Consider the following 72089-nt stretch of genomic DNA (forward strand, 5'->3'; position numbering starts at 1 on the left):
GAAACTGCCTTGAAAGGGTGTAGACACCTACAGGAGTCAGCTCTTCCCCATCACTGACTTTTATGTCCAAGCGAAGGGGACATGGAAAATATTCAGGTGTGCGATAAGGAATTACTTTTATCAATGAATTTCAAAATTTTTCAACTGTGACCTCTAAGAAGAAATACACGTTTACACAGAAACTCATTCTGTGATGCACACACCAGACATACATAAATATAACTGAGACAAGAGTGTCACTAAACAATGTTTACCCTATGTGCAATGAATTGTGATCTTTTTATTGTATTCTATTTCATTTAAACATTGACTTATCACAATCCACCAAGTTGATCTTATGACCCACTAGTAAGCCACTTCCTAAAGGTTGAAAAACACTGCTAGATGACCTTTAACATTATCATACCCCAGAAAGTCTATCCACATGAAGAAAGAGTTCAAGGTGAACAACTGGTGCATTGTGAACAGTTCAGCCATTTTTCTGGAAGTACAATATTTTGTTAGGCACAAATGGCAACATGACGTTTGAATTTATTAGTCGTGATGTTGAGTCGAGGTGCCCTTAATTTCAAATAACTGCTCTCCTAGTTGGTAATATTCAGAGCCTGGCATCTATGCAAAAGCTTTATATATTGTCAGGATACAGTGAGTCACGATGCATGTCAAAATCTGCCACACATTTTCAAAAAGAAAATCACGGAAATCACTCAGGCTGTAAGAGTATCATATTATTTTTCTTGGAAATCGGTCATCAGTCTGGTACACGTGATAATTCCCATGAACAAAAACCTTCGATTGGCTGCTTAGATTCCTTTATTGCCAGGGTGGGCTGAATCCCGAAATGCCATTCTCCCGGGGATGGGGACAAGTTCGTAGAGAAGGGTGACACCTACTGGAGTTACTAATATCTTCTCTAACAACAGGAGGAAACCTCTCTCCGGGCTCTTTTGGATACTAATATTTCCTCCATTCTCGGAGTCCTCCCTTTCCTCCCCTCCCAACCCCCAACTCCTTCGGCCCCATTTTAACACAGCATAAACAGAGCCCCGAATTCCTTTGGGGGCCGTGGTAAGCAGCTTCTAAGGTCGATCCCAGCGATGTCTCCTGGAATCCACGCCCTTGTGTAAACCCCCTTCGCTTGAGTGCGGGCTGCACCTAACGACTTGCTTCTAGGGAAGAGAATCTGCCAAAAGTGATGGATGGGCTGTTACTTCTCCGATTAGCCCTACAAAGACCGTGACTCCTGCCGGCGATTGCTCAGTGTCTTTCCCTGGTGCCTGTCACGTTGCGAGCTAACACGGGGATAGGTCTACATGGCGAGGAATTCACAGTGGCCTCCGGCCAGCAGTCAGGGAGGAACTGAGGCCCTCAGCCCCAACAGCTTGTGAGAAGCGGAATCCTGCCAACAATCATGTGAGCAAGCTTGGAAGCGGATCCTTCCCCAGCGCAGCCTCGAGAGGATCACAGTCCCAGCTGACACCTTGAGGCTGCCCGTGCGAGACCTGGAGCCAAAGGCCCCGCTAAGCTGCGCCCCGAGTTCTGACCCACAGAAATGGTCAGAAACGGAGTGTTGGTGTTTGAAGCCATTAAGTTTTGCAGAAATGGAAAACTAAATTCAGGGGCCAGGGCTAACTCACAAATTTTGCCTGGTTTCAAAAAGCTCCACAAGTTTTCCTGTTTGAATTTGGCTGAACAGGCCTTGGTGCAGACTTTCTACAGAGTCTGCCTGTTCAGCCTGTGAGACCTTACATCTCCAGAGGAGTTCTCCTGGAAGCTTCTGGAGCCACTTGGTCTGTAGTCCTGAACAAAGGATGTCACAAAAGGCAGGTCTTTGTTGCATACCAGGTGAGCGAGCATGTTGAAAGGTAAGTATCCTTCTAGTTTACCATGTGCTATTTTTCCTAAATAATTTTCAGTTATAAGAATAAAACAAAGACGCTCTCCTTGTGAAAACAAATACCTTACAGTTAAAGACAGAGCCTTCTTGGGAGAGTACCCTACCCAGGTCCTCCTTCTCCCCACCTCTCCCAGCACTCGAACCTGTTAGGAGTTTGCAGTAAATGTTCCAGACCTTAAAAAAATTATATAAACAGATACACGTTTGTTTTTATGAAAATGACACTCTCCTGCGATATTGTTGACTTTTTTCACTCCTGGCTTTTTTCACTCAGTTACCTCATCCAGTTTTGAGATCTCTGTTGGTACATATGGAGCAAGTCCCTTCTTAGCTATTAAATGAAAAGACCCTGGTTTGCTTATCCACTTTCCCATTGATAGCCTTTAGGTTGTTTCCAGATTTTCCTTATTAGAAACAAGGCTGTAGAGAGCATTCCCCTACCCGGCTAAACCAGAGTGCGTTTCCTAGGGCAGACATCTAAGAGAGGAGATGCTGGGTCCCATAATATGCCCATATTTTTTATCCTCCCCCCCCCCCCTTGGGGCTTGCTTGCTGTCTGCTGTCTGTGTCCAATTGCTGTGCGTTCTTCTGTGCCTGTATTTATTTTTTAAATTTATTCCTCCCCGCCCCCCCTTGAGGCTTGCTTGTTGTCTGCTCTCCGTGTCCATTCGCTGCGTGCTCTTCTGGGTGTTTGCTTGTCTCCCTTTTGGTTGCGTCACCTTGCTGAGTCGGCTCTCTGTGGTGCTTGTGGGCTGGGTGGCCCTCCGTGGCGCCTGGGTCAGCGGCTCTCTGCAGCGTGCGGGTGAGCCTGCCTTCACCAGGAGGCCCCGGGACGCGAACCCAGGGCCTCCCATATGCTAGACGGGAACCTAACTGAGCCACAGCCGCTTCTCCCCATTTTTTAATCTTAGAGACACTGCCAGATTGCTCGCCAAAGTGACAGTACCAATTTATACTTCCTTCAGTAAGAAAATACCTGTTTGCCCAAGACCTTGTCCAAACGTCATATTTTCCGGTCTGGTAGGTGACTGATTACATCGCCTTGTCTTAGTTTGCATTCCCTTGGTTGCTAGTGAGGTTGAAAATCTTTTCATATATTTATTGGAAGAGTCTCTCCTTTTGTTTGTAGGGTTCCTACGAGAGCAGCTTTTTTGGGGAGGTAGGGGGATGGGTTTGAGCTTGGGTGCCAGCGACTCAGAGGAGCTGCATACCAGCTCTGAGAACCTCAGCTGTCCTTTGCTGACAGCACCGGGAGCGCGTGAGAAACTGAGGTCACGTGCAGCCTCTCCTTCTGGCTGAGAAGGAGCCGTCGGTTTCAGCCAGATCCTTGTAATCCAGGAGAGCCACTGGGGTCATCGGCCTCTTCACAATGCTGCCGGGTAAAGGCAAAAACAAGGGGATTACAATGGTGGCTTGACTAACTGACCTTTACTATCAATGAAAAATGAATTTCCCACCTCTTTGACTTCTTTCTCCTCAATAGAGATGAAGGTGGTTAAACTTGCTGTTTAGCCCATGTGTGACAGGATTGCAACGGAGTTAGAAGAGGAACAGATCTGATCCATAGATTCTTATCTTGGAGCTGGAGGCAGAAACTGGGGAAACGTTGGGGTGTCTGTCTCTGGAGAGTGTGAAGACGTTTCTTGCTGTATAGCGGACCAGTACATTATTTTACGCCACAGAATATTTGCAAGTGTGGGTGTGAGAAGCAGAGTTATATGAACCTCGAGCAACCAAAGGGATGCACTGTTTTGGGGGGAGCGGGGGGGGGGGCACACCACCCAACATTCATTCGTCCTTCTGAACAGTGTGCAGACTTCCTTCTGGGAAATTCCCTAGGTGTGTAGTCTTGGTGGAATGATAAATCGAGGCTCTGGCAGTACTACAGATGCTTAACAGGCCCCTGAAGGCTCCATCTGCCAGATTCTTCCCCCTAATCTCAGCAGTGGAGCCAAGGGCCAGCATGTGGCCGAAACTCCGTGAGGGTGACTCACTCTTCTGGAACTTTCAATCCTTTAATCCTAAATGGAGTGAAGCAAGTCTATTCACTCATTCTGGTGGCGGTGCTGGAAAAGATCCGCAAACAACTGCACTTACAGAGCCTCTCTGGAGCTCCCTGATTCTGTTCTGTTCCACTGGACGAATATACTTTTAATTCAATTTATTTAACCATTCTCTGTTGACTTCCGGGGCTATGTCAAATACTACTGCTATGAACATTCTTGCACGTCTCTTTTGGTCTCATGTTCATAACTTTCCCTTGGGCCTATACCTAGGGTTAAAATTGCTGGATCATAGTGGTAATAGAGATTACAACATGCGTCTTTGCCTGATCAAAGTCTAAGGTTAGCTGGGGTTTGGTTTTTTTCGCCTACTCCGCACGCAGGAGCTGTGTCTCCTCTGTGCCTCCACCCCAGCTCCTGCTGGATAGCCCCTGCCGTGGTCTAGTCCCTCTCACAGGGCTCTGGAGGCCGGGTGCTGGTAACACAACCTCTTCCTGTTCTCCTGCAGCCATAGGAGTGGTAGCAGCTTCCTGCCGGGTTGTGTGTGTGTGTGTGTGTGTGTGTGTTTTCTTCCATGGCTTTTTCTATCTCTTGAATTTCTTTTTTTAATTTAAAACTATTTATTGAAGTATATCATTCATACATGAACATACATAAACAGTAAGTGTAAAGGTGAAGTTGTGAACTTACAAAACAAGCGTGCATATCATCACACAGGGCTCCCATACAGCACCCCTCCACCAACACCTTGGCTTGTTGTGAAACTTTTGTAACAAACTATGAAAGAGCATCGTCAAAATATGACTACTAATTATAGCCCCCATCTTATATTTAGTGTATTTTCCCCAACTCTCCCTATTATTTTGTTCATAAACCATACAATTTATCTAAAGTGTACAATCAGTGGCATTTGGTGTAATCACAGAGATGTGCATTCATCACTTCAGTCAATATTAGAGCATTTTCATTACTCCAAAAAAAAAAAGGAAAAAAAAACAAAAAAGAAACTACTATCATACCCATATGTTGGAGCTACTAATTATATCCCATGATATGCTTTCACCATTTCTATTCATTTCCAAACAACTTTTTAACCTATTCTGCACAGATTAAACCTCAGCTTTCCGTTCTCTAACCACATTCTATTCTCTGGTGACGCATATTCTGCTATTAAACTCCATGAGTTTGCTCATTACATTTATTTCATAATAGCAAAATCATGCAATATTTGTCCTTTTGAGCCTGACTTGCTTCACTCAATATGATGCCCTCCAGGTTCACGCATATTTTTCATATGCTTCACGACTTCATTTCTTCTTACAGCTGAATGATATTCCATCATGTGTATATACCACAATGTGTTCCTCCATTCATCAGGTTGATGGATACCGGGGTTGTTTTCATCTTTTGGCAATTGTGAATAATGCCGCTATGAACATTGATGTGCAAGTATCTGTTCGTGTCACTGCTCTCAGATCTTCTGGGTATATACCCAGTAGTGGTATTGCAGGATCATGTGGGAAATCTATATTCAACTTCCTTAGGAACAGCCAAACAGAATTCCATAGTGGCTGTACCATTCTACATTCTCACCATCAGTGAACTAGTGTTCCTATCTCTCCACATCCTCTCCAACACATGTAATGTTCTGTTTTTTAAATAGTGGCCATTCTAGTAGGTGCAAAATGATATCTCATTGTAGTTTTGATTTCCATGTCCCTAATAGCCAGTTATATTGAGCATTTTGTCATTGTTTTTCACCATTTGTATTTCTTCTTTAGAAAAATGTCTATTCAGGGTCTTTTGCCCATTTTTAAATCAGATCATTTGTCTTTTTATTGATGAGTCATAGGATCTCTTTATACATCATGGATATTAGACCCTTGTTGGATGTGTGATTTCCAAATATTGTCTCCCATTGAGTAGGCTGCCTTTTTACCCTCTTCACAAAGTCTTTTGAGGGGCAGAAGTGTTTCGTTTTGAGGAGGTCCCATCTATCTATTTTTTCTTTTTTTGCTCCTGCTTTGGGTGTAAGGTTTAAGAGACCCCCACCTGCTACAAGTTCTTGCAGATGTTTCCCTACATCATCTTCTGGGAGTTTTATGGTCCTGGCTTTTATGTTTAGGTCTTTAATCCATTTTGAGTTGATTCTTGTATAGGGAGTGAGATAGGGGTCCTTTTTCATTCTTTTGGTTATGGATCTTCAGTACTCCCAGCACTATTTGTTGAAGAAACTGTTCTGTCCCAGAAAAGTGGACTTGGTAGGCATATTAAAAAATCAGTTGACCATAGATTATGAGGGTCTATTTTTGAACTCTTAATTCAATTCCATTGATCAATGTGTATATCTTTATGCCAATACCATGTTGGTTGTTAAAAAAAGATTTATTTAATTATTTATTTCTCTCCCCTTGCTCCCCCCCACCCCAGTTGTCTGTTCTCTGTGCCTATTTGCTGTCTTCTTTGTCCGCTTCTGTTGTTGTCAGTGGCACGGGAATCGGTGTTTCTTTTTTCGTTGCATCATCTTGCTGTGTCAGCCCTCCGTGTGTGCGGCACCATTCCTGGGCAGGCTGCACTTTTCTTTCATGCTGGGCGGCTCTCCTTATGGGGCGCACTCCTTGTGTGTGGGGCTCCCCTACACGGGGGACACCCCTGTGTGGCACAGCACTCCTTGCGCGCATCAGCACTGCGCATGGGCCAGCTCCACACGGGTCAAGGAGGCCCGGGGCTTGAACCGCGGACCTCCCATGTGGTAGACAGATGCCCTAACCACTGGGCCAAGTCTGCTTCTTGACCATGCTGTTTTGACCACTGTAGCTTTATAATACACTTCAAGGTCAGGAAGTGTGAGTCCTACTTTGCTCTTCTCTTTTAGGATATTTTTGGTTATTTGGGTGCCTTTTCACTTCCAAATAAATTTGGTAATTGACTTTTCTATTTCTGTAAAGCAGGCTGTTGGAATTTTGATTGGGATTGCAATGAATCTATAATTCAGTTTGGGTAGAATTTACTTCTTCACAATGTTTAATCTTCCAATCCATGAATGTGCAATGTCCTTCCATTTGTTTAGGTCTTCTTTGATTTCTTTTAGCAGTGTTTTATAGTTTTCTGAGTACAGATCCTTTATATTCCTGGTTAAATTAATTTCTAAACATTTGAGTCTTTTTGTTGCTATTGTCAATGGAATTGTTTTTCTAGATTTCCTCCTCAGCCTGGTCATTACTAGTGTATAGAAACACTATTGATTCTTGCAGGTTAAACTTGTATCCTGCCACTTTGCTGAACTCATTTATTAGCTCTAATAGCTTTGTTGTAGATATTTCAGAATTCTCTTTATATAGGATGATGTTATCTGTGAATAGTGAGAGTTTTACTTCCTGTTTTCCAATTTGGATGCCTTTTATTTTTCACTTTTTATTTGGAAATAATCTCAAATGTGAAAGACAGTTGCAAAAATAATGCATAGCCCATACTGCAAACTCCAACACACCCCTCCACCCAAATACCTAGATCCACCAACTTTTTAACATTTTGCCATCTTTGCCCTCCATCCCTTCCTTCAAAGCTTCTTTCTCTTTCTACTTATCTCTCTCATCTTCTTTCTCCCTCTCTCTCTGGGTTCAAAACATTTGAGAGTAGGTCGTATATATCATGGTCCTTGAACATTCTATACTTCCATGTACATTTCCTGAGAACAAGAATATTCATGTATGTGACCACTTTAGGTACAATTATCAAGTTCAAGCAATTTAACATTGATATAAAGTTTACAGTGTATATTCCAGTTTTCTCATATGTCCCAATAATGTCCTTTTGGGCCTTTTCTCCTCCATTATTAGATCCAATCCAGAATCATAGATTACATTTACTTGTCATTATCTCTGTAGTTTGCTCTTTTTATTTTTTTCAATATTATGGAAACATATACAATATACATTTTCCCATCTCAGTTGCTCCCAAACCATTAGGTGGATTAATCACATTCACAGTGTTGCACTACTTTTACCACCATCCATTACCAGAACTCTCCCATCACACCCAAAACTCCACACCCATTATGCATTAACTCCCCATTCTCTCTCCCTACCACCCCAGTAACCTGTATTCTACTTTCCATCTCTATGAATTTCCATATTCTACTTATTTCACATAAGTGAGATAGTACAATATTTGTCTTTTTGTTCTGGCTTATTTCACTCAGCACGAAGCCTTCATGGTTCGTCTATGTCGTAGCATGTATTAGAAGTTCATTTCTTTTTTTTTAAAGATTTCTCCCCCCCCCCCCCCCGCGTTGTCTGCTCTCTGTGTCCATTAGCTATGCATTCTTCTGTGTCCATTTGCATTCTTGTCAGGCGGCACCGGGAATCTGTGTCTCTTTTTGTTGCGTCACCTTGCAGCGTCAGCTCTCCGTGTGTGTGGCGCCACTCCTGGGCAGGCTGCACTTTTCACGTGGGGCGACTCTCCTTGCGGGGTGCACTCCTTGCACATGGGGAACCCCTACACGAGGGGAACCCCTGCATGGCATGGCACTCCTTGTGCGCAGCAGCACTGTGTGTGGGCCAGCTCACCACATGAGCCAGGAGGCCCTGGGTATGAAATCCTGGGCTTCCTATGTGGTAGGCAGATGCTCTGTCAGTTGAACCACATCGGCTTCCCAACTTCATTCCTTTTTTATGACTGAATAGTATTCCGTGGAATGTATATACCACATTTTGTTTATCCATTCATCTAGTGATGGATACTTGGGTTGCTTCCATCTGTAGGCTATTGTGACTAATGCTGCTATGAACATTGGTGTACAGTTATCTGTCCAAGTCCCTATTTTCAAATCTTTAGGGTAGATGCCTAGAAGTAGAATTGCTGGGTCATATGGTAATTCTATGTTTAACTCTCTGAAGAACCACTAAACTGTTTTCTACAGTGACTGTACCATTTTACATTCCCACCAGCAATGCATGAGGGTGCCTATTTTTCCATATTCTTGCCAGTACTTATTATTTTCTGCTTTTTAAAAAATAATAGCCATCCTAATAGGTATGAAGTGGTATCTCTTTGTAGTTTTGATTTGCATTTCCCTAATGGCTAATGATGTTGAGCATCACTTCATATAATCACTGGCCTTTGTAGATCTTCTTTGGAGAAATGTCCATTAAAATCCCTTGCCCATTTTTAATTGGGTTGTTTTTTGTTCTTGTTCTTGTTGCATATTACTCACATTTGAGTCCAAGTCTTACTTGGGTTATGCCTGATAGTCATGCATGAACCTGTAAGGGAAGCTGGGAAAACAAATTTTCTGGCTTCTGTCAGGGAGGTCAGACCAACATAGGAAGAGTGTTCCAAAGATGCTGGGAGGCCAGGAATCTTGACAAAATTTCCATGACTGTTGTTGTAAGCTTGTTGTAAACATAACTTATGATAATTGCACAATAGCACATGTGATAACTTTACCAAAACTTGCCAATTCTTTCCTTACATATTTAGATTATTTCTAGTTTTTTAAGACTTATTTTAACTAATGCTGTGATGTTATCATCATTTTTGAGCTGGAAATTTTATTTTAGAGATGTAATCCCAAGGAAAAAACTAGGAAAAAAATACCTCAGCTTATTGTATGTACAAAGATACTTATAACTTTATTATTTACAACTACTGAGAACTGGAAATAGAGAAAACATATAAGACCATGGGATGACTGAGTAATCTGTGATATGATAACAAACTTCTAAGATTGCTCAGGATGATATTAATTCCAAATATTAGGTCATTTCTCCATCTGCTGATTTATGCTTAGTCAGACCATATGTCCAGATTTTTACCTTGAAAAATATGGTCACTGTGACCATGTGATTTTATTTTGAAATATGGTCACTGTGACCATATAATTTTATTTTGATGAAATGTTAAATATTACAACAAAAACAATGAATATATATTCTCTTGAGCTAATACATGGAAAGTGGGTACAAAATGTTTTATGAAAAAAATTGAAAGTATAAAGATATTCATTCATCCAGGTAAAATTAGTGTTTGCATGCTGTGAAGAATAAGAGATTTTCTTTTTACTTTTAGTTTATAAAGTTGTCTAAATATAGAAAAATTAAAGGAAATTCCTCTGGTGTTTATGTTAACCTCATAGAATCCGAAGAGCTTGCCCAATAGGTGGCAGTACTAGATAAGAGCAGATGGAAACTTTTCCCAGGTTGCCTTCATGTTTCTCACACTTTGGTGTACATCAGAATGGCCTTGTTAAGGCACAACTTTCTGGGGCCCACCCTCAGAGTTTCTGGTTTAGTAGATCTGGGATAGGGCCCGAGAATTTGCATTTCTAACAATTTCATAGGTGATGCTGATGCTGCCAGACCCACACTTGAGAACCACTGCATCGTTGCACAAGTTGTTGCTTGGAGAAGTGTTAGAATAGGATATCTTTCTCTCCCTCATAGCATTCCCCCACCCCCATTGCCATTTTCACTTCTGTTAACAGAGGAGCAGGGCCTACCACCCAGAGACACAGGGGCCTTGTGAACAAAGGTTTCTTCCCAACCTACTTGACTCTCTATATCCCATCTTCCATTTGAAGGGAGCAAATGGGCAAGCTAGACAGAACACTCTTCATCTATTGCTTTCTGGAGGCACTACCAGACCTGACGATGGGCTCCAACTCTGGCTTCCCATGGTGAAATTCTGGTATCTCTAGACCCTACCTGACTTACCCTTTGTCCATTCAGGGCTACTTCCTGTTTTACTGCAGACACCTCAAGATCCTATGTGCTCTTCCTTTCCCTCCCATCTGTGAATACTGATCTTACTGTGAAGTCAGCTTACTCCAGGTCTTTGTATGTCTTGTGTCCTAACTACTGAATAAAGAGCTTGCCCCCAACTCATAGAAATTCAAGCAAAATTAAACAGTGAATATTTTTAAACTGTCTCCTCAAACTTTCAATATCTCTTCCCCTACCTTCACTCTCTCAGCTGACGACTTTGCTTCCTACTTCAGTAAGAAAACGGAAGTAATTACGCGAGAACTTCTACAAGTTCCAGGCACCACAGCTACCCTCCAACCTGTATCTGGACCCATGTACTCTACGTCCTGTCCAAGAGCATGGGTAACTTGTTTATGTTCCTGGCCAAGAACAGTCCATCCACCTGTGCACTAGATTCCATCCTCTCTCAAGAACATGGCTGTGACAATTCGCCTCTCTCGACTGCATCACCGTTTTTTTCTCTACTTACTGGATCATCCACATCAGCATACAAATGTGCTGTTTATTTCTACCATCTTAAATAATAATATTTATAAAAGAGTTGCTTCTACTAACTCCCCAACTTCTCTGCTCCTAGTCTCCCATGTACGTACTCTATTAGGTTTGGTTCCCACCTCTTTAATGAAACTGCCTTAAGTCACAAATGACCCCCACCTTGCTAAGTCCAGTGGTCACTTTTCAGTCCTTAGGGGCAGCATTTGGCACATTGGTTACTTTCTCCTTGAAATACTTTCTTCCTTGGCTCCCACAATACCTCACTCACCTCTTTTGTCTTCTCTTTTTGGTCATTCTTTCTCATCTTGTTTGTTGGCTCCTCCTCATCTTCCCAACCTCCAAGTGTTGAAGCTTAGTCCTTAGACTTCTTTTGTATATACTCTCAATTTCTAGGTGACCCTATTTAATGTCTCATGGCTTTAAATACCGTCTTTATCTGATAACTCCCCAATTTATCTCTCCAGCCTGTACATATCTCCGAAACGCCATACCTGTACATCCACCTGCCCACTTGACATCTCCTCTTGGGCGCCTATCAGGCACCCCGGCTTAACCATTCCAAATAGTCTTGATGTGCACCCTTCCCAGTGCTACTCCTGAAAGTTAAGGGCAGCCCCACTGGCTTAGGCAAAACACCTTGGTGTTATACTTGATTCCTTTCTCTCACCATCCACATCTAGTCTGTCAGGAAATCCTATGGGCTCCATCTTCCAACTATATACAGTTTAACCACTTCTCACTCACCCTTCTCCCTAACCCTGGTGGCTACAGCAATAATCTAAACCATCCTCATCTCTCACTTGGATCATTGCAATGGCCTCCCAGCTGGTCCCTTTGCTTTTGGCCACACCTACCTACAGGCTGTTCTCAGCACAGCGGCCACTGATCATGTTAAAACATAAGTTAGATCATGTCACTCCTTTGTTCAAACCTTCCCCTTCATCTTACCCAGAATAACACCCAAAGTCCTTATTAAGACCTACAAGGCCCCATGGGGAGTGTCCCCTGGAATTCTGATGTCTTCTCCATGACTCTCCTCCTTGTTCATTCTGCTCAAGCAACTTGCTGGCACACTCCCACCTCAAGGCCTTTGCACTTGCTCCTCACTCTACCTGGATTGCTGTTTCTCAGATATTTACACGGCTCACTCTCTTACTTTCTGCAGGTTTTTTTCCCCCAAAGCCACCTTCTCAGTGAGGCCTTCTCTGGTAACCTTATTTAGAATTTCGATATCCATTCCCCAATATTTCATATCCCCTTCCCTGATTTTTCTTCTTAGCACATATCACTATTTAAAGTACCATATATTAAAAGACAAATGAGTTTATATGGCTATGAGTCTTCAAAAAAGCGCCGGGAGGTCATCAGAGGGGTAATGCTTACGCACGCCTCAGCAGGGTCCCAGAGACAGCCAAAGTAGATAGAAGCCCAGGCACTGGTTCTCCTGAGGGCTACAGAGACCCACAGGTTCTACAGTCATGGCAGATGGCTCTGGAGTTCAGTGCCATGTCAGTTGGCCCTACTTCGGAGTTTGTGTTCCTGAGTGTGATGGAGTTGGACTCAGATATGACCTTGCTACACATGCCTCTTCTGTCACTTTTACCGGACCTGTGGTTGGAACTGGGGTTGGTGTATACTCAGGAGACCTGAATCTCTGGACTGTCCATGTGACATCCAGGCCCTGAGCCTTGGCAGACTTGCAACTCCTACCGTCTGGTTTATTGGACTTACCCTGGCCAGCTAACATGGAGGTGAAGAAGGTCAACCACCACACCAGGGAGCCAAGAGTGCCTACAACTGCAAGCAGGAGAATTGCATCCAGAATCCATGTGGAATCTAAGCCCCCCCTTGATATAGAGGGGGAGTGGACATCACCATCCCAGGGTCCACAGGCTGGAGGAATAGAGTATAGATTAGAGTGGACTTACTGATATTCTAATATAGAACTATTGTGATTAGTAATGGAAGAAATTGTAGCATTGATGTGGAGAAAGTGGCTACGGTAGCTGCTGAGGGTAGGGAGAAGGAAGAAGAGATATGATGTGGGGGCATTTTCAGGACTTGAAGTTGTCCTGGGTGGTACTGCGGGGACAGATGCTGGACAATGTGTGTCCTGCCATGGCCCACTGGGTGGACTGGAGGAGAGTGTAAACTACAATGTAAACCACTATCCATGTGGTGCAGCAGTACTCCAAAACGTATTCACCAAATGCAATGATTGTGCCATGATGATGAAAAAAGTTGTTGATGTGGGAGGAGTGGGGGGGTGGGGGGTATATGGGGACCTCATATTTTTTGAATTAACATTAAAAAAAAGAAAGAAAAAATTTTTAAATAAAATAAAGCACCATGTATTTTACTCATTTATCTTGTCCGTAAACCACTAAAATGTAAGCTAGTAGGAAATTAATCTCCTTAGGGAGTCTGGAGGATCAAGGGTATATAATGAAAATAGCAGTTACATTTCATCCTGTGTCAAATATATAGTAGGTGCTAATAAATATTTGTTAAACCAATGAATGAATACACGAAGAAATCAGTGTATGATTGGTTGGCTGAATGAGTGGATGGAGGTGGCCCCGTGAAATGATGTCCACCTAAGCCTGTAAAGCTCTTGACAATTTGAATCATGCATGAGAAAATTCCCAATACCATTGCTGGCCTAAGATGATTTGCTGCCAGTGAATAAAGCATGGCATGACCTTTGGTGATACTGATGGCTCAGCTGAGTCTCAGAATATTTCCTTTTTGAAGGCACACCTTGAAGAGGCAAGGAAATGGTCCCAGAAAAACACTTGTCAAACCATCATTTCCTCTTTTGGGAGCCAAATTTTAAAATCTGCTTTTTGTGCACTTTGAACTCAACCAAGGGGAATGAGACAAGCACATCATATTTGTAGACTAGACACCATGCCTCCAGCAGGGCGATTGTAATCCTAAACTTGTAACAACAACTGGCTTTCCTGAGACCACACACCAATAAGTGACAGAGAGGATTGAACCAAGGTAGCCCCAGGGCCTCTGCTCTTAACCAGGACTCCACAGGAAGAAGGTGTCAACTGTGTGTCACTGACTGAGGAAACAGGTCTGTCAGGATGGGCAGAGGGGCTGAGGATTTTTTTTCAGGTACCAGGGCCAGAGATTGAACCCAAGACCTTTTATGTGGGAAGCCAGCACTCAACCACTGAGTGAGCCACATCTGCTTCCCTGAGTTGGTTTTTCTGTTTGTTTGCTTGTTGCTTAGTTTTTATTTTTTAGGAGGCACCAGGGTCTGAACCCTGGACCTCCCATGTGGGAAGCAGGCGCTCAACTGCTCGAACCACATCTGCTCCCCAAGGGCTGAGGATCTTGATTTTTTTTTTTTTTCATGAGGAGTTGATCCCAGAATAGTCACTTTGCCAATTAGGCAATTAACAAGTATTTGCCGAGAACCCACTATGTGCCTGAGAGAAAGGAATGGGCATTTATTCGGAGCATTTCTTATGAGGACCACATGAAACAATGCTTGAGAAAACACTTCATAAATTCAAAGCTCTTTACAGTTTTTAGAGCTTCTTATTGTCATTGTAACCAGCCTGCACTGCTTTACAAACCTCAGGGTTAAAGCACATCATGTCTCTTCTATTTTTCCACGTTAAATTACAGTAGACCCAGGATCACAAATGCCAGGAGGGCAAGATCTCCAGTAGTAACCTCATGGGCTCCTCCATGCCTCTCCAGGTGGTCTGAGAACAGTCCACATGGAAGGTCCCAGCTGACTGCCCAGCGGGTGCTGGCGTTGCTGTGGTTGGTCCTCGCTGCCTCTCAGTGTCCCGTGGCACACTGGTCCTGCATGACTGCTCACCAGGGCTGCCGGTGTGGCTGCTGTGAAGTCTCCAGGCCCGGCTCCCATCCCAGGCCAGGGTATTGCATTCCTCCATAATTGCTCAACCCAGGGCACTTGATCCGTGGCGCACGGCCCTCCACAAGTCACAGTTCTTGGTGCACAGTCCTATCTGCCACACAGGTTGGTCCCCTCCAGTGCCCTAATGCCCCAGAAACACCCAGGTTGGCCCAGGCACTCCTGTCCCCTCTCTCATCCTGGGACTCTCAATGGCACCAGAGAACTCAGAGTTTATACCCCTAAAGAGAATGGCAGGGGACACCCCTTCTCATAACCTCTCTTAAGACTTTTAGCATGCTTATTTACACCATGTCAAAACAAAGCACGGTCATTCACAGCACACATCCTCCCCCTCCCTTTTGCCAGAATTATTTTCCCTGAGGTGCTTAAGGTGACCAGATGAAGAAGTCCAAAACCTAAGTTTATCCTCTGACAGGATTTGTATATGTATATGTACATATATATTTTTTATCTTTTTTTCTTAGCTCTTCTGTTTCTGCTTTCCTTTCATATTTTCTCTATCATTCTGTGCTCCCCCTCTGATTTTCCTGCTGTTTTTTAAAACTACGCCAAAAGTAGACATAACTAAGAGCCTGGTGTGAATTGGCTTCATGGGTTAACCCTTCTCCAAGAACAGTGAGGTTTTGGAATTTGGCTCCAAAGGGAAACTCAGTCTTTCCACAGGACTAAAGCATAGGCTTTAAGCATTCACATGACATACATTATTTTAATAACAGCTTTATTAAGATATAATCCACATACCATACACTAAAGTGTACCATTCAATGGTTTTTAGTATACGCAGAGTTGTGCAACCATTTCTACAGTTGACTTTAGAATATTTTCATCCCCTCAAAAAAAATACCCTAGATACTTTAGCTATCACTCTTTCTATTCTCCCATCCTCCCCAGGTAAAAGCAGCTATTAATATACTTTCCATCTCTATGAATTTGCTTATTCCAGAAATTTCTTATAAATGGATTCATATAATATGTGGTCTTTTGCACCTGGCTTCTTTCACTTAGCAGCATGATTTCAAGGTTTACCCATGTTGTCGCATTATCAGAACTTCATTCCTTTTTCTGGCTGAATAATATTCCATTGTATGTATAGACCACACTTTGTTTCTCCATCCTTCAGTTGCTGGACATTTGGATTGTTTACACCTTTTGGCTGTTGCGAATAACGCTGCTACAAACATTTGTGTACAAGTTTTTGCGTGGACCTATGTTTTCATCACATGGCATACATTTTAGCCCTTTAAATGAAGAGCTTTCTAAAATGCACTCTGCTCAACCCTGTGTTCACAGAGTATGTAACAAGTTATTTATTCTTTCCTTCAAGATTTAGAGTCATTGTTCTGGGCTGTACGACAGCTGCTGTTCCTGCTCTCTCTTTGCTTTCCCTTTGCTGTCAGCAAATATCTCACAATTCTGGCTCCATACCTCTGCCTTTTGCAGCCCTCTTCCATCTAACTTCTTGTTATTGTCTGTGAAACTGGACAGCAAAACTTGTTAGAATTATGTATAAATAAAGCATTGACAAGTAGTTAGGTCAACAAATATTGAATGAATGAATGAATGAGTAAGTGATATGTTCTTTCATGGGTTCAAGTGCATGAGTGTTGTGACAGTAATTTCAGTGGCTCTGAGGCCTCTTTTGCCTATGCCAGGGATGGTCGTGTTCCAAGGAGCTGAGATTGCCAGGAGAATGGCTTTCAGAAAAGCGCAGCGTTGCAGTATTCATTGTTTTGCAAAAGGAAGAATTGTGAAAAAAAAATTGAAAAGGAAGTTTTGGACTGAGAGTCAGAGCCCAGAGTTCTATAGACCAGCCAACAGCTATCAGTATGACCTTGGCCGATCAACCCCCTCTCTGGGCCTCAGTTTCCTAGTTTTTAGTGGTTCTTTACTTCTGGTTCGCAAATTCCTTTGAAAATCTGATGAAAAACATGAGCTCTCCTCAGTAATGCACACCTACATGAATACAGAAAAATTTGCATATTCATGGTCTCTCCATAACCCACCCCTAGACCCCAAAATGAAGACCCTAATGCCATGTCCCTGATAATCACCGTGGTCCTGTCTGATTTTGAGTGATGAATGTTTCAGAAATTATAATGTCTGGTTTGGGGAAAATTTGGAGGCTATAGAATCGTTCCCAGGGCTCTTAAATTGTGCATCCTCAAGAACTGATTCAGAAACCCCATAATAACTGTAATATTTTAAGTTTAAAATATGGAATATGTTGCTCTGCTATGAACCCAATTACAATGGTTGGTATTATGTAATGGTTTACATAATAAAAGGAAGTGTGCAGCCTATTTTAAAATGGAAATTCTATAATAAATTACTTAAAAATTCCAAGGATTAATTTACTTTTTAAAATAAAATTTTAAGTATGCCATGCATACACGAGCATCCATAAACAATAAGTGTATAGTAAAAAGTTGTAAACTTAAAAAACAAACATGCATATCATCAAACAGGGCTCCAATACATCACCCCACCAGCAACAACTTGCATTGTTGTGAGACATTTGTTACAAACTATGAAAGAGCATCATCAAAATTACTACTAGCTATAGCCCAGATCTTATATTTGGTGTATTTTCACCAACCAACCTGATTATTAACACCATGTATTAGTATTATGTCCTTGTTATAGTTCATGAGAGAATGTTCTCATATTTGTTCTATTAACCACAGTCCATCTTCCAGCACTGGATTCCCTGTGTTATACCGTCCCATACTTTGTACAAGTATTAATTTACTTTTAAGGGGATATGTTTCAGATCTAAGACACGGGAGCAAGAGACTTTGAAGATGACTGAGCGGGCACTCAGTCTCACAGGCTTTTTTGTTCCTCTTCCATCTCTCCCAACCCCACCAAACCCTACTCTTACTTTCTTCAATGCTCCTAACTTAACCCAAACCCATGTACAAACTTCTTTCCAGGTTCACAGATTTAATACTGCTTGAGATTTTATGATGCCCCCACCTATTAGGCCCCCCGATGCTGCCACACCAGATTGGCAAGCCAATCGATTTGGGCAAACCAATCAAGTGTGACCAATGGCATCACTCGGGTAGACCTGGCCTGGACTCCCGTGACATTTTCAGCTCTGGGGACAGCGCTCTTTGAGAGCTAGCAAGAGTAATTGCCAAGGGCTGCCAAGAAAATCTCTGACTTCTTTAAGGAAGAGTAAAGAAAGGTACTAGATAAATCTACCATTTATGTTTCAGAACTCAAACCAGACAATGGAATCCACAGCTACTCTCTTGAGACCATGGGAGTGAAGACAAGAAATCCCATGACAGCAGAAACGTAAGTGCCACAGACTGGAGCAATTCCACAGGACCTGGCATTAGTCAGGGCAGCATCAGAAGGGGAAGATGTGGAGTTCAACAGAAATGCACATGGCATCCACTGGGAGCCACATGACTTCATCACAGCTAATGTCAATGCAATGAATATAAAAGGAATTAGCGATTCATCATTTAGTTACTTTTTTCCCTTCCCCCAACACCTTTTCTTCAGCTTTAACAAACTGGTCTGGAGCCAACTGCGACATCAGTTTAGTAATGACTTTAAGCACCATTTACGCTGCTATCATGGCAATTTAAATTGTCACTTTCTATTAAAAGGTCTACCTCAGAATGGTTTTAAGTGAAAGCGTTCCACACTGACAGTGCAATTAAACAAGAAAAAAAATCTTTTCTTGGGATGTCAGTGCAAACGCATTTTAAATAGTGGTTCAGCAGCGCCTGGCTAATTTAAACTACAGTATTGCTTTCTATTAAAGAATAGAAACTGATTTGGGCTTTTTTCCCCTCCCTGTACTGTGTGACAGTTTGAATTGGCACCGTGTCCCAGTCAAAGCCCTGATGCGCCAGTGGGGTCCCTGAACCTAAAGTGTACCCCTCCCAAGGCAGGCATTAAACAGAAATAATTTACCCGTGTGATAGGGAAGCATCACCTTTCACAGCATTTGCTTTTAAAATTGCCCTTTTCTGATCCGGCATGCCTTTTTCAAACTGTGGTCTCACTTGCTTATCACAGAAAGAATCGCGAGTTATGGGGCAACTGCTTTATCAAGATGACAAGTTCCTGATTCAAAAATGGACAATCAACTCTAGAGAAAATTTAGCGTGCAAAATAATTCTGAGTAAAGGTGTACAATTCTTTCCCTTTCAGATTTCTAGGTTTAGATCACAAAGTGGTTTATGCATTTCCCCAACCTCTCCTCCAATTCAGTGAAGGAAAGACACTTCAAGCACTTTAGTTTTTGAATACATTTTAACACATAAACGATAACGGAGCACAAATGTTGAATGTACCAGTACAAAATAACACGTTTTATCCACCTCCTTTGTCTTCTGGACTCCTATAGCCCCAATAGTCCATAATTCCCAGGCATTTGGCTCAGAAAGATTCCAGCCATCAGAGAGAATAACACAATTACATTCTTAGGTACCTTAAATTAGAAGTTGAAGAATATTTGAACAGCAGGAATGACTGGCATTTTATTTTAATAGTCTCGAAGCGTTTCCAGCCTCTCTGAGAGTACCTATGTCATGAGCAAAAGACTTTCTCTGAAGCACATTAGCCTTACCAGAACTAGATGAGGCATAACATTTAAGTTGCTTCTGTTATATTCTCAATTGATATAGTTATTGCTCCAAAGGACTCCGAGATAGCATCTTGAGAAAAGTGTCCCAATGATGGTTATAAAGATGCAATTTTTTATGTCTACACAATTACATTTCTAACTTTACCACATTCCACACTTGACTGTCATGAAAAAGATGATCGATGTAAACCCAGTCCTTTCGAGAATAATACACCAGCTTCTGGGATCGAATCTCATTTTTCCTTTACAAATTAGGCAAACTTTCTTTCAGTTCCTTTTTTTTTTTTTTTTTTTTTTACTAGTTGGGCCCTAGTTTCCTTCTGGAAACCATCTCTCCTCTCCTCTTTTCTTTTTTATTTATTTTTCTCCCCTTCCCCCCCCCCGGTTGTCTGTTCTCTGTGTCCATTTGCTGCATGTTCTTTTGTCCACTTCTGTTGTTGTCAGCGGCATGGGAATCTGTGTTTCTTTTTGTTGCGTCATCTTGTTGTGTCAGCTCTCCGTGTGTGCAGCGCCATTCCTGGGCAGGCTGCACTTTCTTTCATGCTGGGCAGCTCTCCTTATGGGGCGCGCTCCTTGCGCGTGGGGCTCCCCTACATGGGGGACACCCCTGCGTGGCACAACACTCCTTGTGCACATCAGCACTGCGCATGGCCAGCTCCACACGGGTCAAGGAGGCCCGGGGTTTGAACCGCGGACCTCCCGTGTGGTAGATGGACGCCCTAACCACTGGGCCATGTTCGCTTCCCACAATCTATTTTCTTAATTAAACCTCATTCAATTCTTAACAAGCAAGTACTATTAACATTCCCATTTTATGATAAAAATTAAATATTTTGTTGATGATCACATAGCTAGTAAAGAAGCAGAAACCAAGGTATGAATAGGATCATTAAGGTGCAAAACCAGAATACTAACCAATATATCATATTGTCTTTAAGGAAGTCATTTTCTTAAATATGCCTTTTGTTCTATTTGCATGACATTGTTCCATTAAAACCTAAAATCCTACACCTAAACTACCTATTTTTAAAATTCAAATATATCAATGGGCAATAAAGGAAGATTGATCATATAACAAAAGAATCTCTTGGTGGTTGAGTTGTTTGGTTTGACAAAAATGATTCAAAGGCAACGACTAAAAATATTTCATTAAACAATCTCTACTTATTATTTTCTTGATCTAATTCTCTTTCTGTGCCATGAAAGGACTTAACTTCTTTCTTTCTTTCTGTCCCTAAGGCTCAATACTTGGCAGCCTCCGGGAATGAAAAAATCAGCCCAAACCTGGGATCCTCTGGATATAAACTGATTGTCAGGGGTAAGAAAGAAAATATGCCCAGGTGGATGATAGGATGCACATGCGCCAGGAGAGAACTTGAATCCTCTAGTGGATACATATTTGGGGTATCTACTTAGCCAAAGCCAGCCAGTCCCTGTCACTAGGAATGGTCTCTCTAACCACTCCCTGCTACCCCACCCCATTTTTCAAGGTGAAAACCCTTGGAGGTGGTGTTTGTACATGTATTTCCATCTCACTGGTTATGGCTAATTGTTCAGGGCTTGATGCCTAACCCCAGCTAGGTTGACCAGAATCTCTTTCCCAGGAAATTTGGAGGTTCAGTTTACGAGGTTGAAGCCCCATCTGGGTTCTAAGAGACTGGAGATGTGAAAACTCAGCAGCTGCGAGTGGCAGGTGTACACAAAGCTGATCTGCAGAGAACAGAGGATGAAATAGTTGTGCAGAGAAAAGCAGACCTGAAAAACAGAGAGAGACACAGAGGGCATATTTCCCAGCTTCCCAACAACTTGTGTTTCCTGATTCCAATCCCTGTCTCCACTTCTTGCCTGCCAGTAGGTTCCATGAGGCAGATCAGCAGCCTTATAATGAATCCCTCTTGTTTTGGTTAAGTTAACGTATGCTGGTTTCTGTACTCACAAGCAGAGCTCTAATTGATACACGTTAAGAGAATGACTTCTGCAACAAATGTGTCAACAATAGCTAAAAGACATGTTAGACACATTAAGTAAAAGCTGACATTCCTTTTATCAAAAGCTATAATCAAAAGAAAAATAAATAAAAAAAATTTTTAAAAAGCTATAATCAATCTTTAACCATTCAGAGATGGGTTGTCTCAGATGTGTAGAATCCAGTCCGTTCCTTCTTTTGGTCTTCCTGTTCATTGATTCACTGATCCAGCAAATGGTTGCTGTGTCCCTACCACATGCCAGGTACTCTACTAGGTGCTGGGAACACAACAATGATTAAGACCAAGTCCTGGGAAGTGGATTTGGCTCAATGGATAGAGCATCCACCTACCACATGGGAGGTCCAAGGTTCAAACCCAGGGCCTCCTGACCCGTGTGCTGAAACTGGCCCAAGCGTAGTGCTGATGTGCGCAGGGAGTGCCGTGCCACGCAGGGGTGTTCCCACGTAGGGGAGCCCCACGCGCAAGGAGTGCACCTTGTAAGGAGAGCTGCCCCGCGCAAAAAAGTGCAGCCTGCCCAGGAATGGCGCCGCACACATGCAGAGCTGACACAAGATGACACAACAAAGAGAGACACAGATTCCTGGTGCCACTGACAAGAATACAAGTAGACACAGAAAAAACATACAGTGAGTGGACACAGAGAACAGACAACTGGGGGGGGGAGGGGAGAAAAATAAATAAAAATAAATCGTAAAAAAAAAAAAGACCAAGTCCTTATCTTACTGAAGCTCCAATTCCAGTGGGGGAGACAGGAAACCAACAAACCAACAGTTCAATTAAATAATTCTAGAATTAGATCACCACTAGAAAGGAAAGAAATGCTATGACAGAGATAACATGGTCAGGGAAGGCCTCTTTGAAGAGGGGCCTCTTAAACTAAGACCAGAAGAAAAAGAAGGAGCCAGCCAAGAAAGGAACCCAAGAAAGGGTGCTGCAGACCGAGGCCCTGAAGTAGGGGTGAGCCTGTCGCATTCCAGGAATGGGTGGACGACCAGCCTGACTGAAGTCAGCTGAGGGAGGGGGAGAAGGCCCAAGCCGTGACTGAGACACACGCCACCGCAGCCAAATCAGGCAGGTCCTCGTAGGCTGTGGCAAGGAGTTTGGATTTTACACGATTTGAAACGAGACAGCCTTAAGCAGAAAAAGTGCTTGGGCTGCTGGGTGTGGAATGGCTTGAATGGGACAAAAGCAGGAGAGAGAGGCTGCTGGAGTTCGGAGGCAATTGCACTAAGAATAAGAAGGCGGGAGGTGGTGATCTCTTAGAACGCAGAGGTGGCGGTGAGGGTGAGAAGTGGGTGAACGTGAGATATGTCTTGGAGGTTGAGCTGACTGAATGTGAGGGTGATGCAGAGGGATTCCATGTGAGGCATGAGGGAAAGGAAGGAATGCATGAGTCAGTATATATCCAGATGAACTAAAAACAGTGACGTGATCAGACATTTGCACATGGATGTTCGTGACAGTATTATTCACAATTGCCAAAAGATAGAAACAACCCAAGTGCCCATCAGCCAGCGAATGGATCAAACAAAATGTGATATATACATATGATGGAATGCTATACTGCTGTGAGAAGAAATGAAATTGGGACACTTAGAACATAGATGAACCTTGAGGACATTATGCTAAGTGAAATAATGAGACACAAAAGGAGAAATATTACATGGTCTCACTAATATGAACTAAATATGAAGAATAAACACATGGAGTTAAAGCCTAGACTATAGGTTACTAGGAGATAGGATGAGGGCTGAGAAGGGGTCCTGATGCTTAATGTATGTGGATCTTTCAATTACCTTGACTGTAAGAGTGTAGAAATGGATAGAGTTGACGGGAACACATTATAGTGAGCATAACTAACATGGCTAGTTTATAAATGGGGTTGAGGCTGAAAGGGGTTGTCTAGGGATGTAAATGAAAGAAAGCTAGAGAATAATTTAGGGACTAAATAACATAGTGAACCCAGAAGTAGATGAGGATTGTGGTTAATAATACAAATACAAGAATGTTCTTTTATGAGCTAGAACAAATGTACTTCACCATGATAAGGTGAGAAGAATATCGTGATGCATAGGAAAAATAATGTAACTATGGACTATAGTTAACAGCAATATTGTAATGTTGTTGTATCGATGCAAAAGAAGGACACTGGGGTCAATAAGAGCGGGGTATGGGGTTTTTTCCTTTTGGACTGAGGAGGATGTTTGGAGGCTTGCTGGGGTGAGGACTTGGTGGTGAGGGTGAGAGCCACTGAGTGTGCACTTTGGGTGGAGTGTGCAAGGGATGGGGCTGTGTAGCATGGTAGACCCTGTGGTGGAAGATGGACTGTGGTTGACAGTGCAAATATAAGAGTGTTCTCTAATGAACTATAACAAATGTACAATACTAGTACACGGTGTTGATGATAGGGGGTGTATGGGAGGAGTCTGCAAGGTGTGCGCTGTGGACCATGGTTGGTGGTGGTAGTCTGATCATGTTCTTTCATAATCTGTAACAAATGGTCCACAACAATGTAAAGTGTTGGTGGGGAGATGATGTATGGGAACTCTGCACATTATGCATGATTGTTTTGTAAGCTCACAACCCCTCTAATAGAAAAAAAAAGAATCAATGAATCCAAGTTACTGGATTAATAAGAGTAGATTCAGGGACCATTTCTTGAAATGGCGAATATTGGACAAAGACCAGTTTGGCAGATTGGAATATTAAGAGTTTCCTCATTAGGTTTCACATTTTGGTGATCCCCTGCCTACCCCTCCTGCTGTAGGTTGAAGAGGAAAAGGGAGCATCATAACTCATTAAAACAGGGGGTGATATGTGTGCTATATACATATAGAAGTGGGCTCCATCAGGGGCAGTCTGAACTGGCCTGGGAGTTTTTTGGTCTTCAAAAGATGGTGGAGACTGAACATTAGATTTGCATCTCCCTTAGCTGAGAGAAAGAGGGAGAAAGAAAGAGAGTGAGAACGAGGGCACAGAAGCTTGCCAGAGATGATTTGTCCTGGGTTAATTTATCTCTGATAGAAGAACAAATTGTGCTTAAAAGGTAGGTGATTATAAAACAAGTTGATTTATTGCTGTGTATAATCTCCACACAAAGAGAACTGGTCTCAAAGGTTTTCTGTAGCTGTGATAGTCACAAAGGAGTGGTTCTAAGCCTAGCTGTCCGTTAGGATCTCCTAGGGAGCATTTTAAGAACACCAATGCCAGGCTTCATCACAGACCAATGAATGAATCGAAATCTTTGGGGGTAGAGTTCGGGTATCAGTGTTTCTTTCAAAGCTTTCTTCAGGTTATTCCAATGGATAGCTATGGCTTGAAAACCACTGGTAAAAGGCAATTTAATCATGGCTCGCAGGGGAAAAAGTGGTCATTTTGGTATGTTGTTGAAATTAAAGCACTGATTCTAATCTAAGCAATACCTCACACCAAGATAAGGCACAATTCATCTTGATTTTCCTGAGTGCTTTTTCATAGCACAAAATATTAAATGGTCCATGGTTCAATGCCAATTTTACAGAAGGAAAGCTTCCAAGAGCAAAACCCACTAGCCAATTCATGCGATTGACGACTTAATGTATTACTTTTCGGCTGATTGCTTCTACTGGAGATGAAACCGTCACTAACCATGAAAAAATTTACCTGCTTTCTTTCCCACTGTGTCAAAGTGAAGCTCCTGGTCTACCTCTGTTTGGAACACTCAGTTGCTTGCAGAGCAAGCTGTTTTCATGGTTGAGTGTCTCACACAGCTTGGCTTAGGTCAAAACCCTGTTAATAGGAACCCTGCCGCTGCTGAACTATGAAATTTCCTGATTAAGGAAATGAGAGGAAATAAGTCATTAACTAGCACCTACACACTTGGGGAGTTCTATTTTTTCTTCAGGAGAATTAAAAGCAGAAGGCGCTGCTGTCACAATTCCCTGATAGAAGATGACAAAATCAAGGATGAACATTTAACAGCTGTTTTGGAACCGATTCCGGGAATAAACAAAAACTGCCTATGGTTTCGCCACAGCTAAGCACAGATTCTCTGTGATTCACCCGTGGTCTATAGCAAGCAAGCTGAGCCAAGGAAATGATGCCAAGAAAAGACAATGACAAAGGGAGAGCTTAATCATCATGACGGTTGCAATTATAATTAAATGTAAACTTGAGAACAGGACTGTTTCACTCTGGTGAGGTGGCCAAGGGTTTGGGGGAAATTTACAACAAGTGGACCAAAGGCTATTGCTAAATTTCTCTTCCTGCTCTCAGAACTTCGAACTATAATTATGAACATTGATAAAATACGAAAGAGGAAATAATATTATTTTAATAGCTGGTATAAAAGTTCCTCTTAGAAGGTCCCAATTCTTTCCCTCCCTCCCTTCTTCTCTTCCTTCCTTCCTAAAATTTTTAATAAGCTTGCTTAGAGTTGAGGCTGAGACTATAAGGGGCTATGTGTAAGTGGAACTTCACAGCATTAGACAAGGAAAAGAGCTTGTGTTTTGAAACCAGAGAAGGAGGGGAAAGAGAAAAGTAAAAAGAGGAGAGAAGGGGAGTAAGCAAGACGGCTGAAGATTATGGGATGTATTGTGTAACCCCTAAATCTTTAGTAAAGTTCTAAGTTTACAAAATGCTTGTGGTGGAGGTAGGAGATCTTGTGCAGCAAATGGTAAAGAGTCTGAACTTTGGCAAGGAAAGGGATAAAAAAAAAAAAAAAACGCACAGGGACAACAAATCAGGACCGTGAAGTAAAGAGCTAGGAATTTGCAGAAATTGTGGGGAGGGCTGTTACCCCCTCATCGTCTGTGAAACTTGGAGTTTCAGCCAAGTTTACTTTAATCTCTGACACCCGGGGAGGCTTCATCTGGGTTATATTTGCAAGGATTCGGGAGAAGTTTTCATTTAAGCTACATAGTCACGTAAAGTTCTAGGCAGTGGTTTTTCACTGAGTGTTGTGCACTGGATAGATTTTTGAGGCCATACCTGGAACAGTAATCAAGTTTCTATGGGCTACCTGACTCCCTGATGCACCCTTCCCAATTTTGACTGCGTTGGGTATCAATTCAAAAGGTGAGACAACGTCCATCATCTAGCCAACCCCCATCTATCCATCACCCAGTAACTCGGCAAGCATATTGAGCACTTTCTATGCTTATGGCCCCTACTAGGCATTTGGAGGCAACCAAATATGAATAAGACCTCGATCCTAATCTCAAGGAGCTCAGTCTAGTAATGGCAACTTGAACTGAAATAGCCAGGTACCAGGTAGAAAGGAGTAAACGCCACAATAAAGGTGTGACAAGGTGTTTTGAAAATTCAGATGGAGAACTGCTGACAAAGTTAGTGGGAGTGCAGGAGAGGAAGCAACTCAGAGAAGGTTTTATGGAGGTGGCGACATTCGCATTGAATCTTCAGGAAAAAATATGATTTGGACATTCAGGGATATGATGGAGGACATGGAGTAGGGAAAGGCATTGAGGAAGAAAATCATGGGTCAACTCCATGCAAGTGACCAAGCTGAACACCTGGGGTGACAGTGGGGCCCCAGGGCTGCTGGTAGCCATTACGGTGCCTTTGCGCAGAATAGAAAGAAATGCCCCTTCTTCCAGAGAACTTGACTAGGTGCCTGGGTCTCAGCCCTCACCCACCTCCTCAGCTGGGGACCCTTTTGCAGTTCACATTCTGCAGAATGGAAGGCCCCCCCCCCCCCGCCCCGCCCCAGGTGCCACACACTGAGCTGGAGAACTCAGTTTGGGAGGGAAGATGATGAGCTCAGTTTGGGATGTAGTGAGTTGCACGTGTGTGTCAGCAGAACATCCTGGTAAAAATTGGAAACCGAAAAGTGAAAATGTAGAACTAGGGTTTGGAGAGACGTTTAGGATTCTAAGTGTAGACTGGGGAGTCACTTTGATGGAGTATGGCGTTAAAGCGATGAGGCTGGGTGAGATTTCCAAGGGAAAGCATGTAAGACAGTGGTTCTCATCTAGGGTGACTTGACACTGTCTGGAGACACTTTTGGTCATCGCAACCTGGGTAGGGGGATGTTCCTGACATCTAAAGGGCAGAGGCCAGGACCGCTGCGAAATGCACAAGACAGTGTCCCATGACAAAGAATCATCTTCCCAAATGTGGATAGTGCTGAGATCCAGAAACCCTGGTGGAAAGGGGCAGATCTGCGGAGAACACCTACCTTTAAGGTGGTAACGACGGAAGAGGGGCAAGCCCTCCCTCCCACCCCTGCCTCCTCTAGCCACAAAGGGAAAAATTCTTGTGATGAAGCAAAAGGCTGGGAGAGCGGGAAGGTTGCTGCTTCTACACCCAGGACCTGTTGAGGGACGGAGTAACCAGGTAGCTGCAGACCTTTAAGGAGGTATACAACGTTACAATAACAAATTGCACACACGGTACCCATGTACTCCACTTACACTTCCATATAAAACATTAGTGTGGCGACCAAGGCAGCAGACAGCGTCCTCTTGTGGGTATCCGGAAACACTGCTCATCAGTACCACCCACCCTCTCTAATGATCATGACCACTGTCAATTTCAAAACATTTCCATCACCCTGAGAACGAACAAACAAACCAAAAACTGCCTTACCCATGAGCAGTCATCCCTCCTTCTAGCCCCTGGCAATCACTACCCCACTTTCTGTCTATATAGATTTGCCCTTTCTGGGCATTTCACATAAATGGCATCATTCAATATTTGTCCTTTTGTGTCTGGCTTCTTCCATTATCGAGGGACTTTGGGGCTGTTGTGAAAAATGCTGCTATGCACATTCGTGCACAAGTTTTTGCAGGGATGTGTGTTTCCCATTCTCTTGGGTAGATACCTAGGAGCGGAAGTGCCCATGCCTATGCTAACTTTCTGGGGAGCCGCCAGTCGGTTTGCCACAGTGGTGGCACCATTTTACATTCCTACCAGCAGTGTCCGAAGGCTCTAATTTCTCCACATCCTTGCAGGAAGAACTGGTTTTAAAGTTCATATTTCTTCTTCACTTCCTCCTTTGAATATATATTTCTTACTATATACCAGGCATCATGCCTAGCACAGGAGAGTAGTGTGTTTATCTTTGCACACGTGCCCCAGCCTCAGGCACTTTCCACAGGTGTCCCAGCCCAGTGCAGTTCTCACATAAGATAAAGACAAACTGGGGAAGCAGACTTGGCCCAGTGGTTAGGGCGTCCGCCTACCACATGGGAGGTCCGCGGTTCAAACCCCGGGCCTCCTTGACCCGTGTGGAGCTGGCCCATGCGCAGTGCTGATGCGCCCAAGGAGTGCTGTGCCACGCAAGGGTGTCCCCCGCGTAGGGGAGCCCCACGCGCAAGGAGTGCACCCCGTAAGGAGAGCCACCCAGTGCGAAAGAAAGTGCAGCCTGCCCAGGAATGGTGCCACACACACGGAGAGCTGACACGTCAAGATGACGCAACAAAAAGAAACACAGATTCCCGTGCCGCTGTTAAGGATAGAAGCAGTCACAGAAGAACACACAGCAGATGGACACAGAGAGCAGACAACTGGGGGCGGCGGGGGGGGGGGGGGGGGGGGGGGAAGGGAGAGAAATAAAAAATAAAAAGAAAAATAAAGACGAACTGTAAAATTCATGCTAATAATTTAAGATTCTAATTTTTCTTTATGTAGAACTACCTTAAGTAGCAAATAGAAAACACTACAACAGGTTGAGACTGTGGAAGAAAAAAAACCCCCTTTCTATTTTAGGACATTTAATAGCCCTCATGTTGTGCTTTTTTTTTGGTCTATTTTTTAATGTTACATTAAAAAAATATGAGGTCCCCATATACCCTCCACCCCCCTCACCCCACTCCTCCGCCCATATGTCGTGCTTTTTTGAACAAAGGGTCCTGCATTTTGATTTTACACTGAGCTCTGCATATCATATAGCTGCCCCTGCAGCTGGCTGGGCACTACAGCAGGAAAGCACAACAAAATTTTATGGCAAACTAAAGAGTGGACATCATCCCAAATCCCTCAAGATTGAGGAATGAGGGAAGCAGATGTGGCTCGGGCGACTGAGCTCCCACCTACCGCATGGGAGGTCGCTGGTTTGGATCCCGGTGCCTCCTAAAGACAGCGAGCTGGTGCGACGGGCAGGTGTGGCGAGCTGACGCAACAAGATGACGCGACAAGAGACGTGGGAGGAAAAATATAATGAGAGACATAACAAAGCAGGGAGCAGAGGTGGCTCAAGCGATTGGGGACCTCCCTCCCACCTCAGAGGTCCCGGGTTCAGCTCCTCATGCCTCCTGAAGAAACAAGGAAGATCAACAGACACAGCAAGTGCAGACAACAAGGGGACGGGGAGAACTAAATTTAAAAAATAAATCTTAAAAAAATAAAAGATTGAGGAATGAACAAAAATGGGAGGAAGGGGGAGTAGTGTAACCATGGACCCAAGCAGGTTTACTGTTATTGTAGCTATTATCTTGTGTTAATGAAGTACCTCGGAATATTGATATAAAAAATAAAATAAAAAAATGTATGGCAGAGAGTGGGGATACAGGGATGGGTGAAGAATTGGGCCCTCTAGGTAATTTACCACACCATGCATTCTCTAGCCTTGGAATTATTTTGCATGCATGTGAGGGCAGGAGGGAGTGGAGGTTCTCAAAACTCTCAGATCTTTAAAGTCGCTGCTTGAGAGTGATGAACGATGACACTGGACTCAGTAAGAACAGTTGACAATATGTAGATTTGATTTTAAATTTATAAAGGAGATATGATTTGGAACCAATTTCTTGCTTACTTCTTAACTTCAAACACAGGAAAGGCTTAGCTGGCCTTGCTCACTGCTGACATCCTTATGAGGGTTGTTTTTGCTAAGGAGTCCATAAACCACTCTGATTAGATCATCCCTTGAGCTGTAGAGAAGGCTAGATAGAGATCACCCAGCCAGAGAGAACATCTGACTTCTTCCATGTCCCATTACATTGATGTTCTCTTCTTCAAATAAAACTTCATTACCATGCTCTCCTTCTTATTTTTGATCCAATTTCTATAAATTTTGCTATAAATGGACTCACATTTGGTGGAAGAGGCAGACACGTGATTTGCCCAAGGTTGCTTAGCTAGCAACCAGAAAACCCACAGCTGGAACCCATTTCTCCATATATATATTTTTTTACTTGAAAAGAATTGAACTGCATTAAAGAAATTATTGTGGTAAAATATACATAACAAAACTTACCATTTTAAGTGTATAATTCAGTGGCAGTAAGTACATTCACAAAGTTGTGCTACCCTCACCACTATTTCTACAACTTTTCATCACCCTAAAAGAAATTCTGTACCCATGAAGCCATAACTCCCCATTTCCTTCCTCAGCCCCTGACAACATCGAATCTGTTTTCTGGCTCCATGAATTTGCCTATTCCAGATAATTCCTGTAAGTGGAATCCTACACTATTTGTCCCTTTGAGGTTGGCTTCTTTCATTTAGTATAATGTTCCAAAATTCATCCATGGTGTAGCATGTATCAGAGCGTCATTCCTTTTTAAGGCTTAATCTTTTTCTATTAATTGTATATCCCACATTCTGCTTATCCATTCATCTATTGATGGGCACTTGAATTGCTTCTACCTTTAGGCTATTGTGAATAATGCTTCTATGAACACTGGTGTACAAGTATCTATTTGAGTTCCTGTTTCCAATCCTTTTGGGTATATCCCTAGGGGTAGAATTGCTGGGCCATATGATAATTCTGTTTAACTTTTTGAGGAACAAACTGTTTTCCACAGTGACTAAAACATTTTATATATCCACCAGCAAGGGTTCCAATTTTACATTCTTGCCAACACTTGCTATTCTTTTTTTAAAATTTAATTATAGCCATGCTAGTGGGTGTGAAGTGGTATCTCATTGTAGTTTTGATTTGCATTTTCTACTGACTAATGGTGTTGAACATCTATTCCCATGCTTGTTGGCCATTTGCACATTTTCTTTAAAGAACTGTCTAGTCAAGTCCTTTGCCCATTTTTAAATTGGGTTGTTTTTTGCTTGGTTTTGTTTTGCTATTCAGTTGTAGGAGTTCTTTATATATTCTAAATACCAATCCCTTATCAGGGAATTTGCATATATTTTTCCCATTCTTTGGGCTGTCTTTTCACTTTCTTGATAGTGTCCTTTGATGCACAAAAGTTTTAAATTTTGATGAAGGTCAATTTATTTTTTGTTGCCTGTGCTATTTGTGTCATACTTAAGAAACCCTTGCCAAATTCAAGGTCATGAATATTTTAAGCTATGTTTTCTTCTAAGAGTTTTATAGTTTTAGTTCTTCTATTTAGTTTGTTGGTCCATTTTTTATTAATTTTTGTGCACTGCATTTTTATCAACTATTAAATCATTTCTGTAAATGCCATTTTGGTGTAAAGTATTTGTGTTATGTTGTGCTGCTCTTATCACTTTAATTCCTGAGCTGTAAACCTCTTTCTGGCCAAAAAACCTTCAGTTTGCACAAAAACATTATCAAGGATAGTTTTTCAGATTTTGAAAAAGTTCTTCGTTGGCAATTCTATTAACCGATAGACAAGAATTTGGAGAAACAAACCCACAGTCTGCTTAATTCAACTCTCCAAAAGAGTTTCACTTAGGAATACATGTTTCCATCCCAGAAGTGATTAGCGGATGGTTAAATTACAAGAGAAGAGAGAATTAACATTTTTGAATGAAAGGGTATATAATGAGGGAGTTTGAAGTGGAAGAAAATTGCTTGCAAAAGAATAGGATTTTGAGCAAGAGAAAAACTGGTCCAGCTATTTATGTATAATACCAGTTCCAATCATTCCACTTTGGGCTCCTTTTCAGTTCTGGCTGGTCTTTCTTAACCTGCTGAATGCTTAAGCTTTACTGCCCAGAGTTTCGCTGGGGTTACGCAAGGCAAGAGGCACATTCTCCAGCTGGAGCTCCCCAAGAGGGCATGCAGCCTGTTCGTGGGGTAAGAGCAGGATGAACTCGTCTCTTTTTCACTTTCCCTCTCATTATCGTGCTGAGTCCATGGGGCAAGGCACTTGTTCAGCACCCACAGGGGCTGAGAGGGCCCTCAGGGGTCTGCGTCTGGGCAGAGCCAGGTAGAACTCCAGCTCAGCCAGCACCCCTGGGGCTTGGGACACAGGAGAGAAAACCTGCAGGGTGTCACCAGGAATTGCACCTCATTTCCCACAGATTTGTTCACCCTTGGTCTCTTTATTTAGCCATAAAGAGTGCATAACAATGGGAGGAAAAGCTACGGTGCTTGGGATTTATTCTGAAAATGTTGTAATTACTAAGGGAAGTTCTAAGAAGTGAGGGGTATTGAGTCATGCGAAGTCATGTCAGGTGTAGGGTTGTTCACGGTATCAAGATGAGAAAAGCTCTGCGGGATTAGATCCTGCTAATGTGGCTGTCAGGCAAGTCACTGAAAACTCTTAGGAGCAAAACGCCAGAGACATTTTTCATTTATTCCATGGTTCTTAACATACCGATTGAATGTTCACCATCTGCCAGGCAGATACCTCTGGGGGCTGTTCGTCCATTCTGGAAAGCCAAAGGGGTTAGTGCTTGGGGGCTGCCCTTGCAAGGGGGATGAGACCTGTAGATGAACTCTCCCCTCTCCTGACTCCTGAGTGGACTATTCCAAGGTACCTCCTACACAGGCCCTCGGACTGTCCCCTGTGTGGGGTCACGCATGCTAAGAGGGGTCACTCCCACAGTGAGCCACCTGTATGCAAGCTGCCATCTCAGGCTCTGCATCTGGGGACAACTGAAGCTATCGTGACAAACCAGGTTAGGGAAATGGCAAAAGTGAAGCACAGGTGCTATCAAAGGGCACTGGCAGGTACAAAGCAAAAACAGCCTGTCCCAAACACATCGGAGTCAACTCTCAGGCTCTCCTGGAGCATCCAGGAACTACCGAAATTCCCTCTTTTATAGCTGATCGGGCCATCCGAGGACAGAGTGTCCTGACCTGGGTGGACCTGGCCTCCAGCGATTAATGTCTTGTCAACTGACCTTGTCTGCCCTTTGCCAAAAGGAGGGTCTGCATACGTGAAAAACAGCTCTGCTGGCAGCCAGGCCGCGATGTTCCCAACCGAACATAAATAGCACTCAAGGAAAATAAATAATGGCCAGAGAAGGCCACTCCATGATCGTGTTTGGAACAAGACAGAACAAGGCCCTTCCACAACCAGGAGAGTCATTAAGCTGCCCCCCTTCCCCAAACACATTTGACAAACAGGACTCACTGCTGCTCCTTTATCAATGACAATTCGAGCCCTGTGTTAATCTCCCCACCTCTTAAATAAAAATGAAGGTATTGCCTCTGCCTCTTGACAACATCCAATTCAGAACTTGCTCCTGCCTCCTTAAACGCTCCTTAGAATCCCTCAACACATGCCCCTGTAAGAATCCTATAAGAAGGCTCCCCCTCGCCTCTGAAATAGCCCCCACGGTGCTGCTGGAGTGAGTTCTCACTTGCTGCGGCGAGCTAAATAAAGCTAATTTCTTCCTCCTTCAGGGGTGTTCCTGGTGGTCTCTGGCTGGTAAACACAAGCACTCCTCTCCTTGCTGGCTTCCAGCTGATGAGCCTCTTTCCCAGGGAAAGGGGAAAAAAGCTCCCCGTTTCCAGATGTCTGCAGTTTTCTTCTCTCTTCTTTCCCGTTTTTCCTACATAAATCCCGTCTTTGCCTTTGTTAGAGGTAATTGATCTATTAGGGGTTTCTCTGACATGCATGTAAAATAGTGTGTTCATGACTAACTGTGTATGTCTTTGAGTCAGTTTTTGACACTGTGGGAGACTTTCACCGAAGGCTTGGAGGTAACAGCAAAGGGCTCCAGAGAGCCGACACCTTAAGTTCAATATCCTAGATGTCTGTTTTTTTAAAACATCCCCTGCTATTTCTTCCAACTTGGACTCCAGCTTCCTGCCAAGTTGCTCGACCCTCATTCTTCTTCTCTGCAGCCCACTGGAAAACAAAACAAAAGCAAACAAACAAAGAGGAAACCCAAGCTCCAAGCCCCCAAACAACAAAAATGTCCCCCGTTTAAGTATGCAGAACAATTTCCCTCCCTCAAGTCTCCACCCCAACACCCAATTCCTTTACAAATCTCAAGACTCGTTAATGGGCTCTGCTAAACAGGAACCATCTAGTCTAGTCATTCTTTTCCTCACCCACAAAGGCAGCAGCCTATAGAGATTTATTTTTCCATGACAGCCTCCTTAGAATGGTTTTAAATAATAAAATCCTGTTCTCCTTTGTTATACTGCTAGAGTGAGAAATTGAAACTAATCTAACGTCCAACAATAGGGGAATAGTTAAGTAGCTTAATGTGCATTACCCGAATGGACTCTCTTGCAACTGTTTAAAAAAAAAGGAATGAAGGCAACCTAGAAATAAGGAAAATTGTTTATGAAACAATTGTCTAAGAAAAGTAACCAAATACAAAAAAAATAGAAAACAGTGTGATTACAACTAGGTAGCAATAATCTATACGTAGCTGGGGACCTAAACTGGATACCCAGGAAGGATTCAGAACACATATGAATTGATGGCTCAAGGGCTGGATCCAAGGTCTGTTTGCATGAGGGATAGAGGAACCTGACGGAAAGAATCAGGGCTTGGGACTAAGGTGAGGAGAACAAGGCACTTGTGCAAAATTTAACAGGTGCCCCAAAAATTCAGTAATCAAGATAAAAAATATTTTAATGTGATGTTTTTAGAAATCAAAATTAAAGCAAAAAATTCATGATGAACAAAATATCAAATTTGTAAATAAAGATTTTGAAACCATGGGCAGGTCAAAACTGGTTTGTAGGGGGATGACTCCTGTTCCTGTAACTTTCTTCTGAGCCTGTTTACCTGTAGGTCATATAACCTGAGCATGTGCAGAAGACAGACTCTGATCCCTTAGATGACTTTTGAGATACCAGGAACAGAGGTCTCCCTCGGAACTAAGATCACAAGGACAGGGAGACATTGGAAATAAATCAAATGTGAGAGGTTCTTCAGTAAGGAAGATCTGGAGTAAAATCCACTCTCCTCCACATGGACAGCTCTATAATTAACCAGTTGGACTATGCCACGTCAAACCTCCCCATTTCTGTCCTCATTTCTCCCCTCCCATTCCCATAAAATCTCCCTCAGCACTCAGATCAGGGAGACAGATTTGAGCCTGGCCTCCTGTGTCTATGCAAGTCAACCTTGTATTAAAGCCCTTTCTTTTCTCAAAATCTCGATGTCATCATATTGGCCTCTGTGCACGTCGGGTAGCGAGCCCATTGCGTGATAACAATTTGAGCTTACACTTGCATTAGCCTGGGAATGAGAGCCTCACTCGTCTTACCCTAGTCCCAGCCCTGATAAGGGCAATGACTAGCCATGTGGCACCATCTGCTCTCTGCCACCTCCAGGACTGAGCCCTTTTGGGAATAAGAGCTACTCCTTACTAATCCTGAGGGGAGAGAGATACTTGGTTAGGGAATGGGTGATCAGAGGCAAGATGTTTCAGTGTAGTCTGTTAAGTAGTTCTTCCAGGTGCTTGTGCTGGGACAAGGAAATAAAAGACAGAAAAAAAAAAGAGGCCCTACCATCCAAATTTCCATAAAGAACTACTCTATGGAAATAACCTAGTTGGTACCAACTGATGATGCAACTGGAAAATGACCTGGAAAGGAAGGTTCAATGCGGATCAGCAGAATATCCCTGTCTACATAAAATAACATGACTTTAAAATGCTGTTTGACCTAATGTAAGGGGGAAATGGAAAGGAGAAATGAGTTTATATGGCTACGAGTCTCTAAAAAAGAGTCTGGAGGCTGGCAGAAGGATTGCCCTTATGCACAACTGAGCAGAGTCTAAGAGACAGATAGAGTAGATACAACCCCCAGGTATTGGTTCCTTTGAGGGCTAAAGAGATCCATGGGTGCTATGGTCATGGCAGATGGGGTTAACTGCCATGTCAGATGGTCCTTCTTTGGAGCTGGTGTTTATGCGTGATGAATCTGGACTCAGATGGGATCTCTCTTCATAAGACTTTCATGCTACTGTGCTGGAGTTGTAGTTGGTGTTGGGGTTTAAGATATATTTAGGGGATCTGAATCTCTGGACTGACAATGTGATAGCCAGGCCCTGAGCCTCAACAGACTCCAGCACCTACAATCTGATTTATTGGACTCATCTCACTCAGCTAAGATGGAGTTGAAGAAGGACAACCACCACACCATGGAGCCTAGAGTGCCTACAACTGAAAGCGGGAGGATTGCATCCAGTATCCATGTGGAATCTGAGCCTCCTCTTGACATAGATGTGCAATGGACACAACCAATCCAATGTCCACAGAGAAAAGGTGGCATTGGAGTGGGAAAAGTGGACATGGTGGATAATGGGTATGGGGAATGGCAGGAAGAGACGAGATGTGGAGGCGTCTTTGGGACTTGGAGCTGCCCTGGATGGTGCTTCAGGGGCAATCACCGGACACTGTAAATCCTCACAGGGCCCACTGGATGGAATGGGGGAGAGTATGGGCCATGATGTGGACCATTGACCATGAGGTGCAGAGGTGCCCAGAGATGTACTTACCAAATGCAATGGATGTGTCATGATGATGGGAATGAGTGTTGCTGGGGGGGGGGAGTGGTGGGGTGGGGTGGTGGGGTTGAATGGGTCCTCATATATATATTTTTTAATGTAATATTTTTACAGAATCAATAAAAAAAAAAGATTTAGAATGAAAAATCCATAAAATGTAAAAGAGCAATTGAAATATGCCAACTTGACAGAAATTTGCAGGCACTATTTCCAGATAGTTCAAATCAAGGGCAAAGCATTAGGCAGCAGGAAGGACTCAGCAGTACCCATGTTCAGTAAAGTCTCTATAAAGAGCTGTGATGTAAGTATACCCTGTCTAATAAATATTACCCACTTTAACCCCCCCAAAAAAAGAAATAACCTAGTTGGGTGACTTGGAGATTTTTTTTTTTTAAAAGATTTATTTATTTATTTAATTTCCCCCCCTCCCCTGGTTGTCTGTTCTTGGTGTCTATTTGCTGCGTCTTGTTTCTTTGTCCACTTCTGTTGTCGTCAGCGGTACGGGAAGTGTGGGCGGCGCCATTCCTGGGCAGGCTGCTCTTTCTTTTCACGCTGGGCGGCTTTCCTCACGGGCGCACTCCTTGCGCGTGGGGCTCCCCCACGCGGGGGACACCCTTGCGTGGCACGGCACTCCTTGCGCGCATCAGCACTGCGCATGGCCAGCTCCACATGGGTCAAGGAGGCCGGGGTTTGAACCGCGGACCTCCCATATGGTAGACGGACGCCCTAACCGCTGGGCCAAAGTCCGTTTCCCGAGATTTTTTTTTTAATGTAATCATTTTATTTATTTTTATTTTTTAGATTTATTTATTTATTTACTTCTCTCCCCCACCACTTGTCTGTTCTCTGTGTCTATTTTGCTGCATCTTCTTTGTCTGCTTCTGCTGTCAGCGGAACGGGAATCTGTGTTTCTTTTTGTTGCGTCAGCTCTCCGTGTGTGCGGCACCATTCTTGGGCAGTGCACTTTTTTTCGCGCTGGGCAGCTCTCTTTATGGGGTGCACTCCTTGCGTGTGGGGCTCCCCTACACAGGGACACCCCTGCGTGGCAGGGCACTCCTTGCGCGCATCAGCACTGCGCATGGGCCAGCTGCACATGGGTCAAGGAGGCCCGGGGTTTGAACCACGGACCTCCCATGTGGTAGACGGACACCCTAACCACTGGGCCAAGTCCGCTTCCCAGACTTGGAGATTCTTAGACTGAGAAATGGTGGTATGTCTATGAGCCAGAAGTTGCAAAGGATATCACCATAGCAACCTGCATACCCAGGGGGCACCACTGTCTTTGTAGGAGCAAAAGGTGAAGGAGACACATTATGTCTGTGAAAAAAATCTATGTGGGACAAACCAGAACCATACACAGACACACCCCCCACACCCCCACCCCCAAGGAGCCAGAAGGCAGGCCTTTGAAGCTGACATTTCTGTAATATTCTGCAGGTGGGGGTGGGAAGATGATCCAGAGAGATGATGGTTTTGTAATTGTTGTAAACATTTTAAACATTCAGGCTGGGTGGCCTGCAGAAAAAAACTAGAGAGTAATATCCCTGGAATAAAAAAGACTGCATTAGATAAATAGTATAATGGTGCTGTGAAATCTTTTCTTAATGTTTTTATGCAATCTTTTCAATAAATACTAGGGAAAATGAAGCCAGTATCACATTTATGAAATTTCCTACCTAGAACCTGGAACCACAGCCTGGAATTCAGCAAACTCACGTGGAAATATCTCACAGGATCATCTGAACGTGAGATAGGTGAAATGTTATCGAGACCAAATCTTGGTTTTCCTAATGGTGTTCTTACTAGAAAACACTGAGCCAAGTTTCTGTGAAGATAAAATGATAGGCTGAAAATAAGAAGTGCTCTGTATTAAGATTTAAAACAAACAAAAATCTATGTCAGTGAGTCTAAAGAGGTAGCCAAGATTGAGAACCAATGAGACCTGTGCTGTCCAACAGAACTTCCTGCAATGGTGGAGATGTTCTCGATCTGTGCTGCCCAATATAGAAGCCACCAGCCACATGGGGCTATCGGCTACTGTATTGGACAGTGCAGCTCTAATGCGGAGGTTCTCAAGGTTCGGCTGGTATCAGAATCAACTGGGGAACTTGGTAGAAATACAAAGGCCCAGGTATCTCACTTCAACGAGCCTGGGTTTCTGTGTTATTAGCTCACCAGGAGATTTTCCATAGCAGCACTGCTCAAACTTTAGTGGGGGTCTCGTCAAAATGCAGATTATGATTCAGTAGGTCTGGGGGTGGGGTGGGGAGGGTTCACGAATTTGTATTTCTAACCTGTGCCCAGGGGCTGCTGCTGCTGGTCGTTTTGGTTTGCTTGGCTCTAGAATAGGGTTGTATTCATTTCTCTTTAAGGTAAATTCTTGAGTGGATTCTGTTAGCAATTTTCTCATTTTCTACTCAGTGAAGGTTTAAAGTGCAGTGAGGGAAAGAGGTGTTTGGGACATCAACTACCCTTTAACTTCCCTCCTCCTGTGCAACCTAGAATCGGGCCAGCTGTTTTCTCCTCCTGCCCCAATTCCCTACACTCCCACTCATTGAAAAGGTCAGCAAAACTGAAGACCAAGAAGAGGTAGCAATCCACGGTAAGAGGCATCTTGATCATACCTGTACTTTGTTCACTATATTATTTTTCTTTCATAATTCACTGCCTGCTCCAGAAAAAGAGAGAGCCTGTGTGTGTGTGTGTGTGTGTGTACATGTGTGGGTTGAGGTGGGAAGGTACCATCCTCATGCATACTGAGTGTTGTTTCAGAAATTTATGAATTGCAACAAAAGAGCACTATGAGATGAGGACTGCACGACTTGTGGCACAGAAATGAGATTTGACTTGCATCTGCCAATATTAAAGTCATATTTCCTACACATATTAGATAAAACTCCCTAAAATTATCGCTAAAACTTCACAGTAAGTATAGCTCCCTGATTAGTCAACAGTAGAGAAAAAGGGATTTTTAGAGGGTAAGAAACATTACATTGTCTTAACATGGGCTTAACTTTTTTAAGTCTCAGGAAGTTAAACAGATCTTTTAATGAGAAATAATGGGCACCCTCTTTTTGTTTCCACATTTTGATGTGTTCCAGTGTCACCCATACATCGGGCAGCTGCTCCTTTCTTAACAACACTCCAAGCCTACAAAACTCCCATTTAAATAAAAGAACCTAATTCTGCACTGTGCATCTCAATTACAATCTGTTACAAATTGCAGATGCAGGGGAATGGAGGGCTGAGTGAAAAGGGCTGCATCTGTCAGACTGTGTGGGGGGGGTGACCACCCAGGTGCTGTCGTCTTTGACCCTGGAGCTGGCCCTGGGTGGGAAGTCAGGCTGACCACTGCTAAATTACTCCCAGAGTCCAAGGGATCCTGTTACCATTTCCCATCTTCCTGCTTTTCCTCTATGTCTTTGACCACTCCTTCTCACCCTCCTCTTCCCAACCCCTGTATCTTTCCCAACCTGTATCCTTCAATACCAAATTCTCAGCTTCCTTCTTTATATATATCTAGCTGCTATGTTGTTTGGGACAGGCAAATTTATGACAATTGCTTCTAATATTGTGCCTTCTGTCATTAAATGCCCTTTTTCAGCTTGTGTATATTTTGGCATCTTAAAATTCTCCTGTCCCCATACTAATATTGCCATTTAAAAATACTGATTTTTTGCCATTTGTGTTTTTCAATGGTATTTGCCTGCTCTTTATTTTTTATAAATTATCATATACTTGGGTTTGGTGGTGGTGGTGGTGGTTTTTAACTCATTTTGACTCTCTATCTTTTGATAGAATTGTGTCCATTCACATTTACTGAAGTGACCAATATACTTGATTTTATTCCTTCCATATTGTATTTATGCCATATCATCTTACTTTGATGTTTCTTCTTTTGCCTTTTCCTTACTTTTATGAGGTACCAGAGATTGAACCCAGGACCTTGTACATGGGAAGCAGGCACTCAACCACTGAGCTACACCGCTCCCCTTCCTTATTTTTGATGGTTTGATTACATTGCTATCGTTTTTGCCCTTGCTATTTTGGAAGTTCCATTGTACTTTGCCATTCTCTTAATGGCAGCATCATTTTCTGGTATTCATAATCAGTTGCATGTTTTGTTACCATTATTTAAAACAAGATCCCCTATTTTCTCACTAAAACAATATTCTCCCCTTTCTCCTTCTTGCCCTAGTTGAGATCTTTCTAATTCTTTCTCTACTCTGCCTCCATGCTCACCACACCCAACTCCTAGGTGTTTCTAAACTAGTTTAATTCTAGAGTATTTTTATTAAAACTGCGTTGCAGCAACTCTTTTTTTTTAAGAATCCTTACTTAGCACTCATACTACATATTCCAAGACATTCATTTATGATCAATTTAAACTACAAAAACATTTTTCAGAAGTCCAATTGCTATCCATTTAATTTAAACTTTGGTACTTGATGGCTCTGTTTTGGTTCCTTTGTTGCTTGGCTAGAATTCTTTATTTTTCTTAAATAGGTTATGTGATTGTTAAAACTGTTTAGGTCTTAAAAATCCCCAAGTTCTTTTCACCATGCTGGATGATTGAAATATTGGCTGGGTGTGGGATTCTTGGGCTGTAGCACTTCACTCTCAGTAGTCTCTAGATGTTATTCCAACATCTGATAGGTTCTAGAACTTCCAGTGTTGTAGATGAGAAGTCCAATAACACCTCTTCTTTTTCTTTGAAGATAACTTATTTCTGTTTTTGCATGTGTGAGCAGAGGCACTGGCAGCTTTTATTCTGGACTCAAGGGAGTTTGGAAGGTGTAGTGACTTTGGAAGATGTAGCGTCTCCCTATGGAGCGGAGTGTAAATTTGTCTGTTGACCGATATTAAAAGGATAATGTTTCCCTCTAGAGTCTAGGGCAAACATAGGGCATATTTGCTCACTCCCCTCTTTAAGAGACTGTATCTCTAAGCTCAGGGTTCTTCAGCTATGAAACATATCCATGGCATGCACAGTATCCACCTGGGCCCATGTCTGTGTCACCTTCACGGGACCTTTTCTAAGTCTTCACAGAGCCCATTAGGAGTTAGGTGCCCTCCTGTCAGGGGAAGGGAGCCACTGGTCCCATGGGAAGCTGAGCTCAGCAGAAGCTTCCCTCCCCACTCTGCTTCAGCATCAGCTGACTCATGGTCCAGGCAACCCCAAAGGAGGTTACTTTGAGATGTTTCTGCTTTTTTCAGTACAGTGGATAACTGGCAACTACAGGGGGTGTTGATAACCCCTCATCTCTGTATTGAGGACACCCCAATATACTCTAAAGAATTTAAAATTAGGGAAGCAGATTTGGCTCAACAGATAGAGCATCCGCCTACCATATGGGAGGTCCAGGGTTCAAAGCCAGGGTCTCCTGACCTGTGTGGTGAGCTGGCCCATGCACAATGCTGATGCGTGCAAGGAGTGCCATGCCACGTGTGAGTGCCATGTCATGTGTGAGTGCCATGTCATGTGTGAGTGCCATGTCACGCATGAGTGCCGTGCTACGCAGGGGTGTCCCCCATGTAGGGAAGCCCCACGCGTAAGGATTGCGCCCTGCAAGGAGAACTGCCCCGCACAAAAAAAGTGCAACATGCCCAGGAGTGGTGCCGCACACACAGAGAGCTGACGCAGCAAGATGACGCAACAAAGAGACAGATTCCCGGTGCTGCTGATAAGGATAGAAGCGGTCACAGAAGAACACACAGCAAATGGACACAGAGAGCAGACAATGGGGGGGGGGGGAGAGAAATAAATTTTTTAAAAAAGAAAATTAATTTTTTCTGTGGAAATAACTTTATAAATGGTAGTCATGTCTAACCTGAATTATTCCTAGACTAGGCCTCTAAACTTAGTAAGCAGTTTCAGTTTAGTGGTTAAGACTACGGGTTCTAGAGACAGACTCCCTAGATGCAAATCCGGGCCCCTCCATTAACTAGATATGTGACCTATGACAAGTTTCCTTCCCTGAAAACAGAGTTAATAATAATAAGCACCAATAGAGTTGTTTTGAGGATTAAATGAATAATGAATGCCTAGCAAGTGACTCCTCTCCAAGTTGCTGTATAACCAACCATTCAGTGATCTGGCCACTACGTACAATGTAAGCAAATTTGGTCATCACCTGTGGTCTCTCTCATTTAACATATACTGTTTGTTGTGATGCTTATTATCTGCTTCATCTGTTATTTTTTTTTGGGGGGGGAGCTTCCATTAGAGCTAGGATTCTTAACCTGGATCCACAGACCATTAGGGAATCCATGAACTTAATGCAAAAAACAACAAAAAGTAACATCTTTATTTTCTCTGACCTCCAAATGAAAGGTGACATTTCCTACAAGTATGAATATAGGCAACAAACCACAGTAGTATTAGTGGCGCCTGTGACTTTTGAACCAATAGAAACCACAGATGTTTTCATATGCATTTCATTTGCTGCAAATTTCTCGAGGTATCATTTATGCTATACTTCTTCAAAATTATGTCAGTCATCAGACTGACTGCTAAATCTCACCCATTTAATGCATTAATAAGGAAGCATGTAGGGAAGGGGACTTGGCCCAATGGACAGAGCATCCGCCTACCACATGGGAGGTCCGTGGTTCAAGCCCCGGGCCTCCTTGACCCGTGTGCAGCTGGCCCATGCGCAGTGCTGAGGCACGCAAGGAGTGCCGTGCCACGCAGGGGTGGCCCCACATAAGGGAGCCCCACGCGCAAGGAGTGCGCCCCGTAAGGAGAGCCGCCCAGCGCGAAAGAAAGTGCAGCCTGCCCAGGAATGGCGCCGCCCACACGGAGAGCTGACACAGCAAGATGAGGCAACAAAAAAAGAAGACAGATTCCCACTGCCGCTGATAAGGATAGAAGCTGTCACAGAAGAACACACAATGAATGGACACAGAGAGCAGACAACTGGGGGGGGGGGAGAGGGGAAGAGAAATAAATAAATAAATAGTAAAAAAAAAAAAGGAAGCATGTACACTGCTTATCATAAACTTATTTATATATTTTCCAGAGCCATGTATTTTATCTATGCACTTAACACCAAGGTTTTGACAAAGGTTCTGTAGGTTTCACCAAATGCCAAACAGCCCAACTGCCCACGGGTTAAGAAGCCCTAAATTAGAGTAAAATCATGGCCTTTCTCTGCCCCCTCAAAATTCCCGATGTTAGGATACACAGTTCTCCAGCCCTGCATATGAGTGGAAGGGTCTCCCTAACACCAAGGTGCAGTATCAGGAAACCTATGTGGTACAGACCTCAATCATGTCCGTTAATACATGACCATCAGTTATAAACATAATATACTGATTTCCACCTGTCTCATGAATCTCTCTCTGCTTTATGGCAGAGATGATATTAGCTCCCATCAAACACCAACATAGAGCTAAATGAAAGACTGCCATCTGTCATTCCATCCGTGTGCCCTGGGGTCTCCCCAAGAGCTCGCTGGGGACTGGCCCACGCCCTGCCCCCAGTGGACCACTGGAGAGAGCAGTGTAGTAAAATGTTCTCACCTCGGGAAGCTCAGGTCCAAATCTGGGCTCTAATACTTCTTAGCTGGGGGCCTTGAGCAAATGACTTAACACCCCAATGCTTTGTTCCTCATCTCTAACCGTAACTTCCTTACATGGTTTGTGTAAGGACTAAGTGAGTTAAAACAGGTAAAGGAGGGGGGAGCAATGCCCAGCACATAGGAAGAACACAGAGGAAAAATTCCTCTACTTTACAGCCTGAGGTGTTTTTCAAAATACAATTTAAGCAACCAAGTACATTTCTGCTGAAGAACAAAGAAGGAAATCCTGGACATGAAGAATTATTTTATTAGGTTTTATTGGGAAATTGTTTAATTGCTTGAAATAAGATTAAGACTCTGTCAAGTACTCTCCCTTACCAGTAGGAATAACCTCAGCTTTGTCTACTCAACAGGGTGCCTGGGTGATTTTGGGGGAGCCAGCATTCAGTAAAAACAAAGGACACTATGGTATCAGTTGGGAGCTGGGAGAAGTGGGAACAGGACCCCAGAGACGGCTGGTCCAGCAATGCCCCTAAGGTATTTGTTACTTTTCAGAAATAAAAAGTTCTTGGTAGAAAGTGGTGGTTTTCCACAAGATTTTCTCAAAACGAATCTAGAATGGAATGATAGCTTTTTTATTTTAACTGATCATTTATAGGTCCATAAATGGACCTCATGGGTTGGCCGCTCTTTCTTGGAATCTTATTTCCATCATCTCCCTGGCCTTGGCCTGATCTCTGATGTGTAAGGTTATAAGCCACTAGCACCTTGAGCCTTCTGAGGATACTCATATTTATTTATTATTCATCTTTCTGTTGAGACTTGATCACACTGTCCATCTAGGTTAAATTGCTGAAGGATAAAACTAGATAAGATACGAACAAGGCAGAGATTCAGAATTATTGTCCTTTCTCTGGGGTGCGTGATCTCTCCATCCCACCTAGGGCCTGACACAGCACAAGGCACGAGGAAAGTCCTCCCCACCCAGCTGTCTGAATGAACACACACCTAGGACTCTATTTCCAGAGTGATGCTCTTTCCTCTTCATCTGTGTGGCAGTTACATCAAAGTACCAACCCTGGTGGGGATGGTTAGAAAGAAATAAAAGAAGACCAGAGAATAATCATCTGAAACAAAACTGAATTTATTTGTTTGCCTGGGAAGGGAGAGCCACATGAATCAAGTGCAAGTTAGCAGCTGTCTCCATAGTGCTGGTAAGGACTAGAGGTGGGGCAGGCGGGAGGCAGGACACCTAGCAGGGAGAGATGCTGAGGTCAGCTCCCTGGTTGCCTCCCAAGGCCAAGTGTAATCTCTTCTTTGCAAATGGCCCCAGCACTGGTTCCCTTCTCAAAGAGGCCCAGGCCGGGCTACATACAGCTCTAATGGGCTTGGTGTCACTCGGCTGGCAAACTTGATGGGTTTGCTTGAAGTCTGGGCAAATCTTTAACAGGATCGGCAGCACGTGAGCACAGCCAGGTGCATCGAGATCACCGGTTAACTCTCTCTTCACTATTGCCTTTGGGAACTACCAGACAAAATGTCCCTTTCTTCAGGGCAAAAGGCAGAGGCAAGTGAACTTAGAAATACAAATTTTATGTAGACTGACTGCCCTTCACAATTGTAATAGAGGAAAATATGAGAGGCACAGCCAAGTTCAGGGATCTTTCGAGTCCCACAGAAACAAGAAAGAAGGAAGAGAGATGAGGGAGCAGGGGGCTGCTGAACAAGTGACTACAAGCAAAGGGAAGGAAAAAGATAAAAAGGAGCTAACGAGGTCACAACATGAAATGCAAACGAAAATGATTTTCAAAGGTGAGGGCACTCACCTTTTGCAAACAAGCTAGAGTTCTAAAAAACTCTAAACAACTTTATAAAGATTGATAAAGTGGCAGTGTCCAGTGAGGAGCAGATGCTGGGGTCTGCAAGGGGCAATGAATGCAGATGGAACCTTCTAAAGGGTTAGGGACTATCACCCCAGCATACCTGCCACCAATTCCATCCGCGCAACTGGAGGTCTCTGATGAATGTGAACGGTGTCATTTTTCTGTATTTTAAAAAAAATTTTTTTATTCAGTTAAGTATTTTTAACATGGCATTTGATACACTGTGAGCAAACCATTTACACTTAAAAAAAAAAGAAAAAAAAAAAAAAAAGCAAGTATCAAGCTATGTTTTTCCTAAAGATGTTCCCAGTAGTTTTTAGGTCACTTTGGTATATGCTATTTTTACTACATACTTTGAATCATTTTTTAAAAGCAGTGACTTGGGCACCAACCCTAGTCCATTAAATGACTTGCCTGCTTCTATTTTAAAAGCAGAGGGCTGGCCTTCTGTATCAAATTTGTATATCTAGCAATGAAAGCTACTGACATATTCAAAAAACAACAATGAAGTAAACACTCACAGTCCCTTTGTTTCACTGTTCTTGAGCTTCTTAAAAAAGAGAAAAGAGGGAAGCGTACTTGGCCCAATGGATAGGGCATCCGCCTACCACACGGGAGGTCCGCGGTTCAAACCCCAGGCCTCCTTAACCCGTGTGGAGCTGGCCCATGCGCAGTGCTGATGCGCGCAAGGAGTGCACTGCCACGCAGGGGTGTCCCCCGCCTAGGGGTCCCCATGCCCAAGGAGTGCACCCCGTAAGGAGAGCCGCCCAGCGCGAAAGAAAGTGCGGCCTGCCCAGGAATGGTGCCGCACACACGGAGAGCTAACACAAGATGATGCAACAAAAAGAAACACAGATTCCCATGCCGCTGATAAGGATAGAAGCGGTCACAGAAGAACACACAGCGAATGGACACAGAGAGCAGACAGCAGGCGGGGGGGGGGGGGGCGGAGAGAAAGAAATAAAAAATAAATCTTTAAAAAAAAGAGAGAGAAAAGAAATAACACGATACTCAGGCCTTTGGAGTGGTAACTTTGGACTGGCTGCCGCCTGTCTCTGGAGGCTGACGCCGAAGTGGCTGAGATGCTGGTGCTGCCGCGGCAGCCTCGGTCTCCGCACCCACTGGAAGCCGCACAATTCGGAACTGCTGGAGCTGTTGCTGCTGCTGTGGTAAGACCCTGAAGAACTGGAATCTCTGTGAAGGCAGGCTCTGCTGGGGTGTCTTCTGGGCAGAGCCAACGTGAGACGACGGGGCTGGCTGGGACTGCACACAAGTCTTTACCCCAGTAACGTTAATGACGGCAGCTGGCTGAGCGGGTAAGGCCTGTCCTGGGCTGACTGAGCCTTGCTGAGGACCCTGAACCTGTGGCTGTCGAGGACCAAGAGCTGTGGGCTGCTGAAGTGGCTGCTGAGGAGTGGCCTGAGAGAGCTGCTGCGGCTGCTGGGGCAGAGCATTCAAAATGAGTGAGCCTCTTGGGAGGTGGAGCACAGTTAAGGGCCTGAGATTCGAAGCACTTTTTATCACAAGGGAAATGCCTCCTTGAGAAGCTGGCTGTGCTGCCACTGGCGCTGCATTTGGTAGGGCACCTTCCGAGGGAGGCAGGCCACTCAGATTAATTCCTGCAGAAGTGGTGGCAGGAGAGGTACAGCTCAGCACGGGGTTTGACCCACACACGAGAGCCTGCGATCCACCAGCTAAGCCCACTACACTGATCAAGTTCAGTCCAGCAGAGCTGACCGTGACCTGGCTGGCTGTGGCTCTCTGTGATGAGCTGGCAGGTGGCGGTACAGCTGGGGCAGGTGGCGGTGTAGCTGGGGCAGGTGGCGGTGCAGCTGGGGCAGGTGGCGGGGCAGCTGGGGCAGGTGGTGGGGCAGCTGGGGCAGGTGACGGTACAGCTGGGGCAGGTATGCTGACTCCATTGAGGTTCGCAGATGACTTCCAGGAAGGACATGATGGCTCAGCAGCAGGAGGAGTTGGAGATTTAAAACTGCTGGTTGCCTGTAGTAGAGTAAAACCGTAACCTGAGGATTGGGTTCCTGAACTTGAGGGAAGTTTGGTGGGTGATCGATGACGTTTCACTCCCTTTCCTGATACTGAAGACTGAGCCAAAAAGGTTTCCTTCTGTAGAGAAAGATGACTCAGACTGGCTGAGCCACTGGAGCTGTGTGACATCTTGGGTGGACATCCGACTCCCTTCTGGATCAATTCCTGGGACTGCCTGAGTCCATGCTCACCATAGGCCTTTGATCCCATTATGAACCCATCTGAATGGTCATCTGTGAAGGAGGGGCAGGGAGAGAGCTTGCTACCCCTGCTGTTTCCATCTTCTAGACATGGCTGTATGTTACCAGAGATAAATGGATCGTCAAGTGACTGCATGACAGTCAGCTTTGCTTTCTGATACTGACTGCCAGCTTCACATTCAAATCCATAGTCATTATTTAGATCATGAGCTGACCAAAATGGTAGTTTTGAGTCATCAGATTGGATATACTTTCTCACCTTAGCATATTTCTCCACATCCACTTCCGAAGGTATGGCCAAATTACAGGGACTCTGTTTCCACATATCTACACAATTTCCTGCTTTAGAGATTTTGAGGTCGTACTCCTGACCTGCCTTTCTTCCTTTGCTTTTTGGGGAAGAAGTCAAAAATCTTAGATGAGGAGGAGGTGGATAATGAGACAGCTCCTGCTGCCGATTCAGAGAGGACCAAGAATACCTCTTGAAATTCCGTTTCATTGGGGGTGTGTTCATCTTTTGCTTGTTATACAGCAGTCTGTTTGCAGTGCAGGTTACTGATATAGAAGGATCAAGACACAGGGGCTCGGCTGTAGCTAAGATAAGTTGGCTCTCAAGCAAAAGTTTGTCTTCCTGGGTCCATTTATGGTTATCACTTGTTATTGAATTCACATCACTGATTAAAGTCTGCATAGTTGGACGTAAGAGAATATGCCTACTTCGGTAACCAGGAGATTCCTTATCACTGCACTGCCTGTAGTCACGTATTTCTGCTATGACACATCCAGAATGAAACATGTTAACGTGACATTTTTCTAGGAGATCAACCAAAACAGGAGGCAATTCTTCTGCATCCAAGTATTGAAGCAATTCCCCTTGTTCGTAAGGCAGGCGAATGGTCTCAGAATCGGGTTCATTTCCCCCCCTGAGTATTAGAGAATATCCCTCATTTCCTGGGTATAGGTTGACCACTAAACATGGCAATCTCTCTTTTGCGACAAGCTTCTCTAACAAGTTCACATTGCTTCTTAAATTCTCGGTAGCCTCGGGCTCTTTTTTACATTCCTCAACATACAAGTCATAAAGTTTTTGAGAGAGAGACTTTTTCCCACTAGGTAAGTATTTCCTCTCAGGAGGTCTCTGTTGGGCCCTTTCGATGGCGTGATCAGCACGATCCAAAGCAAGTTCTAAAGCTCGTTCCATTGTAGGATAAACCGGAGGAGCTAAAAAAGAAGAAAATTAACGCACGCTGAAGCAGGTGATAAAACCACATCTTCCTATTTACAACGGTACGAAATCTCCACACTGCTGGGCAAGGCCTGATTTCAACATGGACACCGGGAAACCCGCCCACAGAGAAACGCCCCACAATAATCGTGCACGATTTGGAAAACCCCTGTACCTGCGCGGGCCGCGGCGCCAAGGTTCGTGCAGGAGCCTCGCGACAGGACCCGGGCCGAGAAAGCCGCCTCACCGCATTCCAGGCCGCACTGAGCCGGGCTCTCGGCCACCGGAAGCACGCAGCACGTCCTCCGCACGCAGCACGTCCTCCGCACGCAGCACGTCCTCCGCACGCAGTACGTCGGCCGCGTGCACGCAGCACGTGGCGTCGCTGCACACGGCGCGCCCTTCTCCTCGGAGGACAGCGTCCTGCCCTTCCTTTTTGACTTTAGCACACCGCCTGCCCTTTTCTTTTCAATTTAATATTAAAAACCTACACGCAGGAGCGCGAGTCACCAAAGAACAAAGGAGGTGCTTTGTTTGTGCAGGATTAATGTGCACTGATTTCTGAGGAATGCCAGTGCCAGGAAACACATGGGAGGTCATAGTCATTTTTTTCGGGGGGGGGGGGGGCGGGGAGGGGCGGGGCTAGGTACCAGAAACTGATCCCTGGTTTGGAATCTCGTCATTGTGACACAGCTGCACCTGGTGTCTATCACCAGTTCAACACACCGGAATGAGTCAGTCTTCGTAGCTCCTGCGTACGTGGAGACTATATTTTGGGGGCAAGTTCTTTGGGGTTCCGGGTGATCTCGTGCCCAAGGTTTTCATATAGATGCGCACTTAACAGGGCTTTCTTATGCATAATCAGGTTCCTTTTATATTCCGACTGGGAGAGTAAGGGCATTTTATTTTTTATTTTTGATATTATGTGGTCGGTAAGTTATATTGTCTGGACTGCAGTTCAGGATAGTAAAGGGACATTAAAGTCTTCATTTCGAAAGGGGATATGGGTCTGATAGGGTTAAGGACTATTGTTGTCTGTGACATGGCAATACATTTTAAATGTTTTGTTAACTGGAGACCATAGCTAAAGTCCTAATGATGGATTTGGATTGATTTGATTGAGCATAATTTAGGGGTCATTGTTTTCCATTAGTTTATGTGCCTTAAAATCTGCCAGCCATCTTCAAAAGGTTTTTTAGAAAGAATTTCTTGTTTCGAGCTAGTCTTAATGATATTATGATATTCATAGGAAAGCTCAGTCATGGTAGGAGTCCAAGATAAATGCATGAAATCCTGAATCACAAGCTACACCCCCCCACACACTCAGCTCCCTCATCTGTTTTGCTTGTTGTTTGTGCTGCTTGTTGTTTTTGCTCATTGTCTGCTCGTTGTCTATTTCTTTGTTTCTTTTGTTTTTCTGGTGGTTTTTCATTAGGAGGCTCTGGGAATTGAACGTGGGACTTCCCATGTGGAAGGCGGGTGCTCAACGGCTTGAGTCACATCTGATCCTGCTCATTTGATTTTTTTCTTATCCACTCCTTATTTTTGCATATTGTTTTTGTTTGTAGTCTGCTTGTTGTTTGTTTGTCTTCTTTAGGAGGCATTGGGAACCAAACCTGGGACCTCCCATGTGGGAGGCTGGTGCTCAACTGCTTTAGCCACAACTGCTCCCCCTACAGGCTACTTTTAAAATAAGTGTGGCCTTATTACCAATAGCAATAATGAATTATGATTGTTGCATATTACAATAGATACAGCATATGGAATTAGGACTACAAACCCCTGAACTGATAGAGTTTCTTAGAGATGACCTTCCTACAGGAATACAGAGGAACCATTTTCCACTAGTGTATCCCTTGTCTTTGTGCAAATGGATACTTCCGGAGCACTTCAAGGAAGCTTGCCTGCAGTTTTGCTCCTCAACTCTTTTCAGCATCCTTCCCTTTTTTTCCCCCAATGCCAAATGTAGGCTAACTATGAAGAGCTTGATAACTGAATACTATTTTGATATCCAACTTTAATAAAGCCTGCATTGATGAGATCCCGGCTCCATATAGTTCAGCAGCTGAGGAGGAAAATGAGCTCTGATCCTCATTCAAGCATGGCCTTATTCTTCCAACTGGACTAGGTGGGCTTAGCTGCCTACCACGCTCTCCCAGGCGTCACACGCCATGATCCCGCTCACGCTCTGTCCTCAGGAGATGGGCCGTGTACTGGGTCGGCAAAGTGTCAGTTCCTTTGGGTAGAGAAACTCATTAGAAGGGGCAGCACCGCTTTCCTGTTCTGTGAACTGGAGATGTGGTGGATGAGAAGTGGCTGAGGGTGTAGAAGGGCCCTCAGGGCAGTCGACCTGCCTGGGAGTCAGGTTACAAAGCTAACAGAGAAAGAAGTCGAAGGCCTCTGCTGGGGCTCCTAGCCTGCAGACTAGACTTCCTGCTTCTCAGCAGGCACAGGTGCAGGGCCTGGGCTAAGGTGCGACAAGTGAGGGGTCCCGGGCACACCATTCAAGGAGGCAGCCACTCTCAGGGATGTGCGAGCCCCTGCTGGGTCCGGGCCCTTGGTGCCTCACTTGCCTCACCTTAGTCCCGTCCCCAAACATGGCCCCTCGCCACCTGCTGCCTGCCTGTCGTTGGCCTTCCCACAGCTATTTATGAGAGCTCAGTTGCTCCACATCCCTGTCAGCACTTTGTATTTAAGCTGTTTCAGTAAGTAGCTAGGGTTTCTCATTGTAACTTTAATTGGCCTTTCCTAACGTCTAATGGTGTTGAGTGTATTTTCATGAGCTCATTTGCCATCCCTATATTTTTGATTGGTTGGTCAATATATCTGCCTATTTCCTATGGGGTAGTTTTCTTATTGTGAGTGCTATCGCAGTGCAGCCCATTAGCTGAGGTCCCTCAGCATATCTCACTTTGTAGAGAGGTGTATCCCACCAAAGATGGGATGGAATTGATCTCGAATTGTCTCTGGTTGGGTGCCCCCGGAAGCAGACCCTGAGACAAGGACTGAGCGCAAGTAGTTTTATTTAGGAGATAATCCCACAGAGCACTGGTAAGGCAAAGGGGAACTGACACTGGGAAGGGAAAGAGAACAATAAAGGAGTGTTTCTATGCAAAAGCCTGCTGTGGGCAACTGGTCCCTGCTGGGGGCCTCTGGGAGACAGTGCAGAACAAGTCTCAGAGTTGTTCTACCCTAGAAGCAAGCAGGCTGGGGTATTTATCCTTGAAGTCTTCCTCCTCACTGGCTGAGGACTGCTGCTTGGGTGGGGGTGGGGTTGACTTTATTCCCTGAGGTGGCCCGACATGCCTTCAGGCAGAGTGCTTGGATTAGGCTCTGTCCCGAATAGTGAGTCCAAGGGGAGATAGATGGGCAGGCACCCGCAGCATCTGCTACACCTAGGGCTGAAGATGAGTGGGAGAAGTCGGCCATTCCTTCCTAATGATACAGAAAAATGAGCTCTGTTATATATCTGGGCATACGAAGAAGGGAAGTTGTACTTCATCCAAGTGAAATGGAAAACTTCATGTGAGTTTATTTTTTCAGCTATTATGGCCAACAAGGCCAAAAATGAAGGGCGTGACCTACTCCGTACTCTCCAAGGGAGGACCCCAAGGCTGCTGGGACCCCAGCTGCATTGGATGAGACTCTGAACCCGGATGTGAGTGTATTCCAGCACGCATTAGTTGGCCTGGCAATGCTTATCATGGCTTGGCCATCCCTTCCATTTGAGCTGCCTAATTGCATGGCCTTCCCACAAGATGAGTTTTATTTTTAATTACTCTGAGTGCATACCCTCCCTGAGCCTTACAAACATGTTAATGAGCACACTGGCTGATTATAAGGACTCCAGTTGCAGCCCGCCCTGTCAGCAGCTCAGGGGAGACTAGCACATGCTGAGAAAACGCACCGCCACGATAAGATATGCTAGAGGAAGAAGAGAATTGAATTAACTGCAAAATCATCGTCCTGATTTACTGGCAGCAAACTGGTTTGTTCTATACCCATTGAGGGTCAAGCATGGATTTTTAAAAAATTATTAACTATAGTATACATAGAGTAAAATTCACCCTCTTCAGTATAAAATTCTGTTAATTTTGAGAAATGCATAGTTACATAATCACCACCACAATAACGATATAGAACTGTTCTAACTCCTGAAATTCCCTTAGTCCCCTAACCAGAGCCCCAGGCAGCCATTGATCTCTTTTCTGTCCCTGTAGTGTTGCCTTTTCCAGAATGTCATATAAATGGGATCGGACAGAAATAGCCTCTGGGGAACTGGCTTCTTTCACCATACACTGAAGAGCCATCCAATTCATTGTGTGTAATAGTAGTCTGTTCCTTTTTATTGCTGAGTATGGTTCCATCATATGGATGAACCAGAGTTTGGTTGCCCATTACCCATTCAGCAGTTGAAGGACTTTTGGGTTGCTTCCCTTTTTAAGGCGCTTATGTGAAAAGCTGCTATAAACATTCAGAAACAAGACTGTATTAGTCAGCCAAAGGGGTGCTGATGCAGTGTCACAACCCTGTTTGGCTTTTATAAAGGATTTTCATATGGGGTAGAAGCTTACAGTCACAAGACCCCAAAGAGTTCAACTCAAGGTACCATCAGAGGTACTTCCCCACCCAAAGTCATATGCCACTTGATGACGCAAGATGGCAGGTGATGGTCTGCAAGGGTTCGGCCTTCCTTCTTCCTCTTAAGGCACTGTGGTCCCCGCTTCTTCTGATCTCAGCTGGAGTGTGGCAGAAGGCTCCTCTGTCTCCCCGGGGGTTCCCTTCTTTCTGGGCTCAGCTGCTCTGGTCTCCTCGCAAGGTCAGCTGTAAACTGTCAGGCTCATCTCTCTTCCCAGGGCCTCTGCTGTGTCTGTGCAGCTGTCTCTATTCCTCTGTGTTCTTCTCCTGTGTGTCTACTTCCATGTGAGAGTCTATTTTATCAGCCCACCAAGGGGTCGGGGACTCAGCCCTGCATGCCCTAATCTTGACATCAGGTAATCAGACTGGTCTCAGCTGAATCTAATAAATCAAAGGGTTATCACACCCCGAGGAACAGACCAGTTTACAAACATAATCAAATATCTGTTTTGGAATTTGTAAGTCATATCAAACTGCTACAAAGACTTTCTTGATTGTAAGTTTTCATTTCACTGGGTAAATATCCAAGAATGGCAATGTTGGGTCATATGGTGAGCATAAGGTTGACATTATAAGAAAAGGCCAAACTGTCTTCTATAGAGGCTCTACCATTTGTATTCCCAAAAACAGTGTTCAAGACATTCTGTTGCTTGGCATCTTTGTCAGCCCTTGGTATTGACACATTTGTTTTGTTTTAAAGCATTCTAATAAGTTTCTAGTATATCTCATGGAGTTTTAAAAAAAAATTTCTCTTAGTAACATATATAATGTAAAAATTCCCTTTAACCACATTCAGAAATATAACTCAGGGTGTTAATTACATTCACAGTTTTGTGCTACCATCACCATCATCCATTAGCACAACTTTTCCATCCCTCTCACTGTGGTTTTAATTTGCATTTCCCTAATGACTAATGATGTATCTTTTCATGACCTGATATGCCATGCCTTTGTGTTTGGTGAAGTATCTGTTGAAATCTTTTATTTATGTTGTATATATTTGTTATATATTTTGAATGCAAATTCCATATCAGATATGTATTTTGATCATATTTTCTCCCATGAATGTAGCCTATCTTTTCATTCTTTTAACAGTGTCTTTGGAAGAGCCAAAATTCTTAATTTTAATGAATTCCAATTTATCAATTTTTTCTTTATGGATTATTCTTTTGGTGTCAGATTTAAAATATCTATTTGCATAACCCAAGGTCACAAAGATATTCTCCTATGTTTTCTTTTAGAAATTTTAGTTTCAGGTCTGTGATCCCCTTTGAGTTTATTTTTCTATAAGTTGTGAGGTGTGAGTCAAGGATTATTTTTGCACATGGATGCCCAATCTTTCCAACCCCATTTGTTGAAGAGACTAGCCTTTCTCCATTGAATTACCTTTGTGCCTTTGTAAAAAGTCAAATTGACATATATGTGAGGGCCTGTTTCTGGACTCTCAGTTCTGTTCCACTGATATATTTGTCTAAGTTTGCATCAATATCACACTGTTAGTTACCAAAGCTTTATAATACGTCTTGAAATCAGGGGTTGAAATCGCTCCCACTTTGGTTTCTCCAGTCCTTTGCCTTAAAATTTAAAAAAATCATCTTGTCAATTTCTACATACTATGGGGCCTACACTTTAGTTCAACCAATTATCTTTGCCCTTTGAGCAAGTTATTTAATTCTTCTATGCCTCCATTCAATTGATGATGATGATGATAATGCTGACTTTCCTTAGTTGTTTTGAAATTTAAATGGCACAGTATATATAAACTCAAAGACTCAATACCTGGCATATAGTAGGAACACATTAAATGTTAATCTTTATTTCCTCACCACCACCCTTTGTGACTGCTTGAGAGGCCTTTTGTTTTCTTTCCTGGGACAACTGACAACTAATGAAAGATTTCAGAGGAAGGGTAATTTTTTTTCTAGCATGTTCACTGCAGCCATCGTGAGGACACTTGACTGGCTCAGGGGAAGATGGTGGAGCGAAACAGGTTCTGAAGTGATTACAATACCATAGTGGCAACCAATGAGTCAGTGTTCGTGAGGTTGTGGTGAAATACTTGAATCATTCCTCAAGTAGATTAAGCAGGACTTGTTAACTAGTTGGTTGTAGGGGTTAAAACAAGGAAAGAGTTTAATTTGATTTAGAGTTGCTAGCTTGAAAAGATGCAGTGACTTCTGGTCTTGCTGTCATATATAATTCACAATCTTTTTTTTTTGTAGGTGGATGGGGAATGGTGACATTGAACTGTAAACTCCAATGAGGGCAGGGCTGCTCTTGTTTGCTGCTTACTCCACGCATACACAATGTTTTGCACATAACCTGGTACTTGTGGGAGACAGAATGGCCCTCTAGAGATGTCTATGTCCTATTCCCAGAACCTGTGACTTTGTCACCTTACATGGCAAAAGGGACTCTGCAGATGTAAGTTAAGGACCTTGGGATGGGAGATTATCCTGGATTATCTGGATGTACCTAGTGTATTCACAAGGGTCCTTATAAGGGAAAGAGGGAGGCAGGAGAGTCAGAGTCAGAGAATGAGAGAGAGAGATTTGAAGATGCTATGCTGCTGGCTCTGAAGATGGAGGAAGTATTGTGAGCCAAGGAATGCTGGCGGCCTAGAGAAGCTGCAAAAGCCAAGGAGATGGATTCTTCCCGAGAGCCTCTAGAAGGAACACAGCTTTGTCGACATCTTGATTTTAGCCCAGTGAGACCCAGTTTGGTCTTCTGACCGCCAGACCTGTAAGGTAATGAATTTGTGCTGTTTAAGCCACTCTGTTTGTGGTAATTTGTTACAGCTGCAATAGAAAACTAATAGACATGTTATGTGTTGGATGGTGCCAGAACTAGGGAAGACTTTCATTCTGCTGCTTGCAGTTTTCCGAACCCCCTAGCTCTCTATCTGAAGAGGCATGCCTGCTTATCCAGTTTCTGGTTGAAATCGAGGGAAAAAAGCATACAAGCAGACTTTCCCAGGGCATCTAATGCCATCCTTCTTTAATTTGACTTGACTTTTTTAGAATACTTTGTTTTCAAGATTTCAAATCTCAGAAACAAATAATTAAGAAGTGTAGAGTCCTTCAGAGTGCCAGCAGACCTAACAGGAGCTGAGCCAATATAGTGGCAGGAACTCAGGCTCTGAAGCCAAACAGGCTTATTTCAAATTCCTGGGTCTTTCCCAGTTACATGAGCTTTAAAGAGTTTTAAAACCTTTCTGAGTTTCTCTTTTCTCATGTGTAAAATTGGGACCCTGAGAGTAGACTCTGGGAGATTATGGCATGTAAGCCCTTGATATACAGTAGCACTCAAAAAACGTTAGCCATTGTCATTCTGTAAAGCTGAAGGGAAGTGGAGAGCGGGTGATCTCAGTTTACATTAACATCTCAGTTTACACAATCATAGGGTTATCCTCTGGTTTACATTCAGGGCAGGGAGATAGAAGAGCTGAGTGTAAGCTGTGATTTGAAGGCAGAGAAGAACTGGCAGTAGGCGTGTGCTGGGAAAATGGCAGGCCAAAAGGCTTGCAGAAATGGAATGTTCTTCCCCACCCATCCAGAGCTCTGAGGAGAAAAAAGGGAGTTGGCAGGATCCTCCTCCTCCATCCAATTAGCAGTGGCCTTGGAGAACCAACCTGTAAACAACCTTGTTAACAAGAGCTACATCTTAGTTTTGAGTTTTCCCAGAAGACAAGGTTTATCGTTCCCTTTAAATTAAATGTTATATAAAAAGTGCTGCCTAGGAACCCTTGGGCTTCCTAACATTTATATGAAAAATTACAGATATTCTAGCAGTGACTTTAGGAATCACAGCTGCTACTTTTATCTGTTTTTTTTCCCCTTCTGTTTCTAATTCTTCCCAAGGTGAAGGACCCATTCAGCAGAGGCTTACAGTCCATTAGAACATCCGTTCAAAATTCTGGAAAGGGGAAAATCACAAGAAAATGAAGAAGTCCAAAATTTACTCACATCCATAAACTTATAATGAAAACAACATTCAGGATCAGGCTTTGAAGGCAAAGCAAGATCTACATCATCACTCAAAGACTCAATCACACTCACTATACCATACCTGCTGAAGTAGGGAAGTGGACTAGTACTATCATGGAGAAAGATTTCCAAGGACAAGGGCTAAAACCAAAAATGTTTTTCATTATCCACAATACTCTAGTACCTAAGCCAGTCCATATATTGCATGGTTTTACAAGAATTATCAACCGTAACTCAGAAAATTAAAAATTATATTTAGCAGTCAGAAAAATAAAAATATATTTGTGTAAATTTGTGTATATATTACAATTTTATGTTGAAATACTAAAATTTTACACGTATATCTTATTTACTAGTGTACATAAATATATAATGTAAATATAAACATATAAGCTACATATAAGAAGGGAAGATAGCAGGCATTAATGTACATATAATTTTAATATTTATGTAATTTAAATATTTATATATTAAGAGTATGCCTATATTGAAGCTTACTATTTTACCTTATGCAAAGAAGTTCATGTAGACAAAATACCTCCTATTTAGTCATCCAACATTTTGAAAAGAGTAAAAACTTAGAATATTTTTTAAAGGAAAAATATGTCATCAGATCCATTTTAATAAGGCTGACTAATGTTACTAAGTATATAACACCATCTAATACTAAATTACAGTCAAAGTATATTGCTAAGAAAAGATGATAATCCCAACTATAATTTTGGTTTTGTCAGATATAAAAACTGGATATGCCTCCTGGCCTACATTTTTCTGGAAAGATCATTCATTATCCATTCACCTGGCTCAGAGAGTCAATGCCTTGTGCCATCACCGTTTTGATAACAATCTGTTTTTACAAGGTCAAAGTATGAAGGTGGCATCTCTTGTAAGAACCTCTCACATCTGGTGCAGGACAAACTCTAAGTGCAGCTCAAGTATTACCTTGCCCTTACTCTCTTCAAGGTGACTTTTTTCCTGTTATATTTGGAGAAAATGGAGTTTGTCATCAGTCTGCTCCTGAGTCATCCACTTGGCACCTGCTTCGTGAGCTCCTGCTCTGGGCCACCACCTGGAGCTGTGCCTTCCTCCATGAGATGATGCTGTCACTGAGCAGTGGAGAGTCGTAAGGGATTGGCCATACTTCCTGAGTACCCTGGCCTTGATATCCTCACAACAGCAGGTGATAATACATTTAAGGCTTTACTGACCATTTTGGATAACTTAATGACAATACAAGGTAGGAAAAAATTTAACTGCTCTTATAATCCAAAGGAAAAGAACAAAGGACATATTGGGGAGGGTGGGGTCCCTTTGAAGGCCTATTCCAGTTCTTAGCCTTGCTCCCGGGCCTCTAGGTCCACTCTCCTCTCACCCTTCCAAATTTGTTCAGTATACACTTTCACTCCACTTTAGGAAAATACTACCTCCTACCCTCATGTATTTCACCTGAGGTATATCACCTTCTCTGGCAGACACTATCTGTGCTCCACTCAAATCCCCTTGGATCCCTTTTATGCTTTCTACACACCCCTCCTTTGCCTTCTGCATACTTTTGCTTCTAATGGGCTGTACCTGAGACTCTTTTTGGAAGCCTACTCTTGGGCTACTAAATCTGTTTTGAAGAGTCAGAAGGAGCCAGGGATGGTTAGGAAGAGAAGTATGAAAGCCCAACTTTCTGGCCTTAGGTTGAGATAAACTCGGAGGCATAACTTACACTCTTAGAGCTCCCTTGCAGGAGCAGGCTGTGGTCGGGTCTGAGCCTGAGATCACACCCTGGCTTCCTCCCCTTCCTTGCCCTACTTCTCTATCCCTTTACAGGTCTCCTCTGAGAGCACTTACTTAAAAAACCTCTTGGCACACAAATCCTCATCTCAGGGTCAGCTTCTGGAGAGCCCACATAAAGCACATTTCTCTCCACTTTCAGCTATAGTCAAAGGCTCTGTAATTTTTGAGCAGTACAGTCTTAAAGTCCAGGAGAAAAGTCCAAGGTCTCTCGTGTAATATGCCAATTCCTTTTGAGTTCTCTGTCCGTCAGGATGGACTGAAATTGTGTGCCTTTATACTTCCAGTCCCTGGTGACCAAACTGGGCAAAATAAACACCTGTCCCAGGAACAAAAATTAATTCTCAGCAACAGTAGATGTAAATCCTATTAAAGAGGACAAACTTTCCCAAAGGCAAGATGATTTGCAAAACTCTTCTGCCACAAATTAACAGATTATATAATTAGGCCAAGCAGATTTCATTCCCCTTTTCCACCTCCCACCCAGATGCCAACTGTGGAGCAAGTTGCTATAATGGTGCACAGGTTCAGGGCAAAACAGAAACTTTTAGTAAATGATCTCTTTATTACTTGAACTGTATAAAGAGTCCAGAGGAGCAAATAATCTCATTGCTACTTAGAAAGCACAGAGTCCAAAAGAGCAGGGGAAGAAGTCCCATCACAGCCAGTCTCCCCGGGTGGCCAAAAACTGCTCAGGTTGAGTCAATAGATGGCAGCTCTGCTTCATATAGGAGAAGAGACCAATTTGTACTGTTGGAGTGTGGCTTTTATCCACCTGCTGACGAGAGGGTCCTGCCACTGAGAAATCCTGTTCTGATAAGCAACTGGGGTCACTTGTTCCCGGTTTCCAGGTTTAAGGCCTGGCGGGCCTTTTCAGGAGACTTACCATCTCCCCCAGGTTGGGGCATGACACGCAACAGAAAAGGATGTGGAGGATAGCCGCTTAACGTGCGTTTGTGGTTCCCGCAGAGGAGGAGGTGGGGTAGGCGAGGGCTGGACCATGGCGGCTTAACAGGTCTGTGACTTCTCTAACACCAGTGGTGCACAGGAAACAAGCTCAGTACAAGCCCTTGTGGAGGAGCAAGCTGTCTACTCTGGGGACCACCTTCAGGGGTGCAAAGACACAGCAGAGGTTTTGACATTAACCGTTTTCCTTTCCAAGTGTGGTGCCAGGACCACCAGCCTCGGCATTATCTGGGAACTGGTTAGAAATGCAGTGTTCCTGCCCCACCCCAGACATACTGAATCAGAAACTCTGGGGGTAGGGGTGAGGTCCACCAGTCTGTGTTTTAACAAGTCTTCCAGGGATTCTGACGCACACTCAAATTTGAGAGCCATGCTTCAGTCAAAGCAGGCATTTTCTGTTTTAATTCCTGCAAACAGAAAGAGGGCATCAACATAGTGCCGTAAACCCCTAACTAGAGTAAAGCCCTGAGATTAGGACTGAGGGCTAGGGGGGGTGTTGTTCTTCCGTTTACATAAGCAACTCAAGGCAGCTCTAAAATAAACCGGAGTAGACCCAAGAGTACTTTGTGATCTGGTGGTAGGGGAGGTGGTAATGATGGAAACATTTTACAAAGGAAAAAAAACGTTAATTGGAATCTTAAATTGCTTTTGCCTCCCAAAGGAGAGATCTGTGGTAGCTTTTCAGGCCCCAGAAAATAAATTTTTTTTGTATGTTTTTTTTTTGCATCCCCACCCCTTGTGGGTTTTTGCTTGCTGTCTGCTCTCTGTGTCCATTTGCTGCACATTCTTCTATGTTTGTATTTTATTATTTTTAAAAAATTTATTTCCCCCTCATCTTGCGGCTTGCTTGCTGTCTGCTCTCTGTGTCCATTCGCTGTGTGCTCGTCTGCATTTTTGCTTGTCTTCCTTTTTTGTTGCGTCACCTTGCTGAGTCAGTTCTCTACAGCGCTTGTGGGCCGGCAGCTCTCTGCAGTGCCTGAGCTGGCAGCTCTCCACTGCATGTGCGTGAGCCTGCCTTCACAAGGAGGCCCCAGGATGCAAACCCAGGGCCTCCCAAATGGTAGGCGGGAGCCCAACTGATTGAGCCACAACCGCTTCCCCAGAAAATAACATTTTAATCGTTAAAATTTATCATCTTACTGCAAGGAATTTATCCTTTGGGGCTCTCAAATTTTTGTGAAGCTCCAAGTAGTTGGAGGACAGGGCAAGTTTTGGGGTGAGAGATAAGGAATCCTAAAACAGAGGGTAAAAAGGGTTTGAAGGGGAGCAGAATAAAGATGAAGAAAAGGTGGGGTTGGGTTAGGGGTGGGAAGCTCAATCCTTTGCCAAGCAGATTCTTTGGGGATGGGAGGAGAATGGGAAATGCGGTCCTGCTATTTAGAAAAGGCATTTTAACTTAAGACCCATTCTTTAAAAAAAAAAAAAAACAAAACTTTTTATTGTAGTAACATATATACAACCCAAAATTTCCCATTTCAGCCGCTTGCAAGTATACAATTCAGTGTTATTAATTGCACATAAAAAAACTCCTTTTGGGAGTATAAGTATGTAGAATTCTTAAGTAGAAAAAGGCAAAATTTTTGGCTCCTAGAGAAGTGACTTTTTTCTTTAGATGTGGAAATGAACACCCTTAGTTTTTTTTTTTCACAAGTTCTGGGTTTTGTCTTCATCATCTCTGTGCTGCTTGTGATCGTCTTGATAGTTTTCTTGATTTTTCCAGCCAGTGACATCTGCATGATTCAGATCACCCTATGCTTCCCTAAACACAGCTTTTTTTTTTAAGAGAAGTTATAGGTTTACAGAAACATCACGCAAGAAATGCAGAGTTCCCATATACTCACCCTATTATTAACACTTTGCATTAATGTGGTAAATTTGTTACAACTGATGATAGAATATTATTTTAATTGTACTATTAACTATAATCCATGGTTTATATTAGGGTTCACTGTTTTGTACTGTCCTATGTTTTAAACTTTTATTCTAGTAACATATATACAACCTAAAATTTCCCCTTTTAGCCACATCCAAATATAAAATCCAGTGCTGTTAATTACATTCATCATGTGTTACCATCACCACCATCCATTACCAAAATTTTTCCATGGTCCCAAACAGCAACTCTGTATAATTTAAGCATTAACTCCCCCTTCCCTACCCCCACCCTAGCCCCTGATAATCTGTATTCTAGTTTCTGACTCTATGAATTTGCTTAGTCTATTTATTTTATAACGGTCAGAGCACAACTTTTGAGGTGCTTGGTGATGAGACAAGGCAAATCTTACCGTGAGTTTACTGCTGGACAAGATGATCCAACACAGCAGGGTTAGGCCCTGTGGGGTGGAGTCTTCAGATTAACTGTCAAAGAGTAATTCAAAGGCAACTGAACTATTCAGAATTTACTAGCATTTGGGGAATATATAGGGAAGAGCAGCCCCTGGCAAGACTCTCGCAGAGCAAAAGCCAGGGTAGGGTTTATAAAATTAAAGTCAGAAATTTTCACAAAATACTGATTTGTTGAACAAGACCAAGCTTGCCAGTTGAAAACTAGTTCATTGTAATGAAGCAGAGCACAGATGTGAATATTGCATCAGAAACTGTAGAGCCTACAAAGTCTAAAAATATTTACTATTTGGCCCTTTGCAAATAAAGTTTGCTGAATCTGTCCTAGATTGAAAAAGTACAAATGATCAGCTTTATTGTGATACCCTCTTGTGGGCGCTTCAAAACATGCATTTCCTGTATTGAATGTAGTATTCATTCAATAAAGAGAAGCATTAAGCGTTAGACCACTAGATGGGTAACAGCTAACTCTTGTGTTGGTTTTCTCCATGTAAGTGGTTTATCTCTGTCTGGAATGCAGAATTGCCACAGTAATGGCTAAAACATCATTTCAAAATGTCCTCCAGTAATACAAAGAACTGTTGCTATGTTTCTCATTGTGTTTTTTAGACTTTATTTTTAAAGAAGTTTTAGGTTATAGAAAAGTTACATAAAAAATATAGGAAATTCCCATATACCCCAACCCCTCCCCCCTCACATTTTCCCCTATTAATAACATCTCACATGAGTATGGTGCATTATACTTGATTCTTTTTTTTGGTGGAGGACCAGGAATTGACCTCATACATGGGAAGCAGGCGCTCGACTGAGCTACTTCCACTCCTCTCTAATTGTTTTTTTAAATTTTATTTTATAGTGCCAAGCTTCAGGGTGTTAGAAGAAATATAAATATTGGGGAAATTGACCTTTTCTTTTGGTTTTAAAAATTCATTAGTGATCACTTACAGGCTTGAAGATGGTTGGTTTGAAGAAAGTCAACCACCACACCAGGGAGCCAAGAGTGCCTACAACTGAAAGCAGGAGAATTGCATCCAGCATCCATGTGGAATCTAAGCCCCCTCTTGATATGGATGTGGAATGGACATAACCATTCTAAGGTCCACAGGATGGAGGAATAGAGTATGGATTAGAGTGGACTTACTGATATTCTATTCATGAACTATTGTGATTAGTAATCAAAGAAAATGTGGCATTGGTGTGGAGAAAGTGGCCATGGTGGCTGCTGGGGGTAGGGAGTGGGAGGAAGAGATGACATGTGGGGGCATTTTCGGGACTTGGAGTTATCCTGGGTGGTGCTGCAGGGACAGTTACCAGACACTGTATGTCCTCCCATGGCCCACTGGGTGGACTGTGGGAGAGTGTGGGCTATCGTGTGGACCACTGACCATGAGGTACTCAGAGATGTATTCACCAAGTGTAATGAATGTCTCATGATGATGGAGGAGGTTGTTGTTATGGGGGGAGGAGTGGGGTGAGGGGGTAGGTGGTTTATAAGGACCTCATATTTTTTAATGTAACATTAAAAAATAAAGACAAAAAATATTTAATAATAAAAAAAGAACTCCTCTGAAGACAATTTTCAGTGGAGAGGTTAGGCTGCCCCTCAAAGTCTCTTAATTTGCAGCTCTGTGGGTGTGAACCCATTGTAAATAGGACCTTTTGAAATTGTTATTTTACTTACAGTATGGCCAATGGAATCAGGGTGCATTTTAGCACTTTAATCCATATTACTGGAGGCCTTATAAAGAGAAGAAATTGGAAGCCAAAAGTTGGAGAAGGCCACACAGGAAGAAGCCAGAAGTCAGCAGAAACCAGAAGAGCCCACGAAAGGAGAAGGCACTGCCATGTGATGGGAGTCAAAGATGCAAGCCAAGGAACCTCCAAGAATTGCAAGCAGCCAGCATCAGAACACTACAGATTCTGGACGAAAGCAAGCCATGCTGATATCTTGATTTGGTACTTCTTCTAGCCTCAAAACTGTGAGCCAATAAATTCTTGTTGTTTAAGACAACCTAGTGTGTGATATTTGTCATAGCAGTCTGGCAAACTAAGACAACTAATCTTCCTAAAGTGTTCTTGCTTCTCACTACTGCCCTCAGGTCCTCCAAAATCAGGCTTCCCACACTCTTCCGTTCCCATTCTGTAATTGCTATGTCAAGCAGCTTCTGTTTTTGGAATATACTATGTTCCTGTGCCTCCATGCCCCTTCATGAGTAGCTTTTTCCCCTAACAGCTTTATTGAGATATAATTCATATACCAGACAGTTCACCCTTTTAAAGTGTACAAATCAATGGTTTTAGTATATTCACAGAGTTGTGCAACCATCATCACAATTTGATTTACAGCATATTTATCACCCCTAAAAGAAATGTACCCATTAGCAGTCATGCCCCAATTTTCCCCAATACTCCTCCCTAGCTATAAGCAACCAATTACCTACTTTCTTTCTCTATGGATTTGCCTAATGTGGATATTTCAGATAAATGAAATCATACACTATTTGTACTTTTGTGTCTGGCTTCTTTCCTTTAACATAACATTGTGGTATGTATCAGTACTTCATTATTTTTTCTTGATGAATAATATTTCATTATATGGGTATGAAGCTAGCTAGTGAGACAGGGAATCAACAGATGGATCTGGAGCCTGGCAAGAAGTCCACATGGACATCAAAAACCCCCACGATGGCTGCTGGATGACTCTCCCCAAGATTCTGCCATTCAGTATAGGATTTCCTCCAGAAGCCAGGAGAAGCCCTGGGTATTCCCCAAGGACTTTTATCATTGGGGGATTGATGGGTGGGGTAATCAATCAAAACAGCAAACAGCTGGAACTCCTCCCCTGCCATTAGCAAAGGGGTGGAATAATTAATGGTTCAAAAAGCAGGCACAAGGCCTGAATTCACTCTATTGCCTTTGGCCCCCTGTTCCTACCCTCCACACCCAGCTCTTGACGTTTTTCCCTGCCATGGTCGCCATGCAAGTAAAACCTGGGCATTTATAATCTATAATGGGGAACTGTAGTCTGTAAATCAGCCTGCTTTATCACTTTTCAGCCCCTTCCTCTTCACCTGGGACCCATGGTCTATTATTTTCTCCCATTTCTTGTCACACCCTGCCCAAATAAATTACTGGCCTAACTCACCCAATGTACTCTTGAAATTCATTTCTGCAGCACAGTCAAGAACCTAGACAAAAATCTGGTAAACAGGTAGGCCACATTTTGTTTATCCATTCATCAGTTGACTGACATTTGGGTTGTTAACCACTGTTTGGCTGTTAGGAATAATGCTGCTATGAACATTCATGTACAGATTTTTGTGTGACCAAATGTTTTCAATTCTCTTGGATATTCCTAGGAGTAGAATTGCTAAGTCATATGGGAACTCTGTTTAACCTTTCGAGGAACTGCCAAGCTGTTTTCCAAAGTAGCTGCTCCACCGATGGTGTGTGAGGGTTCCAGTTTTCCATAACCTTGCCAACACTTATTATCCACCTTTTTGATTCTAGCCATCCTGGTGGGTGTGAAGTGGTATCTCACTGTGGTTTTGATTTGCTTTTCTCCGATGACTAATGATGTTGATGTGAAAGACACTAATGATGTGCTTATTGGCCACTTGTTTATCTTCTTTAGAGAATGTATAGCTTTTTCTTTATCCTCTTTCCTTGACTCAATATGCCCTTTCCCTATTTCAGGTCCCATCCCTGGTTTGCCAGGCAAACTTCTATTTATCCTTCAAAACCTTGCTTAATCATTATCTTCTCTCTGAGACTTTCCCTGACTCTTCCACTGTCTCCTTTGGGACACCTTTATATGCTCTACATATTTCTCTTGCAGCACTTATAACCTTGTGTTTTCAACATGTAGGAGTCAATTTCTTACCTCCATCAACTTTGGGTATGGTCATTTGACTTGCTTTAGCCAATGGAGTGTGGACATTTATGACTTACAGCATATCCTAGCAGCAGAAACTTTAAATGCTCTTCTTGATCGTACCCTGTTCCCCTTTTGATCCTCTGCCATCCACAATGAGAACAGCTCCCAATAAAATCTGTTCTTCTGCCTTGGTTCCAGAATGAGAAGACACATGGAGATAAGTTGAACCCAGTGGAGCCCAAAGGTGCCTAACTGAGTTCTGCCAAATTATAGCCTTTTGCCACTCAAAATGTGGTCCATAGAGCAGCACCATCAACATCACTTGGGAGCTTGTTAGAAGTGCAGAATTTCAGGCTCCACTTCAGACCTCCTGAATCAGAATCTTCATTTTAACAAGATCTCAGGTGACTCATATGCACATTAAATTTGAAAAGCACTATTTAGCCTACCCTCAGTCCTCAGTTACAGGAGCTGTTAAAATTTGGGGGGTTATATGTTTTACCAACAACAAACTGAAACATCCACATTGCATTCACAATCTCGACGCATAAAAAAATAATCATAGCAGCAGCATTCACAGTTGCCAAAGGAAATGTACAATGGAATACTATGTTGCTGTAAGAAGAAATGAAATTGGGACATATATGATAACATGGATGAACCAAAAGACATTATGTTAAGTGAAATAAGCCAGACACAAAAGGACAAATATTGCATGGTCTCATTAATATGAACTAAATATGAAAAACAAACACATGGAGTTAAAACCTCCAGTATAGGCAGTATAGGTTATTAGGAGATAGGAGGAGGGCTGATAAGGCATACTGATGCTAAATGTATATAGAAGTTTTAATTAACTTGACTATAAAAGTGTGGAAATGGGTAGAGTTGATGGTAACACATTATAGTGAGTAGAACTAACATAGTTGGTTTATAAATGGGATTGTGGCTGGAAAGGGTAGTCTAGGGATGTAAATGTCAAATGTAAATGAAAGAAAGCTAGAGAATAATCTAGGGACTGGATAACTGAATTTGGAGGTGGATGAGAATTGTTAATAGTACAAATACAAGAATATCGTTTTATGAACTAGAACAAATGTATATCACTATTGCAAGGTGTAAGTATGTGGAGAAGCATGGGAAAATACTATTAATGTAATCTATGGACTATAGTTAACAATATTCTTGCATCGATGCCAAAGATGTACTGTGTTAATTATAGGTGGGTATGGAAAAAATATACCAAATGTACTTTATAGACCATAGTTAGTGGTAATAGTCTGATGATATTATCTCATAATCTGTAACAGATGTTCCACAACAATGTAGTGTGTTGGTGGAATGGTATTGTATGGGAATTCCACACATGTACATGATTGTTTTGTAAGTTCACAACTTCTCTAATAAAAATATATTTTTAAAAAACATACTGACAAAAATAATTATATGTAGATTAGTTCTTCTCAGGAGGGGGTACTGAAAATGTTTTAATATGCCTTTTTTATTCTCCATTAAACTTTTTAATTTGTTGGTCACCAGTCAGGGAATGACCAAGTTAACTTTTATTTAGTAAAGTGTGTGTGTAAGAGGGAGGGAGGATTGGTGAGAGTATAAAGAGAATTGCAGTCTGGAATTTTCCTGAAATGTAATTGATACCCATGGGACCTGAGGACTCCTGAATAACCTAATTCACACTTATCCTTCTGCCCTAAGTGGACCTCTATGAATGAGAAGAATGTGAAAGACTAGTCTTGGAAAAAGTGGATTCTAACACAGACAGAAGGAAACTTGGTGAACTCTCCTTGCAACATTAAAAGAGAAGAATGAGAATTAGACCTCCCATCACATGATTTAATTTTTGTTTTAGAATATGCCATTACAATCTGTATCAAAGCATTTTTTGCCTGTCAGTGAGGAGAGCTCAACTCAAACTGACTCATGTTCAGAAAACAGAAAGTCTAAAGTGAGTCAAGCGTCAGGGTTAGTTTGACCCAGTGACTCTGCACTATCCTCAAGGACGCAGGTTCTTCCTGTCTCTCCACGCCACTGTCTATTGACATCATTCCTAGACTGGATCCCCTCATGTTTATATTATGGGTACCAGAAGCAATCAGAGCTACTTCTTCCTGGGAGAGTCTGCATTTCCATAGGCTTTCTCTGAAGGGCAAGGAAGTTTTCCCCAGAAGTCCACAGCAAATCTCTCTCCATAGATCATTGACCTAAATTGTCTAAAGGCCTGCCATCCTAGAACCAATCACTGAAGGGAGGATAAGATGGTTGTAACTGGCTTAGACTAAGATTTACCAGTGGAGTTGAAGAATGAATACTGGGTTGTCCAACACAACAGCCACCACACATCTTGTTGTCATTAACTCCTTTGTTACCTGTTATTCCCCCTGAGCTATACTTTCCTGGAGGCCAGGAACTATATTTTATTCTTCCAAGTACCTCCACAATACCAGGCACATAGTAGGTACTTAATTTACTAAGTAGAGTCTTAGAAAGGGTCGGTATAGGCAAACCCCATTTGAAACTTCTGGAATCAGTATAAACTTCTTTTATTTGTGTTACTCCTGGCCAGTTCCTCTTTGGTCCTTAGCAGCAAATACCTTAAAAGGAAGAGAAGTCATGAAATCAACCTTATCTTGAAAACTCTAGGAAGGGGGAGAAAGTGAAAGAATGTATATTATCCATTTACAGCTGGCCTGAAAGAAGACCATGGACAGGAAAAAAGGGGGAGGGGGGAGGTAGCTCTGGCAGAATGCTCCAGCAGAACATGCCAAATATCTATCATTTAGAAGTAAGAAAGAGGTCACAGGGGATTTCTCAGACCTAAAATATTGGCCCAGAATTTTACAAGACAGGAAATCCCTATAATCTCAGATCCTATCCAAATTCTGTGTATCCATCATCCCTTAATTACTCATTAAGTAAATCTGGGGAAAAGATCATCTCCTAAAGTCCATCGACCAGAATGCTATCTATCCTGTTGTTCAAATTCTCAAGATACTGACAAACAAAGGAAAGTTCATAACTATTAATTAGACAAACACCAGTCAAGATCTGAAAGCTTCTGACAATTCTACTATCTAACATGATGTAAGAGTGCAGAATTTCATTACATCAAGATGTAAGAATTCCAGAATCTCAACAAATGAGCAAAGTTTAACTGTAGTCATAAAGCACTATGATCAGTGAGAATTTTGGGTGGCATTCGGGTCAGTAGAATTTAATTTAACAATTATCTTTAGTATATCATAAAAGTACAATTTTTATGATGATTCTTATATGTCAGATGTTGTTCTTAAAATCCTGCCATGATTTGGTGCAGATCCAGCGAGAACCTAAAGGAAATATTTTAGAACGTGAAAATTACCATAAATTGAATTTTTTTACTATTAAAATAATATATCTTTTTACAGAATTTGTCCACAGAAGAACTTCTGATGTCAATAAATGTACACAATCTCATACTTCATATTCAGGGACTTAGAACTATTGTGGTAAATGGCAGAAGTCTAGGGGACATACTTAGGCATTTTCAAAGTAATTATGTTCGTACTACAAATGTAAAATTATCTGTTTAGTACTATGAATGCAATATAGATCTTAACAGAAAAATAAAGCAGAATTTAAAATAAGAATGTAAAACTTTGGGTAAACTGTTTTGGCTCAAGTTATTTAGTGATTCCTCTTCTACTTTGAGCTTTTAAGATAGTTGACTCTTCACACTGAAGAAAAGTAGCAACTGTTTTAGAGATAATTTTAAAAATGGTAAAAATTCTGGTCTGTAGCCTCAAATTCCATAACCCTGGGCATAAATTTCTTAAAAATTCTCAGATTCACTACTTCAAATGTGAATGGCCAATAATTTGTAAAGGAAGTACTGAATCAAGCTCTACCATATCTGCATATTTAAGAAACAGTTTTTTAATACTACTTTCAAACTCTTATGTATGGTGTTGAACAGTCACACATTTTATATAGGAATTATAGGTTTCTTATGATAAAAGGGAATTAAATTAGCTGGGAGGGAACAAAAAGAACCACCACTACATATTATTTAAAATAGGTTTCATATTATAGGATAATATTTCTCCTCTGAGAAGACAAGATAAGTGATTTTTCAAAAATCATGAATTCAAAGCCAGACTTAGCTGCTGCCTTCAGTTATAGCCTGGAACTGGCAACTTGTGCCCTTTCTTTGCTTCAAAAAAGTATAAGAGTGATGAGATCAACATTCACCATTCTTGAATCTTCAGCAAATTCAGGATCAATGTAGAAAAACACCAGCATATCGACTTCCTCTTGTGGATTAAGCCTTGTTCTTCAAAACAGAAGCCCTGTATTTTATTGAAATACTGTCCAGCTTCAAATGGCACTACATTGTATGTAAC

At 42.9% G+C, this 72089-nt stretch overlaps 1 long non-coding RNA gene and 2 pseudogenes across 2 annotated transcripts; 1 reads left to right on the plus strand and 2 right to left on the minus strand.

Moving 5' to 3' along the window:
* Window positions 1–854: 854 nt before the first annotated feature.
* LOC131277170 (uncharacterized) lies at window positions 855–21702 on the plus strand. 2 transcript variants are annotated; one of them, XR_011647976.1, is made up of 3 exons: window positions 855–1865; window positions 18285–18366; window positions 20912–21702. It is a non-coding gene; the product is annotated as an uncharacterized lncRNA (long non-coding RNA). The 2 variants fall into 2 exon arrangements; XR_009184334.2 differs by having other exon boundaries at window positions 928–1845.
* Window positions 21703–47643: 25941 nt separating this feature from the next.
* On the minus strand, window positions 47644–50079 carry LOC101412235 (transcription factor SPT20 homolog pseudogene; annotated as a pseudogene).
* A 21779-nt stretch (window positions 50080–71858) lies between these two features.
* The window catches only part of LOC101438378 (cytochrome c oxidase assembly protein COX11, mitochondrial pseudogene), a 1078-nt pseudogene continuing 847 nt past the window's right edge, over window positions 71859–72089 (minus strand).

This window comes from Dasypus novemcinctus, chromosome X, assembly GCF_030445035.2.
Source record: "Dasypus novemcinctus isolate mDasNov1 chromosome X, mDasNov1.1.hap2, whole genome shotgun sequence".
NCBI classification, from domain to species: domain Eukaryota; kingdom Metazoa; phylum Chordata; class Mammalia; order Cingulata; family Dasypodidae; genus Dasypus; species Dasypus novemcinctus.